The sequence below is a fragment of the Mytilus californianus genome, unplaced genomic scaffold (assembly GCF_021869535.1).
Source record: "Mytilus californianus isolate M0D057914Y unplaced genomic scaffold, xbMytCali1.0.p SCAF_3, whole genome shotgun sequence".
Taxonomy (NCBI): Eukaryota; Metazoa; Mollusca; class Bivalvia; order Mytilida; family Mytilidae; genus Mytilus; species Mytilus californianus.
In genome coordinates, this window is record NW_026262679.1 from 131971293 (window position 1) to 132031549 (window position 60257).

At 34.2% G+C, this 60257-nt stretch overlaps 1 protein-coding gene across 1 annotated transcript; it reads left to right on the top strand.

Annotated features, from left to right (window-relative positions):
* The first annotated feature begins 10636 nt into the window (after nt 1–10636).
* LOC127733777 (lysosomal alpha-mannosidase-like) lies at nt 10637–55159 on the top strand. Its single transcript, XM_052243091.1, has 23 exons — nt 10637–10651; nt 11154–11256; nt 12377–12550; nt 14884–15077; nt 24612–24720; nt 27210–27307; nt 28541–28612; nt 30789–30905; nt 32751–32954; nt 34492–34564; nt 38627–38666; nt 39052–39121; nt 40360–40479; nt 41139–41255; nt 42014–42146; nt 45803–45867; nt 46859–47077; nt 48352–48467; nt 49586–49687; nt 50890–50977; nt 52998–53084; nt 53501–53591; nt 54881–55159. Exons 1-23 carry the CDS (start codon nt 10637–10639, stop codon nt 55039–55041), a joined length of 2568 nt encoding a protein of 855 aa, XP_052099051.1. The 3' UTR covers nt 55042–55159.
* The last annotated feature ends 5098 nt before the right edge of the window (nt 55160–60257 follow it).

The window sequence follows — 60257 nt, forward strand, 5'->3', positions numbered from 1 at the left end:
TGATGAAAAGTTGCATAACTGTCAAACGCATTTATGTTGTTGAAAGTTGCATTTATGAGATGGTCATGAATGGCTTAATTTATGATAATAATATTATTTTGTTGTTGTTGTTATGTTATCAAGGCTACCTTAACTGTCATAGCGACAGTTTATCACACATAAGCACCACTTATTAAAAATTTACTACCCCATTTGACTCAGCGGTATGTATTCACCTTTGGTAAAAAAGCAAAATGAAATGAAGAGGATGAAACGGGGTGCTCATTTCCCAAATCCCGCTGTTTGTAATTTTTTCCCACTTTCCACTTTTTACTATTCTTTTTCCCAGATCCCTCTCTAGTTTACTCCCTATATCCCACATCCCACTTAATCCAAACTCCATGAACGCATAACAAACTTATACTACAACAACTCTTTATGATGACGTCATTTGGCTAAGAGGGATGCCATGACAGCCCATGCAACAACTCTTTCTGGTGCCGTTTGTTTGGCTAAGGGGGATGTCATAACAGCCCATGCAACAACTCTTTCTGATGACTTCTATTTGGTAAATGGGGATGCCAAGACAGCCCATGCAATAACTTATTCTGATGACGTCTGTTTGGCTAAGAGGGATGCCATGACAGCCCAAGCAACAAATCTTTCTGCTGGACGTTTGTTTGGCTTAGGGGGATGCCATGACAGCCCATACAACACTCTTTCTGATGACGTCTGTTTGGTTAAGGGGGATGCCATGACAGCCCATGCAACAACTCTTTCTGATGACGTCTGTTTTGGTATGTGGGACGTACTCCAGACTCCATAAATGCATAGCAAATATCTCTTGCAACGTATCATGCTGATGGCGCCTGTTTAGTTATGTGGGACGTACTCCAGACTCCATGAATGCATACAAACAGCCCCTGCAACGAATCATGCTGATAACGCCTGTTTGGTTATGTGGGACGTATTCCAGACTCCATGAATGCGTACAAACAGCCCTTGCAACGAATCATGCTGATGGGGCCTGTGTAGTTATGTGGGACGTACTCCAGACTCCATGAATACATAGCAAACAGCCCTTGCAACAAATCTTGCTGATGGCGCCTGTTTAGTTACGTGGGACGTATTCCAGACTCCATGAATGCATAGCAAACATCCCTTGCAACGAATCATGCTGATGGCGCCTGTTTAGATATGTGGGACGTACTCCAGACTCCATGAATGCATACAAACAGCCCCTGCAACGAATCATGCTGATGGCGCCTGTTTGGTTATGTGGGACGTATTCCAGACTCCATGAATGCGTACATACAGCCCTTGCAACGAATCATGCTGATGGCGCCTGTTTGGTTATGTGGGACGTATTCCAGACTCCATGAATGCATAGCAAACATCCCTTGCAACGAATCATGCTGATGGCGCCTGTTTAGTTATGTGGGACGTACTCCAGACTCCATGAATGCGTACAAACAGCCCTTGCAACGAATCATGCTGATGCCGCCTGTTTGGTTATGTGGGACGTACTCCAGACTCCATGAATGCATTCAAACAGCCCTTGCAACAAATCATGTTGATGGCGCCTGTTTAGTTATGTGGGACGTACTCCAGACTCCATGAACGCAGACAAACATCCCTTGCAACAAATCATGCTAATGGCGCCTGTGTGGTTATGTGGGACGTATTCTAGACTCCATGAACGCATAGCAAACATCCCTTGCAACAAATCTTGTTGATTGCGTCTGGTTGTCTATGTGGGACATGTTAAAACACAAATCGTATAATTGCCAAATGGAAAGAAAATTATTACCATACAATGAGGACGTGGTCCTCCATGCAAGGAGTTAGTAATACAGCTACTTACGCAAATCTTAGCCAGTGTATATAGACAGAGATACTTATACAAATCCCAGCCAGTATATATAGACAGACATACTTATACAAATCCTAGCCAGACAGATCGTTATAAATGAAATCATCTTAGAAACCGGGATTATTTTTTTACGCCAGACGCGCGTTTCGTCTACAAAAGATATAAGCTCGACACGATAACTGGTACTTGATCAGCTATACATGTAGTTTATAATCTTGTCGTGATTATATTTAATTCAATACACGATATAGCTTTCACTTGATTCTTTTATTTCATGTATTATATGTATGGTGTGGATTGAAATGTGTATTTTTTTTAGCTCATTAAGTAATTATCGAAGGAATCAGTTTACGCGTTAAATATGTGTTATGAAAATAAAGAAGAAAACTACATCTCTATCTCCCATGAAAGGAACACGAAAACTGTATATGTATCTCTCACCAGAAGAGTACAAAACAATATCTGTATTTTCATCCAGAAAGAGCACGAACACGACATCTATTTCTCGAATCAGAAAGAGCACGAAAACGATATCTCTATATCTAATCAGAAAGAGCACGAAACGACATTGTTATCTCTAATCAGAAAGAGCACTAAAATGATATCTCTCTATCTAATCAGAAAGTAAAGCACGAAAACGACATCTCTATCTCTAATCAGAAAGTAAAGCACGAAAACGGCATCTGTATCTCTAATCAGAAAGAGCACGTAAACGACATATTTATCTCTAATCAGAAAGAGCACGAAAAATGATATATCTATATCTAATCAGAAAGTAAAGCACGAAAACGATATTTCTATATCTAATCCAGATCAATGGAAGGACAAACATAACCACAGAAGCTATCACAGGAAAGAGAGACATTACCTCAGAAAATGTCAATGGAACGACAAACATTACCACAGAAGCTATCACAGGAAGGAGAGACATTACCTCAGGAAATGCCAATGGAAGGACGAACATGATAATAGAAGATGTCACTAGAAGGACAGACATTACCTCAGAAACTGTCAATGGAAGGACGAACATTATAACAGAAGATGTCACTAGAAGGACAGACATTACCTCAGAAACTGTCAATGGAAGGACGAACATTATAACAGAAGATGTCACTGGATGGACAGACAATACCTAAGAAGCTGCCAGTTGCTACTGAAATGGTAGATTGACCTCAGATACATTTACTGAAAGGACAGATATGATCTCAGATACTGTCACTGAAATTATCAATATTACATCAGATAACGTGTTTGAAATAACAGATAATGCCTCAGATAACTTCACTAAAATGACAGATATTACCTCATATAACGTCACTTGAAGGACAGACATTATCTCAGAGCCTGTTAGTTGTCACAAAAATGACAGACATCATATCAGAGATATCATGTACATAGAGACTTGCATTCTCTCACAAACAGTCACTGGAATGACAGATTTACTCAAAATGCCATCGCTGGAAGGACTGATATTACCCAGAAACTACCTGGATACAGAAATTATATCAAAACCCTATTTACAGATGACTCGTGCACAGTCATTTTGATTGAGGAATGAGATCACATTACATGAATCAAGCACACAGAAACAAAGTAAAAGTAAACAAATCTATAACATTGGCGCAGTTATATGCTTGTTTTATTGGCGCAAATGAATCCTACAGTTTTCAAAATATAGTGGCGCAAACGAAGTATTGGCGCAATTAAGTTGTGGCGCAAATGAATTTTTTTTGGCGCAAATGGATATCGGCCGCTGTTTTAATCCAGGTTTGATCCGAATGAGTTAATCCGGATTACATCTATGTACCGTGAACGTCTTAACGGGGGTGAACCCGGGTAATATTTACCTCTCATTTTAGTAGTAGTTAATGTGGGGTTAACTCGGTTTAATTGCCTCGCCTTCTGTATATGGACTTAACATAGAGTTAGTGTGGGGTGAATGTGAACTCGGTTTAATTGCCTCGCCTTCTATATATGGACGTAACATGGAGTTAGTGTGGGGTGAACGTGAACTCGGTTTAATTGCCTTCTATATATGGACGTAACATGGAGTTAGTGTGGGGTGAACGTGAACTCGGTTTAATTGCCTTCTATATATGGACGTAACATGGAGTTAGTGGGGGATGAACGTGAACTCGGTTTAATTGCCTTCTATAAAAAGACGTAATATGGAGTAAGTGTGGGGTGAACGTGAACTCTGTTTAATTGCCTTCTATATATGGATGTAACATGGAGTTAGTGTGGGGTGAACGTGAACTCTGTTTAATTGCCTTCTATATATGGACGTAACATGGAGTTAGTGTGGGGTGAACGTGAACTCGGTTTAATTGCCTCGCCTTCTATATATGGACGTAACATATTGAGTTAGTGTGAGGTGAACGTGAACTCGGTTTAATTGCCTTCTATATATGGACGTAACATGGAGTTCATGTGGGGTGAACGTGAACTCGGTTTAATTGCCTCGCCTTCTATATATGGACGTAACACGGGAGTTAGTGTTAAGTTGTTTGCCTACTTCATTCGTAATTACAGAAGCTAGAAATTAAGTAAGTAATTTTTTTATTCAGCCATGCTGGATCTATGCGATCACTCTGTTTTTGGAGATGGTGCAGAATACTAAGTTGAAGACATGTCATGAAACTAATTATGTGTTTTTATGACTTGCAGAAACTGTTTACACCATTTTAATCATCAACTGCCAACTTTTGACATGTTATTTGCCCTTAAATTAAGAAAAGATTGGTCGAACAACCCTTTTATTTTAGATATACACTTGCATATAGTTCCTTTGTAAATCAAAATTTATAATGATTTACTATTTATGAAATAAATTGAAAAAGTATTTTCACGTCAATTGAATCAGTTAATAACAATTTTGAAAGTATTATATTATTATCTTATGTTTGTGTAAGTTTTTGTTCTATGAAATTTAGGTCAACATGTGTGTTAATATATTTAAGTTGATTCCCACACTTTTTTGAAATGGTTTTACTCCAATTCTTTCCATAGGCAAGTAAGTGTCAGTATGATTATAAACTGTCATGATTTTTAAATAATTAAACTCAAAGGTGTAAGTATTAATTGGAATCAACTCCAGTCTTAATTCACCACATTTAATATCTCATGACCTGTTACATAATTAAATAGGCACAATTTATTACACACTTAACTGAATACACACATTCTTGACCTCAATAGTATACCTACAAATGTATTATTATTTAGCTACACTACATTGAAATATTCTGTTAATTTTGCTAGCTAGCTGAATGATTAATCAGACGTGATTTTTTCAAAGAAAAGACAAAAAATGTAAAAATATGTATAAAAAATGCAAGCAAATGTTATTTCACTTGTAAAATCAGTGTCATTATCATCTGACATAAGTCAATAATCAAGATCTAATTAATTAGTTACAATTATCAGAAATTTGGTTGAAACAATAAACAAAATTGCTTAACTCTAACCTGAGCATTTTCTGCAATAAAATTTATTTGTTTGTTCCACATTTATATCCCATTATATTGCTATTTAACAGTAATTGGAAATATCTCAGCATTAGGTATTTGTACATTTAAATTTGAATACAGGAAATGTATTTTTTCTTAATGAAGAATGAACACCAATTTAGATAAAAATTAGTTATTATTGTTTTTCATTTTTGTCGTTGAGAAAGTGCATTTCCAAGACCTCTTTCTGGAAATGATTAAGCCAGTTATAATTAATGGCATATACAAAAATATATTACTTGTTTGACGATTTCCCTTTCCATTCTTGTCAATACCATTAAATTGCAAATATTTATAAAAAAAAAATCTGACAGAGTCTATATATTATTATTTGCATCAATATTGCGAAATTCCCTACATGTGGGCAATACCATAGAAATTTAACACTAAGATTGGAAATGAAAAGAGAAAAAAGTGTTGAAAAAAGTATGGTCAGAAAGAATATCAGACTAGTTATGAATATGGCTGGATCACAAAATCGACGATGCTTTGATTAGTTAGAGCCGGCACATATGTGCAATCAACAATAAACATGAGGTTAAGATAGCTCCCACAATAACATATATAAAAAAAACATCACAATAAAACAAGGTTTCAACTTATGCTAGTATAGAACACATATGTTTAAAAATGTTAGCACCTTTAATTATCACACAAGATTAGCACACATAAGCATCAGATTGAAATAAAACCAACCATGGGTAAAAAGCACTTCTTAAATGGCATATAGGCACATAAATCATAATTTAGAACAGAGCAATGAGGTTATAGCAAATTTTAAAATTCACAACAAGCAGAAAACACTGTTATAAGCATATAGAAAGGCATTTCGCCAATAAGCATATAATGTTAAACAGGTAGCAAAATGTAAAGCAGAAATTAAAGAAAGCAGAACAATAATTTAGCCGTGAGACAGCAGAGATAAGTATTTACAGGAACTGCAGAAGCAATAATGTCTACCATACCTTCTAAAAATGTAAATTTTAAAATGGTCAAATGATGCTATATTTCTGGCCTCATTTGTCAGTGTATTCCAAAGTCGCGCTGCCTTATATCTTAAATAATTCTTACCATTCAGATCAAGGGGACGAAACACAAGAATCAGTGGTAAACCAAAAAATGCGGGTCTTACGTGGAACGCAGAGAAGACAAAAAAAAAACTAGCTATGTTTGGAGAGAACAAAACAGGAGATTAATTCCATCCTGGTTGATGACACGGGTTCCCTACGGACCGATCAGGAATGCGGAAAAAAATATCAGATTTTGAAATGATGCAAAGTTCTGTGGTGTATACAACGGGTAGATACGAGTAACAAATTTGGCGCATACTATTTTTAGGAGGTTTAGCTAGTTATAAAACCAGGTTTAACAAATAATTTTCTTCGGGAAATACCTGTACCAAGTCAGGAAAATGACAGTTGTTTTTCATTTGGATCGATAACGTTTAATTTTGTCAGTTTTTATGGATTTCCCTTTTTTTTATTTACCTTGGAGTTCGGTTTTTCGTTAAATAAGAAAATCCAAAAGTCGGTTGATGTTTAACTAGAGTGCACCGGGGTTATTAATTCGCGTTAACTACCTGGGTTCGATCCGGATCAGCTTTCATAGTGTGAACAAGGTATAGATGGAATTAGAATATTCACTTTATAACAACAACAACAACAACAACAACAACAAAAAACGATCTAAATTGTAAATATAAGTGATATGATCATCAATATCATATTTTTGAATCACTAAAACAATAACTTACCTTTACAAAATGAATTACCTGTAATTATGATGTAGGTTTACTTTGCATGTTTAAGAATTGTAATCATCATTAATGATTATGTATGTATTACCATGGATTGATTGATTGTTGGTTGCTTAACGTCCAGTGTATTACCATGGAAGAACTTCTACTCTATTACATAGATGCATATAAGTATATTTTTTTCAATCTGTTTTTGGACAAGTTGTTTTTGAAGTAATCTACTTAGCCATTCGATATAATGTTGAAAATTAGCGCTTTATCAATAACAATATCTATATCCCCTCAAATTGGTGTCACTCTCCATGTTTTGTAAGTAATCTGACAAAAACAATTATTTTTTTGATACATAATGACTGATATAATAGAACATCTAATCAGCTACAAAGTCAATAGAGGATATATGCTACTAACTGCCATCCCTTGACATCTAATAGCTACACAGTCAATAGAGGATATCTGCTACTAATTGCCATCCCTTGACATCTAATCAGCTACTAAGTCAATAGAGGATATCTGCTACTAACTACCATCCCTTGACATCTAATCAGCTACAAAGTTAATAGAGGATATCTGCGACTACTTGCCATCCCTTGACAAATCGTGATACACATTACAGGAAATACAAGTCACTTTCCATGATATGAAATTTACCTCGATGTGCAGCGGCCGATATTACAGTGCGTTCGTAACTTTAGTATGCTTCGATACGTACTGTTTCCATGGTTTCTTATTTTTTTTGCTTGTATTTGTGTTGTTGTTATCTATCATATTTTAAAGTAAAGATCCTTTTTTGTACTAATTTTAATCGTATTTGCTTATTTTATTTGTCACTGATTGGGATTAAAGGTGAAGGATGTCAAAAGCCTAGTTTATCCCTGCCACAACTTCATGACTCAAGTTATGAACCTTTTTTGTCACACATGTTCATGTTCATAACTCAAGTTATGAACCTTTTTTGTCACAAACTGTTATTCCTTGTCACATCATTCCTAGAATAGTTAAAATACAAGTCAGATACCATATCCATAAAACTATCATCCTGTACAAATCATACAAGTATATAAACTTCAATAGTAAACTGCAGGAGGAGTTGATTACACAAAATCTGTACCTTCTTTTGAAAATATTCCTGAAAAAAGACTAAGTTCCCGAAGTCAGAAAAAATGGGTGTAGGGTCTCAAACAGTTCTGGAATAGCAGGTCCACAGCTTCAATATGAAGTTTCAATGATCTGGGTTACAAATGTAGGAGGAATTAATTTCACATAATTTGTACCGGCTTTTGAACATTCTGCTACGAAATAACTTTTAACAAATTTCCCAAGGCTAAATCAATATAGCAGGTGTATATCTTCAATATGTCTGCAATCTATCGGTTCAGTTGCCCTAGTATGAATGAGTGCGAAACAATTGAAAACGAGAAAAGCAACGGCCTGATTAATGATAAGACAAGAAATTAAAAACAAATATGACAAATACCAACCAACGACTACCACTTTATCACAGGTTCCAAACTTGGGACAGCTCAGATAAAATAACTTGTAAAACTTAGCTGGTTTTTGCGCTTCATCAAACCATGATAATTGCGTCGAGTAATTTTACAGCTTATTAAGGGCCACTTCCGATAAGACCGGTTCATTTTGTTCATTCCAATTTCATTGCAGCAATATATCTAAAGGCATTTATTACTTGAAGATAAATCATATTAAATATTTTGCTATATATTCAAAGGTAGTCTACTGTAATCCATCACAAAATTCTGGTTTTATAATCTGCTTTAGTGTTAATGTACCTGATTACGGATAACAAACAAAGTAGAGTTTTATCATTTTCTTTATAAATATCATTATCTATTCATCATATGATCGACATTTCTGTCACAAAGATGGATGTCTACACATTGGGGTTACTACTGGTGTTCTGTCTGGGGACACAGGCACGCCCTTCACAACAAGAATGTGGCTATACCGTAAGTCTGATTTGAGTATTTGTAAAGCAAAATATTGTCCTATGAAATATTGTCCCCCAAGACAATATTTTATGACTTTGTTTCATGAAATTTTGTTCCTATCTATGAAATGATGTCCAGACTCCAGAGAAGGACAAATTTCCATATGAAATGTTGTCCATATACAGACAATATTTCATAGATGAACAGTATGAAATTTCGTTTAGTTAAAGGGAGGCTATCCAAGGTTACATATTGTGTATATTGAGACAATATTTCGTAGATGGGTGGTCATGCAATTTTGTCTCATGAAATGGAGGTTATTAGACATTTGATATTTTTGATAATGAAATCATAATGTGTTTTATTTTATTGTTAATAACAAACAAACCTGCATAGTTAAATTATGCAGTAATTTATGGTTATACACATACTTTACATTAAATGAAAAAATATTTGAATGAAATTCAAGAAACGCTCACAGTGAATTTCATGGCAGAGGATTTCTCAGGGAAGACATAATTAGATTAAGAAATATTTTCATGGACAGCATTTCACAGCGAATTTCATGGCAGAGAATTTCTCAGGGAAGACATAATTAGATTAAGAAATATTTTCATGGACAGCATTTCACAGTAAAATATTGTCATGGAGAGTATTTCACAGTGAAACATTGTCCAGAAGGAGGTGACAAAATTTCATGGACAAGGACACTATTTCATAATTTTCATATATTTTATATGAAATTTTGTCCAACGGACAACATTTTATGGAGGACGTTATTTTATGTTACATATTTATATAAAGGGTCCTTATAATGAGGTTCTAGATGGGGTTAACAGAATAGAGAATATTAGGCAAAAAATAAAGAAAAGAGAAAAATGGACAAACAAAATAAAGAAAAGAGAAAATTGGACAAACAAAATAATGAATAGTGAGTAATAGAGTGTTAAAATATAAAGAATAGAGAATAACAGAGTGTTAAAATATAAACAATAGAGAATAACAGAGTGTTAAAATATAAAGAATAGAGAATAACAGAGTGTTGAAATATAAACAATAGAGAATAACAGAGTGTTAACATATACAGAATAGAGAATAACAGAGTGTTAAAATATAAAGAATAGAGAATAACGGAGTGTTAACATATACAGAATAGAGAATAACAGAGTGCTAACATATACAGAATAGAGAATAACAGAGTGTTAACATATACAGAATAGAGAACAGTGTGTTAAAATATAAACAATAGAGAATAACAGAGTATTAATATATAAACAATAGATAATAATTGAGTGCAAAAATATAAAAAATAGAAAACAATGGAAGAAACAATAAAAAATACAGATAAATTGTCTAAAAATTGAAAGAAAAAAAATATACAGAAATGAAGCACCCCCTCTTTTTGAATCATTCACACCCTCAATGAACTGACAAAAACACAAATTACGAACTAAGAGTATAACTAGATCAAAGCCTAATGTCAGCTCATACATATACTTAAATATCAATTAGTATACCTTAACCTCCAATGACCCAAGTGTAAAGACGCCATAAGACGTTTAAGAAAAGCATGACATTGAGAACTGTTAGAATTTTGATACAATCCTGTTGTGACATTAGCTCTAGTTGATCTTGAATGTTAGTTTTATAACTGGGACTTCACTGTAAGACTTGCCTGTGTCGCATGTTTCAGTGTTCAGATGGTTTTGCATCATCGAGTTATTAGTAAACAGTTGCCAAAAGCATCCAGCAAATCATCAGATATCATTTTTCTTTCTTTCAATTAGTAGTGGAGCATTATGGTATCGTGTTGCAGACTATGTAACTGACCTAAAAATAAGATAACGGCACCCATTTAAAATGAAAAAAAATCGTATATAAAACTTGAGTTACTTTTAATAGTTATAATATTTTAAAGTTCAAACTGTGCATTATGTTACACAAGTTGTGCATGTCACCAAAGACATAATATGTCACTAAAGTCACACAAAAAAATGTATCATTTAGAGGTACTCAACTGTGTCAACAAGACCGCATCTCAATGGCACAATAATAAAAAGACAATATGGTTTATTTTCCTTTTCAAGAGCTGCAATCCTATCAAAGAAGACATGCTGAATGTTCATCTGGTACCCCATACGCATGATGATGTCGGTTGGTTGAAAACAGTAGACCAGTATTACTACGGAGGTAAATATGCAAGAAACAACTTATTAGACTGGACTTACTGAGCATTGGTTAAAAAAAATGTATAACACATGTCATGGTTTCCAGGACATGGATATGCATGAATTCGCCGGGTAAATCTGAGATTTCTATAACTCAAGATAAATCCATAATATTCCTAACATGGATTTTCTTGAGAAACTAAGGCATTAGTGTTATGTCTTTGTTTTGTAAACCTTGCCGATTCTAAAAAAAACTTATAATTTATCAATATTTATTTATTTACGATCCGAGCGTTCTCTCGCAGTTTCGGAAAAAAAGACTTGTATCGTCATCGATTTCCTCACTTAGTTTTGAAGTTTCCGGTTCATATGAAGAAGCCAATTCATGATCATGTATCATGATATCAGAGACATATACTACAATTGTATTATAGTGTCTCTCATAATATGAAGTATATATGCATATGGGGAGGGGGGTCTCATCACGATTCACGAGTTGATTTTTTTGTCAATCACGATTCACAGAAAATAAATTTCCATGATCACGGATCACGAAAATATAAAAAAAAAAAATCTGTAGAAAAACGGATCATGATAGCGAAAATGCGCCGATCACGAAGAACGAATATAACCCATCAGGCCCCTCATACATGACTTTAAATTCATTCTTTTCTATGGTCTATTTCTAGCAAAGGAAAACATATAAAGCTTTTCTCCTATCAATATTAACACTTTTTTTTCTGAATTCAAGCTCAAACTGGACTGGTAGTACCATATGTTTATACAAAGAAAATTACCTTAGTATGGTTATTAAAATGAATACTTAGAAACATGAGACTTTTTCTGTTTAGTGTGCTTACCAGTTCTAATTCATTTGGGTGAATTTTTACTCATATAACAATATACTTACCTATATGTCATGTTTTGATCAGAGATTGTTCATAAAAAAAAAACTATAGTAGTGCAAACAAAATATAATTGAGAATTTTGCCCCCCCCCCCTTTTTTTGTTTTACAGATAGTAATGATATATGTATTACAGAATTCTGGTATACAATACATAATAGATTCTATAGTTCAAGAATTACTAAAGGATCCTAGCAACTTAGGGATCCATCATTTTATCCTTGTATTTGTTTACAGATCGTAATGATATACAGAATGCTGGAGTACAATACATCATAGATTCTGTTGTACAAGAATTACTAAAGGATCCCAGTAAGAGGTTTATTTATGTAGAGATTGCATTTTTTGCTCGATGGTGGAGAGAACAGGATGAAGCCATGAGAGACCAAGTTAGGATGCTGGTAAATCAAGGTCTGTATATATTTGGGTAGCATAGAAGTAAAACAGGGTTGGGCTATTGTTCTGTGGGAGTAAAAATCATGAAGACATCAGGCCTTTCGGTCATAAAACTTTAATCATTACTTGGAGTACAACATTTCTGCTTAAAAACTCAAAATCCTGTGTTTTGATTTGTTGATTTCTCAGTGAGTTCAATAATTGTACTCAAAATGTTTAAGACTGTAAGGCCAGGATTTGATATGTGATCGTTATACAGATTGTGAGAGGGTCATAATGAGGGACTTTTTGACAAATCGTGTTCTAATATTCCATTGGAATTATGTTGTTAAACATCTGGAAATAATGGGTAAATTTTATGTATTTATACAAAAGGCAATAAAAAAATATAATTTTTTTTATATTAAAATATTTAAACAGATCCAACTGAATGTCACTCAAGTTTCCATGTGTTTTCTGTGACATGTCTGATCAGAATGGTGTTGTGACAAGTCTGATCAGAATGGTGTTGTTATGACAAGTCTGATCAGAATGGTGTTGTTATGACATGTCTGATCAGAATGGTGTTATTATGACAAGTCTGATCAGAATGGTGGTGTTATGACAAGTCTGATCAGAATGGTGTTTCTGTGACATGTCTGATCAGAATGGTGGTGTTATGACAAGTCTGATCAGAATGGTGTTTCTGTGACAAGTCTGATCAGAATGGTGTTTCTGTGACATGTCTGATCAGAATGGTGGTGTTATGACAAGTCTGACCAGAATGGTGTTTCTGTGACATGTCTGATCAGAATGGTGGTGTTATGACGATTCTGATCAGAATGGCATTTCTGTGACAAGTCTGATCAGAATGGTGTTTCTGTGACATGTCTGATCAGATTGGTGTTGTTGTGACAAGTCTGATCAGAATGGTGTTGTTATGACAAGTCTGATCAGAATGGTGTTGTTATGACATGTCTGATCAGAATGGTGTTGTTATGACAAGTCTGATCAGAATGGTGTTGTTATGACATGTCTGATCAGAATGGTGTTGTTATGACATGTCTGTTCAGAATGGTGTTGTTATGACAAGTGTGATCAGAATGGTGGTGTTATGACAAGTCTGATCAGAATGGTGTTGTTATGACATGTCTGATCAGAATGGTGTTGTTATTGCATAAGAAATGAAACCTTTCCTCAAAATCTTTGGTGTTTACCTGTCCATTTAATCTTTTTGTAAGTTGAGCTGTCTCAATAAATACAATAACTATTGTTCTCTGCGGAGTTCATTCCATGCCAACTTAAAATTTCTCCTTGGAAAAACTGATCATTTGTTGATTGATTTGGTTGTACAAAAAAAAAACTCCAAGTGATGAAAATACATGTTTTTTTAATTTTGGTTCATTTATATGTTTCGAAGTTTAGTGTGACGTCCATTTTCGCTGTACTAGTATACATTTTTTATAAGTTGCCAGCTGAAGCCCGCCTCCAGGTGCAGGATTTTCTCGCTGTGTTAAAGACCCATTGGTGGCCTTCGGCTGTTTTCTGCTCTTTGGATGGGTTGTTGCCTCTTTGACACAATCCCCGTTTCCATTCTCAATTTTATGTACCAATACTGAATAATGACACACTTTGTCAGAGCAACAGATGATAAATACAAATTTATGTCAGTAATAGACTACTGTTGAACAAATATCAATTTTATTTGGTCAGTACAGAAAAAAAAAAACTTGTTTAAAAAATATTAGAAGAAGCTGTAGATAATTTCGTTATAAATGATGCATATTGCAAATAGATTATATCAGTTTATTTTGTGATAGTGATAAAGTTAAGGTGGTACCCAACACCTTGACTAATATTAATTTGGCTCGTTTAATTTTCATAAAATTTTGACAAAATGTTTACTTTGACCCTTTGACAAAAATATAAAAATTTCAAAAAATTTGAACCAACCACTTTATCAGAAAAATTTCATTGGTTATATAGCAGTTTGACAAACACTAATTTTGATCATTGAGAAGCTTAATATTTCCTTAACAATACAACGTAATTAAAACGTTTAGCTGATTTTTACAGAGTTATCTCCCTGTAGTGTTAGGTACCACCTTAAGTCAATATTTCCCTCAGACAATCTGGCAACCCACTGAAAACAGACTATTATTACAGCAGTTACTAAAGTTATACTGGGAGGTTATTATATGAAGATATAACCTAATATAAGTCTTTTGTTTGACAGGACGCCTGGAGTTTATATTTAGAGGATGGTTATGAAGATATAACCTAATCTTTTGATTGACAGGATGTCTGGAGTTTATATTGGGAGGTTGTTGTATGAAGAGATTACCTAATATAAGTCTTTTGTTTGACAGGACGTCTGGAGTTTATATTGGGAGGTTGGTGTATGAATGATGAGGCATCAACACATTATAATGCCATAATAGACCAGCATACTCTTGGGTTGAGGTTTTTGTCAGAAAATTTTGGTGAATGTGGCAGACCACGCACAGCATGGCAAGTGGATCCATTCGGACATTCCAGAGAACAAGCCTCATTGTTTGCGCAGGTAAAAGTTTATTTATATCCACACCCAACCCCAAATTCTGTAGATTTGTGAAGACACATACAATATGACAATTAATTCTTGTTAAATTCATCATTAAATCCCTGTTTGTATTTTTATGCCCCTGCCGTAGGCAAAGTGCTTTAAGTGTTACCCTTGACCGTCCATCTTTCTGTCTGTCCTTCCGTCACGCCCCATTTTCGTTTCCAAACTCTCACTGCAGTTTGTCTCATCAGAATTTTATGAAACTCATACATAATGCTAAGAACCCAAAATCACAGACAGAGTTCGAATTTGGGCAGTGCATCACTTACTGTTGCAATAATATTAGTCAGGTTTGTGGTATGTATTACAGTTTCCAAGATATGAGATCAGAGGATTTTGAATTATACTGTTACATGGTACAAACATTTTTATGCCTTTTCCTTATGTCCCCACCTTAGGCAACGGGGGCATTAATCCTTATCCTTGGATGTCCATCTATCTGTCCATCTATCCTTCCTTCTTTCCCATTAATGTTTCTGCACTCTAACTTAAGTTTTTCCAATCTAAAGTTTAGGAAACTCATACACAATGCTAAGAACCAAAACTCACAGACAGAGTTCCAATTTGGGCAGTTCATCATTTACCGTTCTACAGTTATGCCCCTTTATAATTTGGAAAATTGCAAAGCTTGAGCAAGGGCATTCATGTCCTCAGACACATTCTTCCTTTATTTGCAATTAAATTATAAAAAAAAGAAGATGTGGTATGATTGCCAATGAGACAACTATCCACCAAAGTTCAAATGAGGTAGATGTAAGTAATTATAGGCAACCGTACGAACTTCAACAATGAGAAAAAACCATACCCTATAGTCGGCTTTAAAAGGCCCCCGACTTGAAAAATATGAAACAATTCAATTGAGAATTAAATTAATGGTTACAAACTTTTTTATGCCCCTGCCTATGCCCCTGCCTATGCCCCTGCTGTAGGCAACGGGGGCATTAAGTGTTACCCTTGACCATCCTTCTGTCGTTCTTCTTTCCGTCCATCTTATTCTCATTTTCACACTCTTACTTAAGTTTTCCTAACCCAAATTTGATGAAACTCATACACAATGATAAGAACTGGAATCTGCAGACAGAGTTAAAATTTGGGCAGTGAGTCACTTACTATTATATATGCTCCTTTATAACTTGGAAAATTTCAAATTTGTTTCTGCACTCTAACTTAAGTTTGCATATTCAAATTTGATGAAACTCATACACAATGCTTAGAACCAAAACTCGCAGACAGAGTTTGAATTTGGACAGGGAGGTAATAACTGTTCTTCAGTTAAGTCCCTTTATAACTTTTTGGAAATTGCAAATTTTTTCGTGTCCAATCTCTAACTTAAGTTTGCATCATCAGAATTTTATGAAACTCATACACTATGCTCAAAACCACAACAAGCAGACAAGGTATGAATTTTGGCAGTGAGTCATTCACCATTCTACAATTATGCCCCTTTTTAACTTGGATAATTGCAATGCTTGAGCAGGGGCATTCATGTCCTAGGACACGTTCTTTTTTTATTTGCAATTGCTGTAAATTCATGAATTATTGTGAGATTTTTATTAATGCGAATACTGCAACTGGGTGAGCATAGCAGTAATAAGAACTCACATTCTGATATCTGATCCATATATCTTCATGCACATTTTCCTGAAATCGCCATTATTAATCTCGCATTTTTCTCCATTCTTCAAAAACTGCAATAATTTCTGAATTTACAGTATATTATTCATGTTTGAGGTACGTACATGTATTACAGTTTCCAAGATATGAGGAGATCAGAGGATTTTAAATTGTATTTTTACATGGTGCAAACATTTTTATGCCCCTGCCTATCCCACTGCTTCATGCAACATGGACATAAAGTGTTACCCTTGATCACCTGTCCTTCCGTCCTTCGTCTGTCTTTTCTTCTTTCCCATTTTCGTTTCTGCAGTCTAACTTGAGTTTTCCTCGTCCAAATTTGATGAAACTCATTCACAATGCTAAAAACGGAAACTTGCAGATAGAGTTTGAATTTGGGCAGTGAGTCACTTACCGTTCTAGAGTTATGCTCCTTTATAACTTAGAAAATTGCAAGTTTGTTTATTTTTGCGCTCTTACTTAAGTTTGCCTCATCTAAATTTGATGAAACTCATACACAATGATAAGAACCAAAGTTCTCGGACAGAGTTCGAATTTGGGCCATTCATCATTTACCATTCTACAGTTATGCCCCTTTTTAACTTGAAAATTGCAAAGCTTGAGCGGGGGGCATTCATGTCCTCAGACACATTCTTCTTTGCTTTGCAATTTTTGCAGTTTCCAAGATATGAGATCAGAGAATTTTAAATCATACTTTTACACGATACAAACATTTTTCTTCCACTGCCTATGCCCTTGCCATAAACAACGGGGGCATTAAGTGTTGCGTTTGACTGTCCTTCTGTTTGTATGTCTTTCCATCCATCCCATTTTCGTTTGCACACTCTAACTTAAATTTTCCTCATCCAAATTTGATGAAACTCATACACAATGCTAAGAACCAACACTCGCAAACAGAGTTTGAATTTGGGCAGTTCATCATTTACCATTTCACAGAAATGCCACTTTTTAACTTGACAATTGGAAAGCTTGAACTGGGGCATTCATGTCCTCAGATAGATTCTTCTTTTATTTGCAATTATATAGTCATGTTTGTGGTATGTATTACAGTTTCCAATATATGAGGAGATCAGAGGATTTTAGATCATACTTTTACTTGGTGCAAACATCTTCATGCCCCCGCTGTAGTCAATGGGGGCATTAAGTGTTACCCTTGACTGTTCTTCCTTCCATCCTTCTGTAGTCAATGCGGGCAGTAAGTGTTACCCTTGATTGTTCTTCCATTCGTCCTTCTGTAGTCAATGAGGTCAGTAAGTGTTACCTTTGATTGTTCTTCCATCCATCCTTCTGTAGTCAATGGGGGCATTAAGTGTTACCCTTGACTGTTCTTCCTTCCATGCTTCTGTAGTCAGTGGGGACAGTAAGTGTTACCCTTGACTGTTCTTCCATCCATCCTTCTGTAGTCAATGGGGGCATTAAGTGTTACCCTTGACTGTTCTTCCTTCCATCCTTCTGTAGTCAATGGGGGCATTAAGTGTTACCCTTGACTGTTCTTCAGGACTGTTCTTCCATCCATCCTTCTGTAGTCAATGGGGGCATTAAGTGTTACCCTTGACTGTTCTTCCATCTATCCGTCTGTAGTCAATGGGGGCATTATGTGTTACCCTTCACAGTTTTTCCATCCATCCTTCTGTAGTCAATGGGGGCAGTAAGAGTTACCCTTAACTGTTCTTCCTTCCATCCTTCTGTAGTCAATGGGGTCAGTAAGTGTTACCCTTGACTCTTCTTCCTTCCATCCTTCTGTAGTCAATGGGGGCATTAAGTGTTACCCTTGACTGTTCTTCCATCCATCCTTCTGTAGTCAATGGGGGCAGTAAGAGTTACCCTTGACTGTTCTTCCTTCCATCCTTCTGTAGTCAATGGGGTCAGTAAGTGTTACCCTTGACTCTTCTTCCTTCCATCCTTCTGTAGTCAATGGGGGCATTAAGTGTTACCCTTGACTCTTCTTCCTTCCATCCTTCTGTAGTCAATGGGGTCAGTAAGAGTTACCCTCAACTGTTCTTCCTTCCATCCTTCTGTAGTCAATGGGGTCAGTAAGTGTTACCCTTGACTCTTCTTTCTTCCATCCTTCTGTAGTCAATGGGGGCATTAAGTGTTACCCTTGACTGTTCTTCCATCCATCCTTCTGTAGTCAATGGGGGCATTAAGTGTTACCCTTGACTGTTCTTCCATCCATCCTTCTGTAGTCAATGGGGGCATTAAGTGTTACCCTTGACTGTTCTTCATTCCATGCTTCTGTAGTCAATGGGGTCAGTAAGTGTTACCCTTGACTGTTCTTCCACCCATCCTTCTGTAGTCAATGGGGTCAGTAAGTGTTACCCTTGACTGTTCTTTTTCCATGCTTCTGTAGTCAATGGGGGCATTTAGTGTTACCTTTGACTCTTCTTTCATCCATCCTTCTGTAGTCAATGGGGGCATTAAGTGTTACCCTTGACTGTTCCTCCTTCCATCCTTCTGTAGTCAGTGGGGGCAGTAAGTGTTACCCTTGACTGTTTTTCCTTCCATCCTTCTGTAGTCAATGGGGGCATTAAATGTTACCATTGACTGTTCTTCCATCCATCCTTCTGTAGTCAATGGAGGCATTGAGGGTTACCCTTGATTGTTCTTCCTTCCATCCTTCTGTAGTCAATGGGGTCAGTAAGTGTTACCCTTGACTGTTCTTTTTCCATGTTTCTGTAGTCAATTGGGGCATTAAGTGTTACCCTTGACTGTTCTTCCACCCATCCTTCTGTAGTCAATGGGGTCAGTAAGTGTTACCCTTGACTGTTCTTCCTTCCATGCTTCTGTAGTCAATGGGGGCAGTAAGTGTTACCCTTGACTCTTCTTCCATCCATCCTTCTGTAGTCAATGGGGGCATTAAGTGTTACCCTTGACTGTTCTTCCTTCCATCCTTCTGTAATCAATGGGGGCAGTAAGTGTTACCCTTGACTGTTCTTCCTTCCATCCTTCTGTAGTCAATGGGGACAGTAAGTGTTACCCTTGACTGTTCTTCCTTCCATCCTTCTGTAGTCAATGGGGGCATTAATTGTTACCCTTGACTCTTCTTCCATCCATCCTTCTGTAGTCAATGGAGGCATTAAGTGTTACCCTTGATTGTTCTTCCTTCCATCCTTCTGTAGTCAATGGGGTCAGTAAGTGTTACCCTTGACTGTTCTTCAGGACTGTTCTTCCATCCATCCTTCTGTAGTCAATGGAGGCATTAAGTGTTACCCTTGACTGTTCTTCCATCCATCATACTGTAGTCAATGGGGTCAGTAAGTGTTACCCTTGACTGTTCTTCCATCCATCCTTCTGTAGTCAATGTGGGCATTAAGTGTTACCCTTGACTGTTCTTCCTTCCATCCTTCTGTAATCAATGGGGGCAGTAAGTGTTACCCTTGACTGTTCTTCCTTCCATCCTTCTGTAGTCAATGGGGACAGTAAGTGTTACCCTTGATTGTTCTTCCATCCATCCTTCTGTAGTCAATGGGGGCATTAAGTGTTACCCTTGACTGTTCTTCAGAACTGTTCTTCCATCCATCCTTCTGTCCATTTCATTTTTGTTTCCGCACTCTAACTTAAGTTTTCCTCATCTAAATGAGAACATATGATTGTATCATTAATACTTAGATCGAATCAATGTTGTACATAGATACCAGCTCCTTGGAACCTCCATGAATCAATGTTGTACATAGATACCAGCTCCTTGGAGCCTCTATGGGTCAATGTTGTACATAGATACCAGCTCCTTGGAGCCTCTATGAAAGAATGTTGTACATAGTTACCAGTTCCTTGGAGCCTCTATGAATCAATGTTGTACATAGATACCAGCTCCTTGGAGCCTCTATAGGTCAATGTTGTACATTATATACCAGCTCCTTGGAGCCTCTATGAATGAATGTTGTACATAGATACCAGTTCCTTGGAGCCTCTATGAATCAATGTTGTACATAGATACCAGCTCCTTAGAGCCTGTATGAATCAATGTTGTACATTATATACCAGCTCCTTGGAACCTCCATGAATCAATGTTGTACATAGATACCAGCTCCTTGGAGCCTCTATGGGTCAATGTTGTACATAGATACCAGCTCCTTGGAGCCTCTATGAAAGAATGTTGTACATAGTTACCAGTTCCTTGGAGCCTCTATGAATCAATGTTGTGCATAGATACCAGCTCCTTGGAGCCTCTATAGGTCAATGTTGTACATTATATACCAGCTCCTTGGAGCCTCTATGAATGAATGTTGTACATAGATACCAGTTCCTTGGAGCCTCTATGAATCAATGTTGTACATAGATACCAGCTCCTTTGAGCCTCTATGAATCAATGTTATAAATAAATACTAGCTCCTTGGAGCCTCTATGAATCAATGTTGTACATATATACCAGCTCCTTGGTGCCTCTATTAATCAATGTTGTACATATAACTGCTCCTTGGAGCCTCTATGAATAAATGTTATACAAAGATACCAGCTCCTTGGAGCCTCTATGAATCAATGTTATACATAAATACCAGCTCCTTTGAGCCTCTATGAATCAATGTTGTACATATATACCAGCTCCTTGGTGCCTCTACCAATCAATGTTGCACATATATACCAGCTCATTGGAGCCTCTATGAATCAATGTTGTACATAGATACCAGTTCCTTGGAGCCTCTATGAATCAATGTTGTACACATATACCAGCTCCTTGGAGCCTCTATGAATGAATGTTGTACATAGATACCAGTTCCTTGGAGCCTCTATGAATCAATGTTGTACATAGATACCAGCTCCTTGGAGCCTCTATGAATCAATGTTATACATAAATACCAGCTCCTTTGAGCCTCTATGAATCAATGTTGTACATATATACCAGCTCCTTGGTGCCTCTATTAATCAATATTGCACATATATACCAGCTCCTTGGAGCCTGTATGAATCAATGTTGTACATTATATACCAGCTCCTCGGAGCCTCTATGAATCAATGTTGTACATAGATACCAGCTCCTTGGAGCCTCTATGAATCAATGTTGTACATAGATACCAGTTCCTTGGAGCCTCTATGAATCAATGTTGTACATATGTACCAGCTCCTTGGAGCCTCTATGAATCAATGTTGTACGTAGATACCAGTTCCTTGGAGCCTCTATGAATCAATGTTGTACATATATACCAGCTCCTTGGTGCATCTATGAATCAATGTTTACATTATATACCAGCTCCTTGGAGCCTCTATGAATCAATGTACATAGATACCAGCTCCTTGGTGCCTCTATGAATCAATGTTGTACATTATATACCAGCTCCTCGGAGCCTCTATGAATCAATGTTGTACATAGATACCAGTTCCTTGGAGCCTCTATGGATCAATGTTGTACATATGCACCAGCTCCTTGGAGCCTCTATGAATCAATGTTGTACATGGATTCCAGTTCCTTGGGGCCTCTATGAATCAATGTTATTTGAAGATACCAGCTCATTGGAGCCTCTAAGAATCAATGTTGTACAATAGATACCAGTTCCTTGGAGCCTCTATGAATCAATGTTGTACATAGATACCAGCTCCTTGGAGCCTCTATGAATCAATGTTATACATAAATACCAGCTCCTTTGAGCCTCTATGAATCAATGTTGTACATATATACCAGCTCCTTGGTGCCTCTTTTAATCAATGTTGCACATATATACCAGCTCCTTGGAGCCTGTATGAATCAATGTTGTATATTATATACCAGCTCCTTGGGGCCTCTATGAATCAATGTTGTACATTATATACCAGTTCCTTGGAGCCTGTATGAATTAATGTTGTACATAGATACCAGCTCCTTGGAGCCTCTATGAATCAATGTTATGCATAAATACCAGCTCCTTTGCGCCTCTATGGATCAATGTTGTACATATATACCAGCTCCTTGGTGCCTCTTTTAATCAATATACCAGCTCCTTGGAGCCTGTATGAATCAATGTTGTACATTATATACCAGCTCCTTGGAGCATCTATGAATTAATGTTGTACATAGATACCAGCTCCTTGGAGCCTCTATGAATCAATGTTGTACATAGATACCAGTTCCTTGGAGCCTCTATGAATCAATGTTGTACATATGTACCAGCTCCTTGGTGCCTCTATTAATCAATGTTGTACATATATACCAGCTCCTTGGAGCCTCTATGAATCAATGTTGTACATAAATACCAGCTCCTTGGTGCCTCTATGAATCAATGTTGTACATATATACCAGCTCCTTGGTGCCTCTATTAATCAATGTTGTACATATATACCAGCTCCTTAGTGCCTCTATTAATCAATGTTGTACATATATACCAGCTCCTTGGTGCCTCTATTAATCAATGTTGTACATATATACCAGCTCCTTGGAGCCTCTATGAATAAATGTTATACAAAGATACCAGCTCCATGGAGCCTCTATGAATGAATGTTGTACATATATACCAGCTCCTTAGAGCCTCTATGAATCAATGTTATAAACAAATACTAGCTCCTTGGAGCCTCTTTGAATCAATGTTGTACATATATACCAGCTCCTTGGAGCCTCTATGAATCAATGTTGTACATATATACCAGCTCCTTGGTGCCTCTATTAATCAATGTTGTACATATATACCAGCTCCTTGGAGCCTCTATGAATAAATGTTATACAAAGATACCAGCTCATTGGAGCCTCTATGAATCAATGTTATACATAAATACCAGCTCCTTTGAGCCTCTATGAATCAATGTTGTACATATATACCAGCTCCTTGGTGCCTCTATTAATCAATATTGCACATATATACCAGCTCCTTGGAGCCTGTATGAATCAATGTTGTACATTATATACCAGCTCCTCGGAGCCTCTATGAATCAATGTTGTACATAGATACCAGCTCCTTGGAGCCTCTATGAATCAATGTTGTACATAGATACCAGTTCCTTGGAGCCTCTATGAATCAATGTTGTACATATGTACCAGCTCCTTGGAGCCTCTATGAATCAATGTTGTACGTAGATACCAGTTCCTTGGAGCCTCTATGAATCAATGTTGTACATATATACCAGCTCCTTGGTGCATCTATGAATCAATGTTTACATTATATACCAGCTCCTTGGAGCCTCTATGAATCAATGTTGTACATAGATACCAGCTCCTTGGTGCCTCTATGAATCAATGTTGTACATTATATACCAGCTCCTCGGAGCCTCTATGAATCAATGTTGTACATAGATACCAGTTCCTTGGAGCCTCTATGGATCAATGTTGTACATATGCACCAGCTCCTTGGAGCCTCTATGAATCAATGTTGTACATGGATTCCAGTTCCTTGGGGCCTCTATGAATCAATGTTATTTGAAGATACCAGCTCATTGGAGCCTCTAAGAATCAATGTTGTACAATAGATACCAGTTCCTTGGAGCCTCTATGAATCAATGTTGTACATAGATACCAGCTCCTTGGTGCCTCTATGAATCAATGTTGTACATTATATACCAGCTCCTCGGAGCCTCTATGAATCAATGTTGTACATAGATACCAGTTCCTTGGAGCCTCTATGGATCAATGTTGTACATATGTACATGTACCAGCTCCTTGGAGCCTCTATGAATCAATGTTGTACATGGATTCCAGTTCCTTGGGGCCTCTATGAATCAATCTTATTTGAAGATACCAGCTCATTGGAGCCTCTAAGAATCAATGTTGTACATTGATACCAGCCCCTGTGAGCCTCTTGTATTTTGATATGAATTCTCAATCTTTTTTCTTTTAGTTATCCTTTTTTTTTTAAATGATATAATTGATTTAAATGTCTAAAAGCTGCTACAATTGCCTTATTGTTACAGCTTTCATGAACAAGGTACCCTGATCTATTTAATTATTTTAATTTTCAGCTAGGATATGATTCCCTGTTTTTTGGAAGATTGGACTACCAGGATAAAAACAAAAGATTGAATGAATCAAACATGGAATTTGTTTGGAAGGGGAGTCCTAATAGTTTAGGTATTTGTATTTCTTTACAATCATTATGAGACTTATCTTATTATAGAATTTGAGAATAAGTTAAGGTGGTTATAGATTATAAAATATTCAGTACTGAGGCAGCTTGAAGATAAAAAAAAAGGTAAGAAATCCTTGAAAATAAAAGTACAAAAACTCTTGTTATGAAATCGGGTGCTAAAAAGCATACTATACACTGTTTTGGTAAAAATATATGCCGTATTAATATCTGAGCTTGTGCATGTTACTGTATATAATAATAATAAGTGGTATAATTGCCAATGAAACAACTATCCCTATAGACTAACTGACAAAGATGTGAACAATTACAGCTCACCGTACCATTTTATAACATTTACAGCTAACAGTACAATTTTGTAATACTTACAGCTAACAGTACCATTTTAATAACAGTTACAGCTAACAGTACATTTTATATGATTTGCATGAATATATACAAGGCTAATAGGGAAGATTAATTATTGTAATACAAAGAACTATAATTATTGTTATGATTTAATTAATATTTTGAAAAAATTTAGGTAAATTATGCTGTTGTTGTATAAATGAAATTTGTAATTAATAAAATGAAAATTACTTTTTTAAGTGTTTTATTTTCTGTGTGTTTCTTGCCATAAGTTTCGATCTCACATAAAGATAAATTTTATTTTAATCATGAAATTAGTTGAAATTATTACGTTTGAGAAAATGTGCCACTCTATAGTCTTAATACCTCTAGTCTATACACATATCCTCTGATACCTCTAGTCTATACACATATCCTCTGATACCTCTAGTGTATACACATATCCTCTGATACCTCTAGTGTATACACATATCCTCTGATACCTCTAGTCTATACACATATCCTCTGATACCTCTATAGTCTATACCCATATCCATCTGATAACTCTAGTCTATACACATATCCTCTGATACCTCAAGTCTTTACACATATCCATCTGATACCTCTAGTCTATACATATATCCTCTGGTACATCTGGTCTATACACATATCCTCTGATACCTCTAGTCTATACACATATCCATCTGATACCTCTAGTCTATACATACATCCTCTGGTACCTCTAGTCTATACACATATCCTCTGATACCTCTAATCTATACACATATCCATTTGATACCTCTAGTCAATACACATATCCATCTGACAAAACTACATCACAATTGATAGACTTCAATAGTTCAATTCTCCAAACTTTGGAACAATTTGTTTGACAAAAATTATCAAGATGTTTTGCTATTTTACAGGTGAAGTTGCCAACTTGTTTACTGGTATTAATTATAATCTGTATCAGCCCCCTGCTGGGTTTAGTTGGGACATGGGAAGTAGAGATGACCCAATTATGGTGGGTGAATTTGATGTAGTTTAGTCAAAATTTAAAAGGTCAAAGTAAACATATTCCTAGATCCTCTTTCCATGTACTACCCACATCAATTTTGGCATTTTGATAGAAAACAAATATTCATTAACAAAATGAATCAGTTTAGATTAAAGAATTTGACCATCCTCATAAATTTTCTTTTTGAATAGTTGGATAAGAATGTGGAATATTTTTATTTATATTATGTCTAAACAGTGCATTAAGTGTTTTATATACTTCCTTAAATATATTGCTGCTGGCCATCTCACATTATATAAGATCTAATAAAATCTGCACATGCTTTAAGCACTCTCTAATGAGCAATCCTTTCACAATATTTGGGGTTGATAAGAGGTAATAAAATCTTTCTTGTATGTAGATGAAACTAAAACAGAGTTCATTTGTTAGAGACTTTAATTGTTTTTTTTTGTTTTTGTTTTTTGTAATAGGCCAATTGTTATAATTTAATTAATATTGGTAAATTATGCTGTAAATTATGCTGGGCACATTCCGTTTCCATTCTCACAAGATATGGACATGATATAAGAAGTTATAGATTAAATTTTGGTTTTATGGGTGATTAAGTTTAAATGGAAATATGCTCTTTTTTAGAGTAAAGAAAATTATGAGAAGTTGACATTATGCCACATTGTTTCTAAATCAAAATATTGGTTTTATTTCTATTCTAAAAAGTCAAGTTTTAGAGGAATTACCTTTTGACTAAAAAAAATTGGATAATCTTTTTATTTTTCATTGAATTAGTTCAAATTCTAAGTTGATTTTTAAAAATTCAATAATTGTTGACTAATGTTTTACAGAACTATAGTTTTTGTAGCAGAATCACAAATCACCCTTAATATTTTAGCTTTCATCAGTCTGTTCACCAACCTATGTGCCATCATGTAACACCATAGTAAGTAATGTTAGCATTTGATATATTGAAGTTTACACAACCAGAATATCACCATGAATCCAGTGCACCTTTTACATGTGAAGTTGTATTACTGTGATAGTAATAGTAATAGTAACATAGCTTACATTGCATTGGCTGTTTTTCTCAGATGAAAAGGAGTTAATTAGATAATACACATTTTTGAATTATCTCAGGTGAAACAGCTAATCTGTTTACTGGTGTCCTGTTTAATGGCTATGGTCCTCCAGGAGGATTTAATTGGAATGAAGGTAGTGGTGATGATCCAATGATGGTGTGTTTTATTACTATTATCTGTTAACAAATTGTTTTAGATATTTTTTTATAATGAGAAACATGATTAAATCTATCAAATTTCAATAAAAATAAGAATGCCCTGCTAGTACTATCACATTTTTATGTTCAGATAACCATGAAATCAGGAACAAAACAATAATTTGGCTTATAATTTAAAAATTTCACACCATTATGAAAATGTGTACTTAGTATGAAGTTGAGATGACCACACAACTTCATGGAAAACTACCTTAACAAAAACTTTAACCTGAGAATGTTAATTTCACACTACTGTGGAATCATGATTATTTGTGAGATACCAACTTTTTGTGAATTTTGTGGGTAAGGGAGCTACCATTTGATTTTTATGGGGGGAGGCTAGGATGAAAAATTGTGTCCTGCATTTTTTTTTTAGTTGTAATCTCGGTCCTGCCTTTTTATTTTTCACTGTATTCGGTCCTGCCTATTTTTTATTAGTTTATCCTGACTTTTTATACATAATTTGTCATCCTGCTTTTTTTTTTTTTGCCAAGATGCTCATCCTGCCTTTTTTTTACTCAAAACTTCTGTCCTGCCTTTTTTTTTACTCAAAACTTCTGTCCTGCCTTTTTTTTTCAAATTTCACCTAGCCCCCCCCCCATAAAAATCAAATGGTAGCTCCCTAAAAGTGAACCATTGATACAAATTTTAATGTTCAACAAATTATAAATTTTTTATAGGCTTACATGCAGACTTCGGTGAAACCACAAAATCAAATATCCACGAAAATAGAAATTTCCTTTCATCCACGAAAATAAATGAATCCACAGTTTTACATATCAATGTTCAAAGAACCATGAAATTGGGGTAAAAACTGTAATTTGGGATACAGTTTTTAAAGTTCTTAGATATTTAGGTGTTTTTTTCTATGTACTTTTGTTGCCTTTTGTACAACAAAGATTTTCATTGTTTTTAAATATATAGTTGTTCTTTCTATGTACATTTATTGTGTTTGGAAAAAAAAGGGTTTTATATGGTGTTATATAGATATAAGAAGATGTGGTATGGGTGCCAAAGAGACAACTCTCAATCGAAGTCAAAATTTATAAAAGTAAACCATTATAGGTCAAAGTACGGCCTTCAACACGGAGCCTTGGCTCACATCGAACAGCAAGCTATAAAGGGCCCCAAAAATTACTAGTGTAAAACCATTCAAACGGGAAAACCAACTATTTAGAAATATGTTTTTCAGGATGACAAAAGATTACATGACTACAATGTTGAGAAGAGAGTTGATGAGTTTTTGAAAGCTGTTGAAGATCAGGTATATTTTCACCTCAATAATTCTTTATGACATATGTCATTACTTTTCAAGGGTTACATTGTATTTGACAAAAATGTATCCCTTGGTTCCCAATTTCAAAATACACATTGGCCACCAAAGTACTGTCAGAATTTTGAGTAAGGATTTTACTCTCGCATAACATTCACTTTTCTCATGTTATATAGATATAAGAAGATGTGGTATAAGTGCCAATGAGACAACTCTCCATCCAAGTCAAAATTTATAAAAGTAAACCATTATAGGTCACAGTACGGTCTTCAACACGGAGCCTTGGCTCACACCAAACAGTAAGCTATAAAGGGCCCCAAAAAATTACTAGTGTAAAACCATTCAAACGGGAAAACCAACGGTCTAATCATCTATAGAATTGGGAATTTTTGAAAACTTTGTTTGTTTTCATGATAACAAACTTAGGATAAATAAAGAATGCACTATAACTTGACTTATAATGTCTAATATGTTGCTGGTGGACACATGGTAAATTAAGTACCTCACCCAAGTCAGTTTTTTATTTTACTGATTCTTAGATGACAAAGATAGTTAGACATTTCTGTTCCAAAAGAAAACAAAAACAATCTCATCAGTGGTTATCTTTGCTTATTGAATAATGTTTTTATGCACCCGCCGTAGCGGTGGGGGCATTAAGTTTTACCCTTGTCCGTCTGTACGTACATGTACGTCCCAAAATTGGTTTCCGTTCTCAAACTTGAGTTTGCCTCAACCAAATGTTATGAAACTTATACACATTGCTTACTACCACAAAACACAGATCAAGTTTGAATTTTGGTGGCGTCACTTTAACCGTTCTAGAGTTATGCCCCTTTATAAATGGAAAAATTGCAAAATTTTTAGTTTCCGTTCTCTAACTTAAGTTTGCCTCAACCAAATGTTATGAAACTTATAAACAATGCTTATTACCACAAAACACAGATCAAGTGTGAATGTTGGTGGCATCACTTTAACTGTTCTAGAGTTATGCCCCTTTATAAATGGAAAAATTGCAGAATTTTTATTTTCTTCTAAATATCAAGTATTTTTTAAAATTGGAGTTATCTTCCTTTGTCCATGATTATAGTTGAATCAACTACAATCAATGCTTTATACAATGCAATGTTTAATTTTGACTTCCACTGATAAAACACAGATCAAGTTGAATTTGGGTAGTGTCACTTTAACCATTATTGAGTTATGCCCCTTTATAAATCGAAAGATTGCAAAATTTTTAGTTTCCATTCTGTAACTTAAGTTTGCCCCAACCAAACATTATGAAACCTATACACAATATTCATTACCACAAAACTAAGATCAAGTACAAATTTTTTGTTTCCGTTTTCTAACTTTAGTTTGCCTCCACCAAATGTTATGAAACTTATACACAATGCTTATTACTACATAATACAGATTAAGTACGAAATTTGGTGGCAACACTTTTACCATTCTTGAGTTATGTCCCTTTATAAACATAAAAATTGCTGAATTTTTCGTTTCCGTTCTCTAACTTTAGTTTGTCTCAACCAAATGTTATAAAACTTATACACAACCGTTCTAGAGTTATGCGTTTTTACAAATAGAAAAATTGCTGAATTTTTAGTTCATGTTCTCTACTTAAGTTAGCCTCAACCAAATGTTATGAGACTTACACACAATGCTTATTACCACAAAACTCAGATCAAGTTCAAATTTGGGTAGCGTCACTTTAACTTTTCTTCAGTTATGTCCCTTTATAACTATATGTTATGCAAGCGGGGGCATCATCTGTGTCCACATGTGGACACTATCCACATTTATTTTGACGAGTTGACAGTCAGATTTATAACCTGCTATAAGGTGTAGACCAATCTGGAGTTGTTTTTATTAATAAGCTACATCGATTGACTGCTGTAAATTACATCTTGAACAATCAGTCCTTACAGTGACGTAATATTATAAGCATTATGACATAGGAAATGTAGGGGAAAGTGCACGAATTTGAAAGTCATTTATTGATGTTGTTGATGAACACATGTTAAGCTGTAAATGTTATTCCAGTTTTTTTGTTATGTTGGGTTGCTGTCTCATTGACATATACCCTGTATCTCTAAATTCAAGTCAGTTAACTCTTATTGTATGTGGTAATATTCTGTAGGCCAAGCATTACAGATAATTTTTCTTTCAGGCTAAGCATTACAGATCAAGAGATATAATGATGACAATGGGAAGTGATTTTGAATATCAGAATGCTCATACTTGGTATAAAAACCTGGACAAATTGATACATTATGTTAATGCTAGGGTGAGTCTCATCACGTTTTACAAACCGGTTTAAATTAATTTAATACAGTGAATGTCAGTACAAAATACAAAACAGCACTGTGTTTTTTTTTCTGACTGTATTCTTTTTTACTGTTAGGATAAGTGTCATTACCACAAATTGATAGTTTATACTGATGTAGGATAGGATAAGTGTCATTACCACAAATAGATAGGTTATACTGATGTAGGATAGGATAAGTGTCATTACCACAAATAGATAGGTTATACTGATGTAGGATAGGATAAGTGTCATTACCACAAATAGATAGGTTATACTGATGTAGGATAGGATAAGTGTCATTACCACAAATAAATTATTATTCTTTGGATACCAATTTTCGTGGGTTTCATGGGCATAGGTGAATAATTGATCTTACATTTTTGTCCAATGGACAAAAATCCCAAAAATAAATCCACACAAAAATTTATAGATTTACAGTATTTTAATCTTAAATTGTTTCAATTTGTTAATTTTTGTGAAACAATAGCAAACTTTTATAGTTTATAGTGTTATATAAAAACAAGGACAAATTGATACATCAGAGTTAAAATCAAGTCAAGTTTCAGTACCATTTACAAACCAGAACAAGTTGGTAAATCCATGTTCAATCAGTTTGAGTGAAAGTACCATATACAAACCAGGACAAGTTAACACATCAGTGTTTTAAAAAGCCATGTTGGGTTTCTGCAATATACGAAAACCAGGACAAATTAATACATTAGTGTTAAAACCAGTTTGAGTGTCAGTACCATATACAAACCAGGATAAATGATAAATCAGTGTTAAAATCAGTTTGAGAGAAAGTATCATATACAAAACAGGACAAGTTAATACATCAGTGTTAAAGCCAAGTTGGGTTTCTGCAACATACACAAACCAGGGCAAATTAATACATTAGTGTTAAAACAGGTTTGAGTGTCAGTACCATATACAAACCAGGACAAATTGATACATTGTCATTGTTATCAAAACTAGGTCCAGATCAGTACCATATACAAACCAAGACAAATTGATACATCAGTGTTTAAACCAGGTTGAGTTTAAGTACCATATGCAGACCTACTAGATATATTGTTACATTATTTGAATGTTAGAGTTAGGGTTTTGCTCATAAAGTAGAACAAATTGAAATTTATTTAGATGCAAATGAAAAGAGAGTTCAGTTCATATTTTTAATTTTAAGTGCATGACACACTTCTTATAATTATAAGTCTGTTATTTTTTATGAGTTTTACGAGTTCTATAATAGGTAAAAGGATCTTTATGCAGATTACACAAAGTAGTGTAAATAGAGATGAGTGTTATTAGTAATCAGGTTAAAACAAACGATTAGGAGTATTAAAGAGATTGTGTTAAAAAAGGGGAAATTCCAGTAGATAAGGTGAAACAAAGTTCACATATATAAAGATTACATTTTGAGTGTGTCTTGCTTTCCTTTTTAATGCTCTTATAAAAACCTACATATTTTTTTTCTTGGTCTTAATTTGATCAAGAAATGAAGAGTTGTTTGTTTTGATTAAATGTCTCATACATACAGATAATCAAACAAACAAATATGTGTAAAAACAAGGGTAGAAGTTATTTAGGATCAAATTAAGACCAAGAAAAAAAATATGTAGGTTTTTATAAGAGCATTAAAAAGCAAAGCAAGACACACTCAAAATGTAATCTTCATATATATAACTTGTCGGAAACATTACTTGAATAATATTCATATTGCATAATCTGAAATTCATTTTATCTTCTTGATTTCTTCTGGTTAAATTAACAACAGACTATTACGAAGAGTGTTGAGAAACTTCAAATCTAATGTTATTTCTGCAGCAACAAAATGGTAGTAGAGTAAATCTGTTGTATTCCACCCCATCCTGTTACACATTTCAACAAAACCATTTGAACCAAATCTGGAATGGAAAAGATGATGATTTCTTCCCCTATGCTAGTAGTGCTCACACTTTCTGGACTGGTTACTTCACAAGCCGACCAGCTCTGAAGGGATATGTACGTCAGTCCAACAACTATTTACAGGTAAATAAAAAGTGACTTCATCATCTATGCTAGCAGTGCTCACACAGTATTTGACTAGGTACTTCAAATGCTGACCATCTCTGAAGGGATATGTCCATCAGTCAAATATCTACTTCAGATAAATAAAAAATAACTACTTTGTTTGACCATGGAAGTAATATGTCAATATAATACTACCATGGTTTGACTGAGTACTTTACAAGCCAACCAGTTCTGAAGGGATATAAATGTCATTTCAACATTTCAGAAGCAGATTTAGAGAGTTTTCCAGGGGGCCCGGGCCCCCCTTTTTGTGGAAAAAATTTGGTTGATTATATAGGGAATCTCTGAAGCATTAATGGAGCGGGCCCCCTCTTAGGCAGTGAGTGGGCCCCCCTTATGAAAATTTCTGGATCCACCACTGCATTCTTCTGACAGTAAATAAAATAGATGAAATATATATATAATAAAGTAATCCTAATAGATATCATCATTTAGTTTGATTAAAAACATGTAGGTTACATACATTTTGAAGCATAAGTAATGAGATGGTGATTATTTGTTTATTGTTTTTGTAAATTGCCAATTAAGTGAGTAACTATTTGTACGCATTGTTAACACATTTCTTTAATCAGAGATTTAAATGTTTGGCAAGAAAGTATGTTGAATATTAATCTAAGAGTTTAGGTGTGTTTGTTATAGGGTCACATTGTTAATAGTAATGAAGATATGTTTTATTAAATACCCCTTTTTATGGCCCAGCCTTCTTAGGTCAGTGCCATATGGTGTTACCCTAATATCTGTCATGTTATAGGGTCACATTGTTGATAGTAATGGAGATATGTTTTATTAAATACCCCTTTTTATGGCCCAGCCTTCTTAGGTCAGTGCCATATGGTGTTACCTTCATATCTGTCATTACGTCATTCCACAACAAACAGTTATACAGACTTCTTTTCAAACACCTTCATTTATTGAGTTGCTATGATGAGTTACAGATCAAGTTTATGTCTGGTTCAGCCCTGCTGATTAATGCTGAAATTACGGGTTTTGGACTTAGAAAATTTCGTGAAAATAACAGTTCTACAGACTTTTTTTTCTAAACGCCTTCACATATTGAGCTGATTTTTAGTATATGAGTATATCTCTTGTGGAGAGTTGTCTCATTGGCAATCATACCACATCTTCTTTTTTATATGATCAAGATTAAGTTTGATTCTGCTCCACTGATTTTTGCCGAAGTTAATTACTGGCTTTGGATTTTTAAAATTTCAACTCCTAAAAATGGCTACCTATAGTTGTTAATTTCTGTGTCATTTGGTCTCTTGTGGAGAGTTGTCTCATTGGCAATCATACCACATCTTCTTTTTTATATTCAAACTTTTTTGGCTAGCAGGGCCATTGATGTTGTTTCGACACATTTAGTTTATAACTCCAGTCAGACAACAATTAAGAGCCATTGTTCATATTAAATGACTTAGGTAACATCAATATCATAGGTCATAACTGACCTGTTATTTTTCATGCCTGCAGATGTTGAATTTTATATTCTGTACAGGTTTGTAAACAGTTGGATACCATTGGTAATTTTAAAAGTGGATGGATGACATCAGACAAAGTAGAAGTGCTAAGTAAGTACCCAGACAATCTGCTTTAGAATCATGTTATATATTATACCGTATGGATGACATCCTACAAAGTAGAAGTCCTAAGAAAGTACCCAGAGATTCTGCTTTAGAATCATGTTATATATTATACCGTATGGATGACATCAGACAAAGTAGAAGTGCTAAGTAAGTACCCAGAGAATCTGCTTTAGAATCATGTTATATAGTATACCGTATGGATGACATCAGACAAAGTAGAAGTCCTAAGTAAGTACCCAGAGAATCTGCTTTAGAATCATGTTATATATTATACCGTATGGATGACATCAGACAAAGTAGAAGTCCTAAGTAAGTACCCAGAGAATCTGCTTTAGAATCATGTAATATATTATACCGTATGGATGACATCAGACAAAGTAGAAGTCCTAAGTAAGTACCTAGAGAATCTGCTTTAGAATCATGTTATATATTATACCGTATGGATGACATCAGACAAAGTAGAAGTCCTAAGTAAGTACCCAGAGAATCTGCTTTAGAATCATGTTATATATTATACCGTATGGATGACATCAGACAAAGTAGAAGTCCTAAGTAAGTACCCAGAGATTCTGCTTTAGAATCATGTTATATATTATACCGTATGGATGACATCAGACAAAGTAGAAGTCCTAAGTAAGTACCCAGAGAATCTGCTTTAGAATCATGTTATATATTATACCGTATGGATGACATCAGACAAAGTAGAAGTCCTAAGTAAGTACCCAGAGAATCTGCTTTAGAATCGTGTTATATATTATACCGTATTGATGACATCATACAAAGTAGAAGTAGAGGTCACATCATTTAGACTATGGACTTGAATCATCAATATTTTCACATTTTCTATTTTCTATACCATAATCTTTTTCTGGATTTTGGTTGATATACAAATTGCAAAATCTAGCGGAAAAACTTTGCATCAAATGTCAACAGTAAATGGTCATGAAACAAGATGTTATATTTTTCATTCTAATATGATGTTCTTCTTTTGCTTTGGAAACAAAGTCGATGTTCTAATTCCAATAAAACATGGGCTGCATGTGAGTGATGTCACAATTGAAATTCCAACGTTGTGAACAATGCCGGAAATCAAAATAGACATTTGTGTTGGTGTAGCTTGCCAGGAAATAAAATAAAATCATTCTAATATTAAGTTTACTTATATCTTTTCATTTTTAGCTCACCTGGCCCCTTTAGTCATCATTTGGCATCCGTCATCCGTCATCGTCTCTGTCGTCCGTTAATTTTTACAAAAATCTTCTCCTCTGAAACTACTTGACCGAATTTAAGCAAACTGGGACACAATCATTATTGGGGTATCTGATTTAAAAAATGTGTCTGATGACTCTGCCCGCCAACCAAGATGGCAGACATGGCTAAAAATAGAACATAGGGGTAAAATGCAAGTTTTGTCTTTTATTTTGAAAATCGTTATAAATAGAGAAAATCTGACGGAGCAAAAATGTTCAAAAAGTTGAGCTCTTTCAATTGTTCATCGATGTCAAAACTGTCAGGCGACTTCTAATAGGAGTCATTGCCCTTAAATGACAAATTTTACCAATTTTTATCATTTTTGGCTTGATAGATAGAGAGGAACTTTAAGTTGCAAAAATGATCAGCAAGACAAGATCTACAAATAAGTATGCATGGTCGAAAACATCTAATTAGAGATTTTGCCCTTTGAAGACGATTTTTACCAATTTTTTGGGTTTTTGCCTTGTATCTTAAAATTTATAATAGATAGATAGAAACTTAGATAAGCAAAAATGATCAGCAAGACAAGATCTACATTTCAGGCAATATGGAGGAAATTTTCCGATAACTCCTTATGGGAGTTATGGCCCTTTAATGACAATTTTTACCAATTTTTTGGGGTTTTGCTTTATATGATAAAAATTATAATAGATAAATAGAAACTTTAATGATCAGCAAGGCAAGATCCACAAACAAGTCAAATTTTGCTGATATAGTTAGTAGACTGTAACTCTTCATAGGAGTGATTGCCCTTAAATGAGGATTTTTTTTACCCTCTTTTCTGTTTTGAGCAAAAACTAAACAGACAAAATGATCAGCAAAACAAGATCAACAAAAAAGTAATTTTTGTCATGAATTCTATTCTTGTCTACAATGTTCGAGAGTCCATTGGTGATAATGCACATAGACCTAGGTGAGCAACACAGGCTCTTTAGAGCATCTAGTTTTTTTTATTGTGAAACGGTTGATTTTCCACAATTTGGCTTTACAAATCAAAACGGATGCCTTTCAAACGCTTATTTTAGGTCCGCTTCGAAAGTTCTTAATTTTCCTATTAGAATTGAAATAGTTCTATCATGCCATGCTCTATGCTCATTTTGATATGGATAGGCATTATATTTGTCAACATTTTACATCTCACTTACTCTCGGTATAAAGATATTGATTACTAATGTCTTCCCATGTTAAAATGAGCATAGAGCATGGCATAAAAGAATTATTTCTTAAATTGTGATAGATACTATTTTATATCAAGGAAGTTGTTCCATTTATAGTAATTCCCTTTTTTACTGGTAAATATATTGAGTTATCTCCCATTTTGGTACTTTATAAAATGAACGTACAGCACTTTATTAATGTTGTATGTCCGAAAAACTTTTCTGGATTTATCCTCAACAGTAATGCTCAAGCCTTAACATTTGAAAGATAAGGATAGGTAAGACCTAAACATGTGAAAAGCTAGAAGACCAAAAGTGACCTAAATATAACCAAATTAAAAGGTCACCTTTGCCTTAGAGAATTGGAAACTTAGTTTCTTGATAAGTTCTGAAGCACTAACTACTGAGATGATGATACTCTCATGGACTAAAAAAGTAAAGTGAACATTATATAAAAATTGTTTATACACTTTTTCATTATTATGTGAACTTTTTGAAATTTATTGTCCAATTTTGACCCTGATTTTGCGGTTCACTGATCAAGTTAAAGTTTTGGATTAAGAACCATGAAGTTGTGGTTACATCAACATGAAACTTACTACACTTGTTCATTATGATGTTTACTTAAATTTGTCATTTCATGGTCTTTTATAGCTTGCTATACAGTATGGGTTTGCCTCATTGTTGAAGGCCATATATGGAACTGTAGTTGCTAACCTTCTACCTCATTTGGTCTCTGGTGGAGAGTTGTCTCATTGATTTTAATAAAGAGTAATCAAATGCCATGAAAAATGACACCCTTAAAATTGTAAACCTAACAGAACATTATAGCTGTGAACTTTGTTTAGAGTAAATAAACTATTGACAGACATATCCGCTAATCAAATAATTATAAATTCCTAACTGTCAGTCTGAATAGTAATCCATGATTTGGAGTGATATTGCATCATGTAAACTTAACACTATGATCATATTCTTCTTCTTTTTTGCATGTAAATTTTATTTCACCTTCAAAGGTCAAACACAGAATGTTTGTTTGTTTTTCATTATCTGTGTAAAATATTAATTTTACTCAAATCTTAAAAAGATACTTTTACAGTGTGCTTCTGTCCACAGAATGACAAATTCTACACTGATAGGTGAGGAGTCATTAGCAGTGACTCAAAAGTAACAGGGTGTTGATGTTCCAATATTCAGATATTTAAATCATTAGAGAAAGTTTTCATCCAGTACTTTTAAATAATTCTGAATACAAAACAGTATGTCAAAATTAAATGGAGCCATGAAAAATTATTTTTTACCTAAAAACATTTAGCCAACAGATGGTCAAGGCAGATTGTTCAACAATGAGTTAAACTCATACCTTATAGCAAGCTATAATCCATACCCTACAGTAAGCTAGAAAAGGACCAAGATGGCAAAATATAAAATATGTTTGTTTAATTGATTCTATTTTTTATTGTATATAATGTTTTGAATATATGTTTAGTTATCCATAGTCTGAATAATGTTCCCTTTAGAGAAAGTTATTTTGGTTGTGCCCCTAAATATCATACTTTGGGAGGGAATGGGTGTCATTTGTCAGAGGGGACAAATATGTGTGATGAGCAGAAAATAAGGTAGATTTACTTTTCAGAGGAAGCTATGGGTGTAGCACAGCACCATGATGCAGTATCGTAAGTTGTTATAATTCAATGAACATTTTGTAAAACTGATTTTCTAATTTTCAATAGTATTCACTTATAATGATTAGATGTTTCTGTCCTAAAAAAATGGATATTTAGCCAATGGCATGACCTTATCTCATTTTAAGTTTTCAAATAAATTCATAAGTTATTATTATAGACCTCAATGAAGTTTTGTACAGTCAATTAAACCTATTTTCATCATAAAATGGCTTACATTGTGCATTAAATTTGATCTAGATCTGTGAGTCATAAGAAAATGATGTTTTGTCATTGAATTTGTTTTATTAGAAATAAAATTTCAGAGTCCCAAAGTACCAGAAATGTACATGAGTCTAATTCAAATTCAAAAATTATATTAATAAATTATTTTCAGAGGGACAGAAAAACAGCATGTGGCGAACGATTACGCTGAAAGGTTGGCTAATGGATACAAAAGTTGTCAAGTAAGGGTAACCAGGAAAATAATCAAGTGCATATTAATTGTTGTAACATTGTTCAAGGACACTAAAGCTTCACATAGGGGTCACAATTGTGGTAAGACATGTAACACATGATTTCTGGTAGATCAGTTGTTAGGTAGAGGTAGCTAGGGGATGAAAGCATACAAACATTGTAATGGTGGAATATTCACTGAGGGATACTACAATTATTTTTATGTGCCTGTTTAGAGGACGTATTATAATAAGTATACCTTTGTCTGTCTGTCCGTCCGTCTGTCGTCAACATGTTGAACAATAACTCAAAAACGTTTTAACCAATTTTCATGAAACTCTAGTGACTCAAAAATGTGTTTAGCAGTTTTCATGAAATTATATCTATTTAAATAATCTCCCTTTAGTTGTTTATAAATTTCTGATATGACATTGAGGAGTAATGGAAGTTTATTCGTTGAAAAAGCAAAGGGCGTATCATGGGCCATCTTCGCTAGCCAAGGGTTACGATCCACTTCCCTCCTCTCCACCCTTGGAAATTGAGATAGAATTTCGGAGACACAGGGTAATGATTTTCATTGGTTGCAGTCGAAACTCACTGCATCCAATCAAAAAGCGCCTATAACATGATCACGTGTAAATGTAGAAAGTGTATGTAAACAATTGCCACGTGCTTATTGTGCAACAAGTCTTTACATCCCTAAACATACGACTATATTTAGTGACAATTTGAATGTTTTTAATCAACTAATAGAAGTTCCTGTGTATGTTTCTTGCACAAATGCGTTAATGTCAACGTCTATTTTCGTTTCCTGCTTTACCAAGTGTGTAGAATCTAGACGCTACCGTGTTTTTACTTCCAAATTGAAGAGTTCAAGTGCTACCATTGGTCAAGAATAATGTATTAGGAATGGGCGTGACTTTAATCTACAGAAAGATGGCGCAACATTGTTATCACAAATGTTGGCTTAATCTGCCAAGGGTGGAGAGGAGGGAAGTGGATTGTAACACTTGGCTAGCGAAGTGGATCATGTGCATACGCGTAGCTCTTTATTACAGAGGGAATAGAAAAAATATAGTTAATGGTTTGCTTGAAGTTTAGCAAAGTTGATGGACAAGAATAAAGGATGCTATAATAATGATGATAATTCATTTACTTCGTAAGGATGAAAAACAATCTTTGACAATGCTTCTCTCAAATGACATCAGCCTAATATATATAAAAATATTTTCTTTTTTTTTTATTTCAGAATGTGACTAATATGGCCCTTAAGAGATTGTTGCCACGATTTCAGCAGGAGCCTCCAAATCTTCAGTTCTGTACCTTGACTAATATCAGTAAATGTGAAATAACAGAAAAATATGACAAGGTGAGTTTTACATACAGACTAATACATGGCCTTTTCCATATCGGCCTGGGTGTCATCGCAAGACCCCCATATCAGCCTGAGATATTAGTTGAGGGCTGATATGGGTCATGGGATTAAACTCAGGCCGATATGGAAAAGGACATATACTAATCTTTTTATCATATACTACAGATGTATGAATGCACCAAGGCTGATAACCCAATATCAACCCAAACATGTGACGTCACATAGGGCTGATATGGATTATCAGCCTGGGTGTGAATTTAAAGCTAGTTCACTTCCGCTCATTACAAATATGTAAATACTATCATATTATTGCTAAGTATATGATAAATTAGTTTAATACCTAGCTGGATATATCAACATTGAAGTTTATTTTGGGCTGCATATGACATGGCAAGTTTAATCTCAGTTTTACTTAGCTGGATAGGTCAGCATAAAGGTTTATTTTGGAAAAGTGGTGGTATGTAAGAATTTGTCTCAGATTTAACCTGTTAGACAGAAGTTTATCTAGAACATATATTACATACTGAACTGGGTTTATGTTGGATTTCAGGGTTTTTTTTAACAAGCAATTAATATATAACCAAATGACATTTAGAGCTAACCATAGAAATCAGTTTGTTATACATTTGAAGAAAAGTCCACTTTTATTTCAGGTTGTATTAGAAGTGTACAACCCATTAGGTGTAGAGTCAGATACCTGGGTTAGGTTACCTGTCAATGGAACTGTCTTTGATGTGTTCAGTTTCACAGGTGATGCAATACCTTACCAGGTAAAATATTATTAGTGTTGGGTGACTGTTGCAGTCTATAAGTCCTAAATTATTGCATATCAGACTTAATTCTTGAGTTTTCTGAGAGTATAAACCACCATGTAGGCATTTAAAAGGGAAATAACTCAAACTCATTTCAATTTGACTCAACAAAAATAAAGTTTAAAAAAAAATTTAAATGCTTATTTACTGGGGAGTGACATTTATAAAATAAATTCATGTTAAGGTTAGGCACAATTTTAATTGGATGTGTATTAATGGATGAAATTTTGATTGTGAAAAGTACTCATAAATACAATTTATAATTATGAATTACTTCCCTTTTGTCACACAATTTGCTTGCTTACTAAATTTACACTTTTTCTTCTGTATCCTACAAACTGAAAGTGTAAGATACCCTTACTGATGATTATTATACCAAAACTAAGTAATTATTATATGTATATTATTTTGAAAATTTGAGTAGAAACATTAAGAGTAACTTAGTATATAGGTTTCAGTATCTTGTAATGTTTCAAAAGCCAGAATTATCTCAGAGAAACAGTTGACAAGTGTGAGGATATGCATTATGGCTGTGACGTTCAAATTCGTAGGGGAATATGCACTGTACATGTAGCTGTGATTCCATTTTTTTTTTAAATATATAGGGACTTTATTGAGATGTTTAGATTTATCTGGTATATTCAGAGCCTCAACATCTAATTTTATTTTGTCTTTACTTAACCAAAAGATTGAACAGATTTTACTTTTGATTTTAGGTAATTCCTGTGACAAGTGAAACAAAGAAAATACCAGAGAGAAAAGGCACCTATGCTCAGAATGAAATAGTTTTCCAACTTACTGGTATCTCACCTTTAGGCTTACAGACAGTGTGGATTCAGAAGGGCAAAGGTAAGGAGTAATCTCCCCTTAAGGCTTACAGACAGTGTGGATTCAGAAGGGCAAAGGTATGGAGTAAAGAAGGTAGAAAGTGACTAGTAGTTAATACATTTTGACTCTTTTTTTTTTTAAATCTATTTTTATTATAGTTTTTAGTAACTTTCTAATGGGTGACATTAGTTCATATATACACAGCAGGGTTTTTTCTGGATATTTTGGGAAAAAGGACCCTGGCCAGTTTTGGGAATTTTTTCACACGCTTTTCAATGAAATTTGGAAAACAGCAAATATACCATATTTGAGTTTTAGTGTGTTTAGTTCATTAAAAGTTATCTTTTATTGTGAAAATAAGAAAATTCCAGAATTTTACTGGCCCTTCAAAATTGAGAAGAAATTACCTCTTGGAATTGTAGTTATATGTTTACACCTATAAAAACATCTACATGTAATATCAACATTTATTAATGATTAGGAAAATAACTGTCACATTTTATTGGATTTTGACATGAAAATTTGTGAACTAAAAGTAATTTAGAGTTTCTGTATAAAATATTTCCTGCTTTTTCTTTTTTTTCCATATATCTTTTAGTTTTCAATTCTAGTGTTTATATTTCATCATCAACATGTATTTTGTCACCTGCCTGGAATTATTATTTTTTTATTGTATTTGATCGGCAAACCCGGAATTACCCTTATCCGCCCCCGGAATCTGACCCGGTATTGTAATTGTCTTCATTTCCGGTTTGTGGCATCCATTGTTTTTCAATGTTGTTTTTGTCAGTCAGATCGATTTTACTCGGATTTACACATTACTTGTTGGCGATTTTCGGCATAAAGCTAGCGGTTGAACAAAATGAACATCGCTTTCATGAATAATAAAGATGAAAATAAATTGAGATCGTTTGGGAATTTTGCTCCCAAAATTGGGAAAAATGTAGGGTATTTGCCATTGGGAATGGGTCCGAATACCGGACCCTGTGGAATGCTAGAAAAAATCCATGCACAGTTAATATAAAAGTATGGAAATATGGTATGATTGCCAATGAGACAACTATCCACCATAGTTCAAATGAAGTGGATGTAAACAATTATAGGCAACTGTACTGCCTTCAACAATGAGAATAACCCATACCATATAGTAGGCTTTAAAAGGCTCGACATGAAAAATGTGAAACAATTCAATTGAAAAAACTAACAGCCTAATAATAAGATATTTCAACAGAAGATTTGTAATTGAAGACTATATATACATATATATCTATTAATAGGTGACAACAGTTCCTACACACCTTTTAAAGCCTTCCCATCAGGAGATTTGTAATTGAAGACTATATATATTTATCTATAGGTGACAACAGTTCCTACACACCTTTCAAAGCCTTCCCATCAGGAGATTTGTAATTGAAGACTATATATATTTATTAATAGGTGACAACAGTTCCTACACACCTTTCAAAGCCTTCCCATCAGGAGATTTGTCATTGAAGACTATATATATTTATCTATAGGTGACAACAGTTCCTACACACCTTTTAAAGCCTTCCCATCAGGAGATTTGTCATTGAAGACTATATATATTTATCTATAGGTGACAACAGTTCCTACACACCTTTCAAAGCCTTCCCATCAGGAGATTTGTCATTGAAGACTATATATATTTATCTATAGGTGACAACAGTTCCTACACACCTTTCAAAGCCTTCCCATCCGGAGATTTGTCATTGAAGACTATATATATTTATCTATAGGTGACAACAGTTCCTACACACCTTTCAAAGCCTTCCCATCGGGAGATTTGTCATTGAAGACTATATATATTTATCTATAGGTGACAACAGTTCCTACACACCTTTCATAGCCTTCCCATCGGGAGATTTGTCATTGAAGACTATATATATTTATCTATAGGTGACAACAGTTCCTACACACCTTTCAAAGCCTTCCCATCGGGAGATTTGTCATTGAAGACTATATATATTTATCTATAGGTGACAACAGTTCCTACACACCTTTCAAAGCCTTCCCATCAGGAGATTTGTCATTGAAGACTATATATATTTATCTATAGGTGACAACAGTTCCTACACACCTTTCAAAGCCTTCCCATCAGGAGATTTGTCATTGAAGACTATATATATTTATCTATAGGTGACAACAGTTCCTACACACCTTTCAAAGCCTTCCCATCAGGAGATTTGTCATTGAAGACTATATATATTTATCTATAGGTGACAACAGTTCCTACACACCTTTCAAAGCCTTCCCATCAGGAGATTTGTAATTGAAGACTATATATATTTATCTATAGGTGACAACAGTTCCTACACACCTTTCAAAGCCTTCCCATCAGGAGATTTGTAATTGAAGACTATATATATTTATCTATAGGTGACAACAGTTCCTACACACCTTTCAAAGCCTTCCCATCCGGAGATTTGTCATTGAAGACTATATATATTTATCTATAGGTGACAACAGTTCCTACACACCTTTCAAAGCCTTCCCATCAGGAGATTTGTCATTGAAGACTATATATATTTATCTATAGGTGACAACAGTTCCTACACACCTTTCAAAGCCTTCCCATCAGGAGATTTGTCATTGAAGACTATATATATTTATCTATAGGTGACAACAGTTCCTACACACCTTTCAAAGCCTTCCCATCAGGAGATTTGTCATTGAAGACTATATATATTTATCTATAGGTGACAACAGTTCCTACACACCTTTCAAAGCCTTCCCATCAGGAGATTTGTCACTGAAGACTATATATATTTATCTATAGGTGACAACAGTTCCTACACACCTTTCAAAGCCTTCCCATCAGGAGATTTGTAATTGAAGACTATATATATTTATCTATAGGTGACAACAGTTCCTACACACCTTTCAAAGCCTTCCCATCAGGAGATTTGTAATTGAAGACTATATATATTTATCTATAGGCGACAACAGTTCCTACACACCTTTCAAAGCCTTCCCATCCGGAGATTTGTAATTGAAGACTATATATATTTATCTATAGGCGACAACAGTTCCTACACACCTTTCAAAGCCTTCCCATCGGGAGATTTGTCATTGAAGACTATATATATTTATCTATAGGCGACAACAGTTCCTACACACCTTTCAAAGCCTTCCCATCGGGAGATTTGTCATTGAAGACTATATATATTTATCTATAGGCGACAACAGTTCCTACACACCTTTCAAAGCCTTCCCATCGGGAGATTTGTCATTGAAGACTATATATATTTATCTATAGGTGACAACAGTTCCTACACACCTTTCAAAGCCTTCCCATCGGGAGATTTGTCATTGAAGACTATATATATTTATCTATAGGTGACAACAGTTCCTACACACCTTTCAAAGCCTTCCCATCAGGAGATTTGTCATTGAAGACTATATATATTTATCTATAGGTGACAACAGTTCCTACACACCTTTTAAAGCCTTCCCATCAGGAGATTTGTCATTGAAGACTATATATATTTATCTATAGGTGACAACAGCTCCTACACACCTTTCAAAGCCTTCCCATCAGGAGATTTGTCATTGAAGACTATATATATTTATTAATAGGTGACAACAGCTCCTACACACCTTTCAAAGCCTTCCAATCAGGAGATTTGTCATTGAAGACTATATATATTTATCTATAGGTGACAACAGTTCCTACACACCTTTTAAAGCCTTCCCATCAGCAGATTTCACCATGCAGAATAAGGTAATGTCCAAACGTAAAGAAAATGAATGGATTTGAGAGGAAGTAACAAGGTATTTGTGAATTATGGAAAATGGATAAATAATGTAAAAAGGGGGAGATAAATTAGGGAAAAATGGAGACAAATTGCTTTTTTTTCAGAAACTCCTTTGTGCCCCTTGTTTAAGACTTTACATACTATTTTTTTAATAAGCAATAGTTAACTTGGTCAGTCATGGTAGAACTTATTGTACACTTTCATATAAAACCAGACAGATATAAAAACATGAAGAAAAAAATATGCAAAGTGATATTACTTTGATTTTTTTTTTTAAAGTTAAGTTAAATTTGGAATATGTAGTAATGCACATAAAACATTTTTTTTAAATTGGTTGACCTTCTCTCCACTTCAAGTCTCTCACTTGACTCGATTGAAGGTTTATGCAGAAATTTATGTGAAATTTGTTCAGAAAGTTTGATAAATATGTTAATTATATACTGAATGAAAGTAAAAACTTTGTCATAACTATCACTTATTGAGAATTTTTGTCTTAACTTATACTATCACTTATTGAGAAACTTTGTCATAACTTATACTATCATTTATGGAGAAACTTCGTCATAACTTATACTATCACTTATTGAGAAACTTTCAATATTGAAAACACTATTACTGGATCAGTTTATTATTTTATGGAAAAACTAATTAAATATGTTTCAGTACTTGAAAATCATTTTACACATCAAATTTGTTGTTTTATATTTGACAATTAATAAAAAATTGTCACATTTACATTTTAAACAAATGATAAATGTTGAAATGAACATTAATGGATTTTACTTGGGACAAGAAAAAAATAATTCAAAACTTTCAGGAAAAAAAATGATTAATGAAATGATTTCTATGTCCTTATTTGCTTTGTGCTAGCAGAAATTCATTGTGTATCAAGTAAATACAGAAATGATGTTTTATTCTGGTTTCTATAACAACAGAATGATATTTTTTACCTTTCAGCTTGTATCCATCACTTTTGATCATATTACCAAACAAGTCAAAGAGATGGAAAATTTACAAATTTCACTGAAAATACCTCTAAATCAAAGATTAATGCATTATTTTGGTTTCTCTGGAAACAACAGTAAAGATGAATTCCGAGCCTCAGGAGCATACTGTTTCCGTCCTAATGCAACAGAGCCAAAGACAATGATGGTTCAAAGTGCTTACATTGTTCAGGTAAATTCTATGTTAGCTGTTATGGTAACAAAGTAAAGAAAACTTGTGAATATTAATTTAAGGACAAAAATTCTTATTTGGTTTAAAGGTCAGAAATTTTTAGTCCAAATGAAAAGAGAGAACACTGATGTTTCTTGTAATGTATTACATGTATTGACAAAAAACTGTAGTCCAGTTGAGAAACCAGGACAAATCATGATTCATGCAAGATTTTATTACTAGAAAATGAAAACCCCGACAAATGATGATTCATACAAGATTTTATTACTAGAAAATGAGAAACCAGGACAAATGATGATTCATACAAGATTTTATTACTAGAAAATGAGAAACCAGGACAAATGATGATTCATACAAGATTTTATTACTAGAAAATGAGAAACCAGGACAAATGATGATTCATACAAGATTTTATTACTAGAAAATGAAAACCCCGACAAGTGATGATTCATACAAGATTTTATTACTAGAAAATGAGAAACCAGGACAAGTGATGATTCATGCAAGATTTTATTACTAGAAAATGAGAAACCAGGACAAATGATGATTCATACAAGATTTTATTACTAGAAAATGAGAAACCAGGACAAATGATGATTCATACAAGATTTTATTACTAGAAAATGATAAACCAGGACAAGTGATGATTCATAAAAGATTTTATTACTAGAAAATGAGAAACCAGGACAAGTGATGATTCATGCAAGATTTTATTACTATAAAATGAAAACCCAGACAAATGATGATTCATACAAGATTTTATTACTAGAAAATTAGAAACCAGGACAAGTGATGATTCATGCAAGATTTTATTACTAGAAAATGAAAAGCAAGGACAAGGATGATTCATACAAGATTTTATTACTAGAAAATGAAAAGCAAGGACAAGGATGATTCATATAGTCCAAGATGCTATGACATAAAACACCAAAATGGTCATTAAATATTAAATGAAAGATAATTGTCAATGAGACGGGTACCTATTAAACATTATAGGAAAATATAGTTATAAGTCTTCCCTGTTACCTGTGGGTAAGTCTAGTAATTATCATTAGAAAAAAATATGACGCTTTCAGGTCAATTGAAACTGTGTTTGGCTTAATAAATCTTTTTTTGACTGATTTGAAGTTGTCTCTGGTAATCTCATCTTATTAATTCTGCAAATATAATTACATTTAAAAAGCCAAAAATGCTAAGGGTTTATGTTCTAGTTAAAACCATGTTTCGGCTCCAATATATTTTTTTTTAGATTTAAAGGTTGATCATTATTTTAGGGTGAATTGGTTCAAGAGGTGCACCAAGTGTTCCCATGGGCCAGCCAGGTATTCAGATTATTTAAGGATGCTAACAATGTAGAAGTAGAATGGACTGTAGGACCGATTGACATATCGTAAGTCAAACACAATTGGATTAAGAATCAAGAAATCGTCAAATTAGAAAAAGAAAGATGTGATCAAGTCATGACAGAAAATCACAACATGCACATGAGAAATTTTTTTCTGTTATTATTGTTTCATCTTTTTTTTCAATGGATAGACTCGTAAAGTATTGTATATTCTGAATTACTGCATGCTCATATTAATATTGTATTGTTATTTATTGTTATTCGGAGCGGACTTCATAAGTATGGTTTACTTGTGTCCAATCCATTTTACTTTGGATAAATAAAATATGTTTAAACTAAACATGAAAAAAACAAAAGTAAAGAACTGTGTTTTTATTGCTGAACTTCATCTTAAAGTCACATTGAGACCTTCAACACAGGACAAAAACTCTTAAGTTGGTTCCTAGCATCAGTTTTAGTGAAGTTATTTGCAAATATATCAATCACACTACATCTGTGCAATAAAAGGTAATAATAATCAACAAATTATAAATTATATCGGGCTAAGACAGCTAACAGATACTGTAATAAATAGCCAATCAATCAGATAGTAGAGAAACAATACAAACATTTAAACAACCACAGGGCACGTCAAGATATATTTCTGAAACCTTGGCAGCAAATTATATATGAATAGGGCAAATAATTAGGGTGGACTGAATGACCATTTCAAAAAAATTAAACTATCTTGTCTGACGATAACAGCTATTGTTACATCGTTGCAATGAATAACCATGATTTCCCAGTGAAATAAAAACTGATAATTTCACTCCTCTGATGTCATACAACAATAGTTGTTGTCAAGAGGTTGTCGATGACGTTGCATCAAAGCAAATTGTGAGTGCGTAGAAAAAGATAAAGTTCCTTGTATTTTCTACTTTATTTCCATTAAAAAGCCCATTGTCAATGTATTAAAGAGAATAACTAATCAAAGAATTTATATATATCAAAAAATATTCAACTCGTGACCAAACAACACTGATAATTAACTCATGAATTAATGTGTTGTTCGGTCTCTCGTTGAATATTTTTCTACATTTGAATTCTTTGATTAGTTATTCTATAATTATTATACTTCCTGACCAGGACAGGTTCTTTTGATGAATTGTATTGTTTATCAACAGTGACAAATCAGGAAAAGAGGTTATTTCTAGATATGACACAAGTCTACAAACTGGTGGGGTGTTCTATACTGATGCTAATGGTAGGGAAATACAGGAAAGAAAGTAAGTAAATGATGCCCCCACCTCCCCCCTCCCCTACACCCACACACTCACACTCACTCAGTTATTAGGAATGCTTACTTTTTGACTTATTTCACTTTTAACCTTTGTTGTTGGTGATTTGTTATGTAACCTTAACCTTTTGTTTTCAAATGTCAAGTTCTAACTTAAAATTGCTTTAATTGATTTTTAACTAACAATTATATCTGCTAATTTTGACAGGAACATTTGTATATTTTCACCATATTTTATGAAATTTCCTGCTATGTTCTTGTGCTGGTGTTTTAAGCTTGGCCTACATAAAATATAGGTTTTACAGTTGCAAACAGAATAAACCTTATTTAATGACAATTCAACCAACTTTTATGTAGGCCAAGCTTTGAATATACAGTTATCTCCATTATAATGCAAAATAATCAAATTAATTCCATCAAAGTCATTATTATTTATAAAAGTTTCATGAATTGAAAATTCTGCGAAACTCTCATTTTCTGTCATTTTGAAAAAAAAATCGCACAAAGAAGGATTTTCTTCCATCCATTATCATTGTAGTTTGGAATAAAAAAAAAATTTTTTTTTTTAAATTAATATGAATAAATGATTGATTGATTGAATAAATTTGCCTTTGGTAGGAAAACTATCAATCCTAGTCAATTAATATTGGATTCGAGTGCACCTGCCTTGTGAGGGATTCAAACTTACCTTATTGTTGACAGACTAGTGATACGGTATTTTGACAACTTAGACCACTCTGTAATTGAAGCCCCTGAATGAAAGAAATGTTGGGTATGCAATATGAGTTAGCAACCCTATATAACATATAGAATGCTTCTAATATTTTCATTTATTGGACATTTGTGTTCAGGAAAAGATTGACTCGGTGCAAAACGGTTGTTTAAAGAATAAGCTCTATGAAGTTTAAACATGAAAAACAAAACTATATATATAACTCTATCCCAGCTTAGGTTCTCACAAACATGTTGAACCTGCCATATTCTTTATGAGCCTATCCCAAGCCAGGAGCCTGTAGTCTAGTAGTTGTCATTGGTCTGCCATAATTGGTAATGTTTAATTTTATTCATTCCATTGAATTATTTCTCTTTTGATTTGTTTCTCTTGTTGTCATTCCTTTATAGCCTACTATAAGGCAATCATACCATATTCATTACTTTATATTATTTTTTACCATTTATATCATTTTACAGACGTAACTATAGAAAGACATGGAACCTTAACCAGACAGAGCCTGTAGCTGGCAACTACTATCCAGTCAACAGTAGGATATTTATCAGGGTATGTCATGGTTTATTAGGGTGTGGGGCAGTCATGTAATGACACACAGAGCCTGTAGTTGGCAACTACTATCCAGTCAATAGTAGGATATTTATCAGGGTATGTCAGGGTTTGATTAAGGGGTGGGGCAGTCATGTAATGACAGACAGAGCCTGTAGCTGGCAACTTCTATCCAGTAAACAGTAGGTTATTTATCAGGGTATGTCAGGGTTTAATTAAGGGGTGTGGCAGTCATGTAATGACAGACAGAGCCTGTAGCTGGCAATTACTATCCAGTCAACAGTAGGATATTTATCAGGGTATGTCAGGGTTTAATTAAAGGTGGGGCAGTCATGTAATGACAGACAGAGCCTGTAGCTGGCAACTACTATCCATTCAACAGTAGGATATTTATCAGGGTTTAATTAAGGGGTGGGGCAGTCATGTAATGACAGACAGAGCCTGTAGCTGGCAACTACTATCCATTCAACAGTAGGATATTTATCAGGGTATGTCAGGGTTTGATTAAGGGGTGGGGCAGTCATGTAATGACAGACAGAGCCTGAAGCTGGCAACTACTATCCAGTCAATAGTAGGATATTTATCAGGGTATGTCAGGGTTTGATTAAGGGGTGGGGCAGTCATGTAATGACAGACAGAGCCTGTAGCTGGCAACTACTATCCAGTCAACAGTAGGATATTTATCAGGGTATGTCAGGGTTTGATTAAGGGGTGGGGCAGTCATGTAATGACAGACAGAGCCTGTAGCTGGCAACTACTATCCAGTAAACAGTAGGTTATTTATCAGGGTATGTCAGGTTTTAATTAAGGGGTGGGGCAGTCATGTAATGACAGACAGAGCCTGTAGCTGGCAATTACTATCCAGTAAACAGTAGGATATTTATCAGGGTATGTCAGGGTTTAATTAAGGGGTGGGGCAGTCATGTAATGACAGACAGAGCCTGTAGCTGGCAATTACTATCCAGTCAACAGTAGGATATTTATCAGGGTATGTCAGGGTTTAATTAAAGGTGGGGCAGTCATGTAATGACAGACAGAGCCTATAGCTGGCAACTACTATCCATTCAATAGTAGGATATTTATCAGGGTATGACAGGGTTTAATTAAGCGGTGGGGCAGTCATGTAATGACAGACAGAGCCTGTAGCTGGCAACTACTATCCATTCAACAGTAGGATATTTATCAGGGTTTAATTAAGAGGTGGGGCAGTCATGTAATGACAGACAGAGCCTGTAGCTGGCAACTACTATCCAGTCAATAGTAGGATATTTATCAGGGTATGTCAGGGTTTGATTAAGGGGTGGGACACTCATGTAATGACAGACAGAGCCTGTAGCTGGCAACTACTATCCAGTCAACAGTAGGATATTTATCAGGGTTTAATTAAGGGGTGGGGCAGTCATGTAATGACAGACAGAGCCTGTAGCTGGCAACTACTATCCATTCAACAGTAGGATATTTATCAGGGTATGTCAGGGTTTGATTAAGGGATGGGACACTCATGTAATGACAGACAGAGCCTGTAGCTGGCAACTACTATCCATTCAACAGTAGGATATTTATCAGGGTATGTCTGGGTTTGATTAAGGGGTGGGGCAGACATGTAATGACAGACAGAGCCTGTAGCTGGCAACTACTATCCAGTCAACAGTAGGATATTTATCAGGGTATGTCAGGGTTTGATTAAGGGGTTTGGCAGTCATGTAATGACAGATAGAATCTGTAGCTGGCAGTAGTGTTAAAGGTCGATTTAAATTTTGAAGGACCCATCACCAGATGCACAGTTTAGTGTATTAACAGACAGGTCACAAGGAGGTAGTAGTGTCAATGGTGGATTTTAATTTTGTAGGACCCAGCGCCAGATGCACAGTTAACTGTATTAACAGACAAGTCACGGGAGGCAGTAGTGTTAATGATCGATTTTTATTTTGTAGGACCCAGCATCAGATGCACAGTTTAGTGTATTAACAGACAGGTCAGAAGGAGGCAGAAGTGTTAATGGTTGATTTTAATTTTGTAGGACCCAGCACCAGATGCACAGTTTACAGTGTTAACAGACAGGTCACAGGGAGGCAGTAGTGTTAATGATGGACAAGTTGAACTTATGGTAAATATCTTTGCACTTTGCAATTATTTATAGTATATTTTTCCACTGAATAATTTGAAAACTAAATCATTTCAATGTATGTTTACCAATAATGATGTCTTCACTTTAAACAGTCAAGTTTGTAAATTTTGAATTCTGACCATTTACAGTGTTTTTTCAAATAGTTGAAATTTATGAAGTAGTTAAGTAATGTTGTATGGTAGTGGTACAATCTGATTCTTGAGTAAATTTAAGAAAGTATGTTGGGAAACTATAACCATATAGAATTCAAATAGTTTACAAAACCTTTAAATAAGCATGATGACAGTTCAGTCTGTTGTTATTTTACACTAATAAGTATTGGTAACTTCATTCTTCTTTATAAGAAGTTTAATGATTACAGATTTGTATGGTCATTTCTTGATTATTCATTACAGGTACATAGACGTTTGTTACATGATGATAGTTTTGGTGTTGGTGAACCATTAAATGAAACTGGTGCGGACGGGAAAGGTTTGGTTGTAAGAGGTAATTGCATGGTCCTCCCCAATAGTAGTCTAGAGAGATATGATCTGTTTTCTTGTCACTTAGACCCTAATGAAACTGTGCCAAAGGGAAAGATTATTTGTAGGCCATAAATATTCAAACTCCTCCAAAATATCGGAGAGGCATTATAACTGTCGCTTGGACCTAGACAAAACTGGTGCTTACAGGAGAGGTCTATTTGTTAGTAACCACACTCCTTCCTATAAAAGAGATCTCTTGTTTGTTTTTGTGTTGGTGAACAAGTAAATAAAACTGGTGATGACAGATGTCCTCTTTTAAGAGATGAACATCCAGGCTAATCCTGTATATTGCATGCAGAAGTCAATTTTAAGAAATATATGTTTTTATGTGGGTGAACTGTTAAATGAACCTGATGCTTGTGAACATAAATTGGTTCACCTAACAGAAGTTCCCCTGGAAACTTAGATACAAACAATGCCATGATATCTGTTCCTGTTGGAACAAATATTATATACCTTTTATTCCGTTAGGAACAAATACTGTAATATTTGTTCCTGTGGAAATAATATTCCAGAATATTTTTCCTGTTTGGAACTTATTTTATGGAGGAATTTGCTGAAGGGAAAGGGCTGGTTATGAGAAGTTTTTATTTTGAGAAACCGAATGGAAGAATTACTTTTTGACCCCTTAATGTAACTTGTGCTAACAGGAAATGAATGGGTGTAAGAAGTAAGTATTCACACTCCTCCTCAGAGCTATCAAATGAAAGTGTATTAGCCGTAACAGTTAAGTATTTACAATCCTCCTCAAAGTGATCAAATGAAAGTGGATTAGCTATAACAGTTAAGTATTCACGCTCCTGATCAGAGCTATCAAATAAAAGTGGATTAGCTATAACAGTTAAGTATTCACACTCCTCCTAAGAGGTATCAAATGAAAGTGGATTAGTCGTAACAGTTAAGTATTCACACTCCTCCTCAGAGCTATCAAATGAAAGTGGATTAGTCGTAACAGTTAAGTATTCACACTCCTCCTCACAGCTATCAAATGAAAGTGGATTAGCTTATAAGTTAAGTATTCACACTCCATCTCAGAGGTATCAAATGAAAGTGGATTAGTCGTAACAGTTAAGTATTCACACTCCATCTCAGAGCTATCAAATAAAAGTGGATTAACTATAACAGTTAAGTATTCACACTCCTCTCAATACTTAATACACAAGTCTATTAATTAAATCTTTTGATTTGAAAGGGCCCTCAATGAAATTGATGCCATCAATTATGTAAATTGTTGGCATGGTAACATTTTAGGGAAACATTTCTTGGTGCTGGATACTATAAAGAACTCTGCTAGACTGCACAGATTAATTGGGTTATGGTTATATAGACAGCCTGTGATTATGTTGACTAATATATCAATGGATAGAGAAGAATGGTATACTGAGTTTAATACACAGGTATGGTTAGTTTAATACACAGATATACTCAGTTTAATACATAGGAATGCTCAGTTTAATTCACAGGTATACCCAGTTAAATACACACATAGACTCAGATTAATACACAGGTAGACTCAGTTTGATACACAAGTATATATGTTGTGTACAAATTGTAATGTTGTACAAATTATAATTTGTACAGAATTTTTGTACAAGTTATCAGTGTTTTATGAATCGCTTAACACAAATGGATGATATAAGTACACAGTCTTTTGTTTTGCATATTTCTGTCATATTTCCATGACTATATGATACAGTCTTATACCGAGCATTGACACAAAAAACTTTATAAGAACACAAAAAGACTTTTTATGGATATAACTTTGGTATAATGAGAAAAATAAAAATAGAATTTAAACCATCCAGGTGTCCTTGTTTCCAGTTTTAGGACAAGGAAAATAGCACTAGGTGTTAGGTTAAAGTATATTAATTTGAATTTTAGAAATTAAACTGATAAATTTTAGAAGATAAACTTTTATCACCTGGTGCAAAAAAGTATGTGCCAAAAAACTTATAACTTGTACAAAAACCCTGTACAAATTATAATTTGTACAAACTTACATCTTGTACACAACATATACATAGTTTGATACACAGGTAAATTCAGTTTAATATACAAGAAGACTCAGTTTAATATACATGTATAGTCCGTTTATTACACATGTATACTCAGTTTGATACACAGATAAACCCAGTTTAATACACAGATATACTCAGTTTAATACACAGGTATACAAAACACCTCACAAAAAACTAGGGACTGAGCAATTAACACAAACCTACCAAAAAAGGGGGCAATTGCATGTGATTTGGAAAGATAAGCAGTTCCTGCTCCCAATGAAGCAACCATTGTGTTGATGTTAAGAAAGAGGAAAACAGGATGGGATTGTGGCTTCAATGATAATGTGTATTACAAAAAATCAGAGACATATAATACAAGAGATTCGCAACTCTAGTAGAGTCTATATAACAGCCAATGAAATGACGTGGCCACCGGAAAGCCGATTAATCCGATGGATTTATGGGTAATAACCCGTATTGTTGTGTAAAAGGTTCTACGCCTCACGATTTTTCTAATGGAAAATGCCGATACCTTTCACAGCTAAAGCATGCAAGTATATTTAAAAGTTACAAAAAACTAATTCTAATAATTTGTTATTGATAAAATGTGTTCTAATGATGAGATTAATCAAATACAAACAAAGTTAAAACTCGGCCCATTTTACTTCACCTATTGCCGTAGAAACCATTTGATCTCCCAATTTTTTTCTTAAAACTTGAAAAATATGCTAATAAATATATAATTTTATGGGCCAATAGTACTCCCAAATGTTGTTTCGTGACTGAAAATAAGACTATTTTCGTAAAATTTGAACCAACAATGTGGCGATTTTTTCTGATTGATACCCGAATTTTTTTATTAAACTGGCTAAATATTGAAATTGTTCATGGACAAATTTCCTTAAATCAGTCCTTCTTTTTTGTGCACTATGAAATTTATAGCCTGCATTTTGTTAGACATTTTATTCATTTTTCATTCTGTTTATAGCAAAGTTGTTTATTTTCTCCTATTCTGAAGTCATTGTTTTTTTCTTCTTTTTTGGGTGCCAAAGATGAACGAATGCAGTAAATTTACAAAAGGAGTAAAATTTTCCTAGTAAAGGAAACCTTCTGCTGGTCGTAATATTATGAATGAGCTTCATATGCATCTGTTGTCGTTTCAGACTACGCTTCTCGTTCAAAACATGAACCTAATTCATTTTTAAATTAAAATCGTATTGAGGACATTTCAATGGTGACTGCAAAAGATATATATATATATGTTTGTGGTATATCATCTTTTCCACAAGTTTATTGTTTTCTGTTTGGTATTTAATTAATATTAAGATCCATTTTGTTAGATCTGGTGATCAATTTATTTGGCAATCGCCAATGGCAGTCAGCAGGGTTTAAGAACATCAGTTGTTCGACCTGTTAGTCAAATGCGTTTTGTTAAAATAGACTTTTTCACTTTTTTTGGTCTTTTGGAAATTGTTGTTTGTGCTGTATTTAGACTCCTCTACCAAGAAATTTGTTTTACATGCACACGTATAAAAATTGCGGTTTTTATCCAACGCAATCATAGGTTTGAACGTTGTTTTCAATTTTGACTTTTATATATATATATATATATTTGATAATAAAAGATTTTATTTACACCAAGGATTTGTATATGTATACACATAAACAATCTTACTTTTAAATTGCCATCTCTTTACCCCAGAATAAAAAGACAAAAACCGCTACAAATGATTAAAAGACGAAAACCACTACAAATGATTGTCTCGTGGAAACAAGGTTATAAAATACTTTTTAAATAGTGTCTTCCGTGTTGCTTTGATGTATGACCTGTGTTTTTTAATAGATTTTTTGTTGCTTCGAGGACACACATATCCATCTATGTATGCAGTATTGTCAATTGTTTTTGTTGGTGGGTCTCTCGCTTATGTTTTCGTCCTTTTCACTATCAACAAAGAGTTCGTTATCCGTTTATTCAACTAGGAGTATATCTAAGTCGTAACTATTAAGATTGTCATCCCACGAAATTAAGATTGTCATCCCACGAAATAAAATCGGAATTTTCCATATTGCGTGCACATGAATGAAGCTTTATTCAAATGAGAAATTAATTGTAATTTTCTTAAATATTAATTCTCAATACACACTTCGAACATGAAGAAACCATAAATTTACCGACAATCAATATAAAAATAAATAAAATTTTAATAATTTATAAATATCAAGAATAAAAAACAAAGCCTATCATGATTAACAATTAATTAACAAATAAATTAAGTTTTTTTCCATATTAATTAATTATACATTTTGTGAATTGTATTTTTGGAAAGAGTGTGGACACCTGTGGTGTGACAACTTCTTGTTTACAAGGTGTCAATTAAAACTCATTATTTATAACATGTTCGTGATTTACCTGGTCATCGAATAATTCAAACCTAATATACATGTCACACTGTGAAATTATGTCTCCGAGACAGGTGTATATTCAATAGAAACCCATTATGTAACTATCAAATAAAATGAACTCTGACACAATTTATCAAGTGTTAATTATTTAATATCATTTTTTTTTTATACAATATCAAATTATGTCTCTTTTTCAATAATACAAATCTAAAATCAAAATTACATTAAAATAAATAATTATATATGTACTCAAATTATATTTAATTAATTATGATAAATTTAACACTGAAACAGTTTATGTTATGCTTAAACATTCGTCCTTACTTCGAGTACTTTTAATACTTTTATTAATGACTTTATTACCTAAGGAGATCTCGCGAGGTTTAACTAGTGGCCGCGTGTTATTACGGGATTTCGCCGAGTTGCGAATCTCTTGTATTATATGTCTCTGAAAAAATACAGTACAAAAGATCATACCAACTACCAACAAAGCCAAACAAAAAGACATACAGACAAAGACAGACAACAGCAAATAACAAAGCCAAACAAAAAGACATACAGACAAAGACAGATAACAAAGTCAAACAAAAAGACATACAGACAAAGACAGACAACAGCAAATAACAAAGCCAAACAAAAAGATAGAGACAAAAACAGATAACAAAGCTAAACAAAAAGACATACAGACAAAGACAGACAACAACAAATAACAAAGCCAAACAAAAAGACATACAGACAAAGACAGACAACAGCAAATAACAAAGCCAAACAAAAAGACATACAGACAAAGACAGACAACAGCAAATAACAAAGCAAAACAAAAAGACATACAGACAAAGACAGACAACAACAAATAAAAAGCCAAACAAAAAGACATACAGACAAAGACAGACAACAACAAATAACAAAGCAAAACAAAAAGACATACAGACAAAGACAGACAACAACAAATAACAAAGCCAAACAAAAAGACATAGACAAAAACAAATAACAAAGCCAAACAAAAAGATAGAGACAAAAACAGCCAACAGCAAATAACAAAGCCAAACAAAAAGATATAGACAAAAACAGATAACAAAGCCAAACAAAAAGACATAGACAAAAACAGATAACAACAAATAACAAAGCAAAACAAAAAGATAGAGACAAAAACAGATAACAAAGCCAAACAAAAAGACATAGACAAAAACAGATAACAAAGCCAAACAAAAAGACATACAGACAAAAACAAGCAAATAGACAAAGACAGACCACAACAAATAACAAAGCCAAACAAAAAGACATACAGACAAAAACAAGCAAATAGACAAAGACAGACAACAACAAATAACAAAGCCAAACAAAAAGATAGAGACAAAAACAGATAATAAAGCCAAACAAAAAGACATACAGACAAAGACAGACAACAGCAAATAACAAAGCAAAACAAAAAGATAGAGACAAAAACAGATAACAAAGCTAAACAAAAAGATGGAGACAAAAACAAATAACAAAGCAAAACAAAAAGATAGAGACAAAAACAGATAACAAAGCAAAACAAAAAGATAGAGACAAAAACAGATAACAAAGCTAAACAAAAAGATGGAGACAAAAACAAATAACAAAGCCAAACAAAAAGGCATACAGACAAAAACAAGCAAATAGACAAAGACAGACAACAACAAATAACAAAGCCAAACAAAAAGACATACAGACAAAAACAAGCAAATAGACAAAGACAGACAACAACAAATAACAAAGCCAAACAAAAAGACATAAAGACAAAAACAGACAACAACAAGCAAATAGACAAAGACAGACAAAAAGATAAGGGTTAGGGTTATAACCCTAACCCTAAGCATTTATATTTTCAAATATCATTTGATCTTTATGTGGGCTTAAAATCAAAAGCACATGTTCCTCTCTGCATAAATCCATTGTCCTTGACCTCATTTTCATGGTTCAGTGACTGCTTAAAAACTTATAAATCAAGTGGTTTTCTCGCTTGATATATGAGAGATATAAAAACTATATTTGGTATATAGAATCAATGCAAGGTATACATGTCTGTCAAGCAGGGTTATCCTTAACTTGACCTCCTTTTCTTGATCAAAGATCGGTATCTAAAATACTATATATAAGAATATGTCAACTATATTTGGTTTATGATATGATAGTGAGGTCTACATGTCCATCACACAGAATGACCCTGACCTCATTTTCATGGATCATTACCAAACATTTTG

Excerpts from the sequence above, each read along its gene's own strand:
- LOC127733777 (XM_052243091.1), top strand. Across the intron at positions 24,721-27,209 it reads GGGGAGTCCTAATAGTTTAG|GTGAAACAGCTAATCTGTTT; the intron begins GTATTTGTATTT and ends GAATTATCTCAG. Across the intron at positions 28,613-30,788 it reads TGAAAGCTGTTGAAGATCAG|GCTAAGCATTACAGATCAAG; the intron begins GTATATTTTCAC and ends TTTTTCTTTCAG.